Genomic DNA, 72,089 nt, shown 5'->3' with positions numbered 1-72,089 from the left:
CCCAACAGAATGCAGCAGGGGATATTCCTGGGCCACAACACAACACAACGCCTTGCCAAAAGGAAATGGAATGTATTAATTTTAGTTAAGTGGAAGGCTTTCACATCAGCAGTGTGTTAAAAAAAAAAGGTGCTACATAGATTTTCTCTTTAGTTGGTAGCTGAAAACATAAAAAACATGGTCGAAAGTAGGGCTTGAATTGGATGGTTGAATTCAGAAAACAAATAGATATATAGAACATAAAAAGTACTTTATACTATATATATATATATATATATATATATATTATAAATATCTTGCTCATAGGAATTATATAATATTATTATTTATGTTTATTTCTTTTAAATTTCGAAGATCAGACTCTTACATGCATTTGGATTCCACCATTTCTTGATGTTGATGCATGCAGCAAAGAGGCAAGTGGGTTTCCATGATCGAGAAGCTCCCAGCATGCATGGATTCTCAACTTTTTTTTTCCACATCTTTAATTATACGAAGTCACTGGAAAGATGTAGTAGCGTCAAGATCAGTAAGGCTATCTTCTTTTGTTTTAACAAATTTTGTCATATCGTCTCGTTTAATTATTATAATTTTATTAAATTTTTATATAAAATAAAATAAATAATTTAATTTTTTTAAATATTAAAATAAAAATAATATTAAAATTTAAATTCTAATAATATTTTATCTCACCTATAAAAATAAATGAAGTGAATAACCATATGGCGTGTTAGACTGTTAGTTTTCTCTATCAAGTATACCCATACGTGGGGCTCTTGACAAGCACTGGCTTTTGAAAGTTTGCTGAAGTGGATCTTCTTTATTAAAAAACACGAGCTTTGAGAAAAAGGAGCAAAAGTATAAAATATAAAGACGCCAAAATGCAGGTTGTGGACAAGGACGTGATCATCTTAGTTTAGGGATTATACGATTGATTGAATATTGTTATATGGTTGGATGAAGAAATTTAAGCATTTTAAAGATTATTATAAAGAAAAAGTTTCAAATGAAGATCAGAGCTTAAAAAATAACGTAAGTTTGAATTGTTTGGTGTTACTATATATGAGAGCGGTTATAGTAATGACAATAATGACAGGAATATAAATAATTTAATAATAATAATAATGATAATTATTATTCAAACTTTCCAAATCACCACACAACATATCAAATCTCACTTCAAAATCATTCTTCCAAGTACTATATTGAAAAGAATGGAAAAAGAATTAAGACCTATTATTTTGTTCATAGTTACTTTTTATCATTTTTTTAAAATAGATTTAAAAAGAGAGAAAATAGAATTCAAATTAATAGGGGTTGACTTCGATTCCGACAGAGTCGGAATGCCCACCTCCGACCTCCGACACTGATTAGAGTTGGAGGTCAATTTGCCCTTCAACTCAACTCCGATTAGAGACGGAGTTCGACTCCAATCGATATTCGGAGCTCGGAGTTGAAGTGGGCTTGTCCTACTCAAATGGACCTGGGCCCAAGGCCCAATATCCAAGTCCAATTCACAACTCATTTTCAACTCGAAATAGCATGCCTATCTTTCATAACTTTAGTGTCTCAATAAATAAGTTTTATATAAGTACTTTGTAGAAAAGCGAGGCACATTAATAAAAAATATTTTTTTTATAATTATTTTAAATAGTCTATTTTTTTATAGGAGTTTGTATGTGATTTATTTATTTAAAATTTGTACAAATAATTTCTTTTCCTATTAATACAAATCAAGAATTATAGGACTTTTTAATTTTTTTTACACTATCGAGAATCATTAATCTCTTGACAGTGGTATGTTACACCCACTTGACTCAACAAGGGTATGTTACACCCAGTTGACAGTGGTAATTTAAAAAAGTAAGCAATAGTGTAATTTCTTTTAAAATATTTTGTAAACCTTTATATAATTAAAAATAATAATAAATTTATTAAAAAATACTTTTTTAACTATCAACATTATCATTATTATTATTATTAAATTATTTATATTCCTGTCATTATTGTCATTACTATAACCGCTCTCATATATAGTAACACCAAACAATTCAAACTTACGTTATTTTTTAAGCTCTGATCTTCATTTGAAACTTTTTCTTTATAATAATCTTTAAAATGCTTAAATTTCTTCGTCCAACCATATAACAATATTCAATCAATCGTATAATCCCTAAACTAAGATGATCATGTCCTTGTCCACAACCTGCATTTTGGCGTCTTTATATTTTATACTTTTGCTCCTTTTTCTCAAAGCTCGTGTTTTTTGATAAAGAAGAGCCACTATCAAAGTTTGAATAAGCAAACTTTCAAAAGCTAGTGCTTGTCAATAACCTCACATGTGGGTATACTTGATAGAGAAAACTAACACGCAATATGATTATTTAAGTCTTCCGAAGTATTAAAGCCTCGTTGGTTATATAATATAAATTATTTCATCTAATTATTATAATTTTTTATATTCTTACATAAAATATAATAAATTAACTTTTTCAAACTTTAAAATAAAATTAATATTAAAAAATTATATTATATCGATATTTTATTCAACTTTTAACTTTCATCTCATCTTATTTATATAATCAAACGAGGCTAAATGTTTAATAAATACTGTAGTATCTATTTATATGTTTATATCTTTTGTTAAATAAGATTAATTTGAATTATTTAAAATGGAGCAAAATTTTCACAAGAAGCAATGTAACCCTAAACTAAACGTTTTGTAATACATACACAAATATGCTCTGAGAATACAATATAAAAAGTCAGGCTGCTACGGATGCAGAAAAAGTGCATGCTGTCAATCCCATCAAGTCTGCATACAGAGGTGGCAACATTTTCTGAATTACATGAAAGACTTTTGTACAATGTGGCACCCCCTTGTCCATACGTACTTTAAGTTTCTTTTTTTCCATCACTTTGATCCACAAAAGTAAATCCACTCGATCATCTTGTGTTTGCTTCGTGGAAGCCTTGAATGACTGAAGCTAGCTTCGAACTCTATCGCCACTTCATGAGACATGCAGCAATCTCTACTCTATATGCTCTGTTTTCTCTCTGTTTATTGGAAATTGCCAACCTACTGCTACTACTACAAAAAAGAAAACAAAAGTAGATAACAAAAGTGATTCCTAATGGAATGATGCAATGAGAAAAATACATACGGCCTGTTTGAGCATTGAAAAGCAACACACATTCAACATAGGCAACAAACAGGGTACATGGCTAAAACTCAAGACAACATGAACAGCTGCTACCAACACACACAAGCGGCAAAAAGCTACAACTCAACTTCTGAAAAAACAAGGCACCAAATTAACCACCAACTACTTAAACTAGATACTTATTTCAGAAACTTATTCCCCAATTACGACCCAACAGTATTTATCATAGATTCAGTACTAATTCTGCACTTCTGACTTCTAATCTTCCACTTGATGACTTGAGGTTTGGAGTAATGGGTAATAGCTTGCATTCCTTTGAACCCTGCAGATCATACGATAAGCAATTGCACTCCACTCCAATTTGCACCAAACAACTTTAAAATCATTTCCTTTTAAGTTCTGAAGGCCCCATTTATTTACTTTATCATATTATAATTATTGTTGACTGGTTCTACACCAAGGCAAAAACCCAGGATTGAGACCTTATTATATGTGAAAGTTCTTTATTTTTGTGTGCATGGATGCTGGTAAATATATAGCAAGAAGCTCTTTTTTTCAATGGCGCAAACTTCCCATGGAAAGTCCATACATATATATAAGCATTCGGCTGATCTAGATCTCCAGGTATGATAATTGATATGACTATGTCTAGCTATGAGTCTGGCAACAACTCATGCTCCTTTTGTCATTAACTTTATGCATGCTGTCTCTCCTATTAAAGCACCATTGGTGCATAAAAGTCTGAAGCTCTGCCTGCTATTACAGATGCATTATAAGATCATTGGCAGTATGTTTTGTTAAAATGAGGCCTTATGTCTGGTAATGGTTTTCTGGTTGTTTGGCCGTACGTCTTCAATTCTTGTTTTCTGGCTTTTCAATAGTAAAGATCCAAACATTTTTATTTTTTTGCGCCTTGTTATTTTATTGCATGCTATCTATTAATTAATTTCACGCAATATATACATGCATGGCTTCACGAAAAAATATCAAATGAGTTGCCCGAGGATTGCTGTACGTTGCTAGCTAGATGTTCATATTAAGAGAAAAGCTACAGTCACAAATAAATTTTATAAAAATAAATTCAACAAATTGATTTCGTTTTATGTGATACGTTAAATTTATTTTATAATATAAAATACTACTTAAAAATTATGTCAATTTATAAATTTAATTTTATGAAATTTTGATATAATGTATTTTAGGTTTATGAATACGTATACTTATGATCATTAAAGTTAAATATATGACAAAATGCAAGTGAAGAGTTCAATATTTTCTAGAAACGGAAGGGACTAATTTAACCAAAGAATCTCCGCAAAGGTAGAACTTCCATTGCAATTTGCCGACACATGATGCAGCAACTAGCCCAAAATAAAAGCACTAACCCCCACAGTTGCCGGGTCAAACTCCTATACAGGCACGTCCCGTAACAGACATTGTTCCTCCACAAAAACACAGCAGCTCCATCTGTCTCTCTCTCATGCACAAACTCAAACGAAAAGAAACAACGTCGTTCAGCACAGAAACGTGTCGGTGTTTTCCTCCTACGTTCATCATTTCCAGTCCCGTTTCATCCTCACATTTACGTCCAAAATAAGATCGATCTCCTGGCTTTAATCGACAATGGGCAGAGAAATCCGAAAGCAAGAAAACATACCTTTATTAAAATTAGGCAGAAATAATACCACAATGAGCAGGGACTGTGCAGACATTGACGAGGATCATCAATACACAAGCTTGAAGGACATCATACTGAGTTCACCACCAAAGAATTCCATGATAAATCAAGAGGGGAATGACTTCGACTCTTCGAACATCGCCATCAAGAACCACCTGGTGAAGCATGCAGCCTCAGCATATCTGCAGTCGGCAGTTGTATTGGCCAGCCAGAACCAAAATTATTTTGTGAGATTTTGGGCGAGGCTATGGGATCAGTCCACACTGTGTTCACGTTGGCGTGTTTACGTTTCAAACCCCATAAGAGCATGTTTTCGGCCTATATTCCGGCTTATTGCTTGCATGCATAGTCGAGGGTAGGATCGAGTACGTTTCTATATTTCCAATTGGGATTTATAAGGTTGATCCATCGTCACACCGGCGTTCTTCCTTGATCGATTAAAGGAAGACTCAACGAATCTCGGAGAGTGGCTTCAAACCCAATTACCAAATCAAAGCTGATTGACGAAAGGAAGTTAATTCTGGTTTTAGTGATAGTTTCGTAATATACATGCTTTTTTTCTTCAGTTTTAATCGTCAATATAGCAGGCTTTTGCTGGACCAAGTTCTTGGTCGCAAATGTGCTTGTTCATTTTATTAGTTAATTTTTTTCATAATTTGTTTCTGTAAGATTTTCTGATAAATCAATATTCATCATTGTAGGCATCAGCCTGAATATGATTTTGGTAATTGGTGAATGAAAAACTGAGTCTTCTGCTTTTTTAAATAAGTTTCTTGTTTGCATTAATGATTTTCTCAATCTCCAGGATCTGGATATATACTGGCATCGTTTATGGCATGATTAGAGATGAAATGTCTGATAAACTAATGCTTGTTTACCTCAACTAAGGATAAGCACATGTATTTATAGATAACATGTAACAGAGATCATGAGAAGTTACAAGTGATAAAGATTAAAAGTTTCATGACTTTAAACTACTATATGATGATAATGTTAATGACTGCTATCCAAGGCTTGAGTTTGGTTTGATGATCTTGAAGTAGTGTCTTTGTTGCTGAGCTGGAGGTATTGTTAGCACGCCCCCTCAAGTTAAACGTTGGGGTCTGTAACATTGAGCTTGTGCGATCACAAAGTCATGAAGAGAATCGAGAGAGATCAGATATTGGTTGGTGAAGACATCTGCTGCATGCGTACGGCCACCATATATATATATATATATATATATATCACGAACAAAATGTAAATCAATTTTAACATGCTTAGTTCCGGCATGGAAATTTGGATTGGAGGAGAGGTAAGTGCATGGCATCGATCTATATTCACACCAATATAGTATTGGTGTATGAGAGAAAAGGACTCCTAGTTCAATGAGAATATATATGAGATAGATATGACAGCCCAGGAACAGTGTTGACAAGTGCTTTTTATTCACCTTCTGTGTTGGATTGAGCTATGGTGGTAGGCCAAATCCTTGCAGCTCCAGAAGATAAGATTGTCATCAACAAAAACAAAGAAGCCACCTACGGAGCGACGATCATCTTGGCTGCAGGCCTTTGAGCAATATCCTTCCCCGTAGCCTGATGATTAAAAAGAAAATAGTGAGCTGGACGGTGAAATTCAAAGAAGCTGGTATATATTTGTATCTTGATCATTTATATATTTTTTAACTGAGATGAGATTTTTTTGAATATGAGGAAACATGTAAAACAGTATGCAACTGAAAATAACGAGTGTATAGTATCAAGGGAGATGCCGTGAATCATGCTCTGCTTAGTAAATCAAGTAAAAGTCAGATATGCAAATAAAGTGACCAGTCCAACGTATGATCAAGGGCAAGAATCACAGCTTCATCACCTGATATTGTGGAGCATTCTCTAGCACTGTAATTAATTAGTTGTTGTATTTAGTTTAGTTTTTGTATTTAGCTCATATTGAAAGTTGTATATAATAGCAAACATGCTGAAATTCTATATGTGAAAAGAGATATAATACAAAACAAAGTATATTCCTTAAAATGATATCAGAGCAGAGGTCCTGAGTTCGAACCCTGACTCTACACTCTATCCTATTTAATTAAATATTCCACGTGTTGGATCACCTATTGAGGAAGAGTCTGATCCACACATGAGGGAGAGTGTAATCCACATCCGCTACTGGGCCTAATCCTCAGATTCTGGCCACCTCATCCAAACATTCCCTTATTTGCATCGATGCTGCCACCCAGATCAACGAGAAACTCATTCCTGTCACTTTTCCCCAATGGCGGGCTCAATTTGAAGCGATGCTCATCTGATATGATCTTCTGAACTTTGTCACCAGCACTTTTCCATGTCCTGTTCCTGACAACTTCAATTCTGAATCCTCAAATGCTGCCCGCACTCATTGGGTCTGTCAGGACAAGCTCCTTCTTCATGCTATTCTTGCCTCCATATCCACCTCTGTTACACCTATCATAGCCTCATCCAAGACATCCCATGAGGCCTGGAGCACACTTACCCATCTCTATGCGGGTAAATCTTGAATCCATGCAATGCAATTAAAAGAGGAGCTTACGCTGTCTCAGCAAGGTGATCGCACTATCATTGAATTTTTACACCACATAAAGCTTCTTGTTGACGAGTTGGCACTCATTGATCATCCTATCTCAAATGATGATCTTACTCTCTATGTGCTAAATGGTCTGGGACCAACATACCGAGAAATAGCTGCGCCAATATAAACTCATGAAACTTCACTCACTTTTGAAGAACTTTATGACTTGCTGGTTAAACATGAGAGTTACCTTCATCGACTCGACACCACAGCAGTCAATGGTTGTCTCTGCTCACTATACTCAGAAGAGGGTTCTTTTTCTGCTAATGATGGATCTGGCCATCGACGCTTGCCTTCAAACAAAGGCCGTGAGTCCTCCAAACGGGGGAACAACGATTCCTCCAACTCATCTGTGGGCTATCGCAAGTATAAGCCTAAATGCCAATTATGTGATCAGCTTGGTTATACTGTAAAGTAGTGCAGGAAATTCTCCAGTAATGAGGCTACTGCAAATTGCGCCACCTCAGTCAAACGTAACAATGCAAAATGGCTAGTGGATTCTGCTGCATCTCATAATATGACAAATGACTTGGCTAATCTTTCTCTTCACTCCAAGTATGTTGGGACAAATGAAATGGTTATTGGTGACGGCTCAGGTTTGCCTATCACACATACTGGTTCCTTAACTTTTGTATCTCCTACTCGTGATTTTCATCTTGATGACACTCTTTATGTTCCTAACAAACAAAAAATTAGTGTCAATTCACCACTTCACCAAGCATAATAATGTCTATCTAGAATTTCATCCATCTCATTTTTTGGTGAATGATCAGATCACGGGAGCGATGATTCTCAAAGGAAAATGTCAGGATGGTGTGTACTCTCTTTCGGAGTCATTGGCTACGGTCTCAAAACTTGTTGCTTATGTGTATGAACGAACCACCACTTATGGTTGGCACAAAAGGATGGGCCATTCCTCTCCAAAAAATTTTCAACATCTTGTTCATGCTTTTTCATTACCTGTTTCACAAAAATCAAATTCATCTTTATGTACTTCATGTTCAATTAATAAAGCGCATAAGCAACTGTTTCATTCATACGGTCTCAAAAGCACGACACCACTTGATATTATTTATTCAGATGTTTGGGGTCCCTTTCAAGTTGTTGGAATTGATGGCTCAAAATATTACTTGATTTTTATATATCACTATACTAGATACATTTGGTGTTATCCAATTCCACACAAATCAAGTGTTAACTGTATTTTTCCTCAATTCAAACATTTTGTGAAAAATATGTTTAACACCACCATCAAAAGTCTTTATTTCGATAATGGTGGGAAGTACATTGCACTCAAGTCCTATCTTGCTCTTCATGGCATAAGTCACTATATCACTGCACCACACACTCAATAAAATGGCATGTCCGAACGTCGACATCGCCATTGTGTTGAAACCAGCCTTACTCTTCTCACCGATGCTCACATGCCCCTCCAATATTGGCCATATACTTTTCAAGCTGTCACATACCTCATTAATCGGATGCCAACCTCCACTCTCCAAAATAAATCACCATTTGAGGTGCTCTTTGTTCAACCTCCAAATTATCTCAAATTAAAGTAGTTTGGTTGCCTTTTTCCACTTGGCCTTATAATCAGCACAAATTATCTTAAATCACCATTTGAGGTGTATATTGTTCACAACATGTTTTGTTTAATGAAAAACTTATTCCTCTTGCCACATCCTCTCATTCAGATTGTGCGCCACAGCCTTCACCAGTCTCTTCACGGCCTTTTTTTCAGCCTCAGTCTACTACAATACTTGTTCCTTTTTGCACCATCGCTAGTGACACCAGACTTGGTGAGTTCCTCTTCTTTACCTGCTAGGCTGAATCTCCAATTGTTTGAACTCATCACATGGTCATTAGGTCTATAAATAAGATTTTTAAGCCCAAACAAATGTCCCTCGTCACAAAACTCCCCATAGCCCCCTCTGTGGAACCATCTTGTGTTAGCCAAGCATTGTCTGAACCTCAATGACGTGCAACAATGTCCACTGAACTCACTGCAGTTATGCAACACCATACTTGGGTCCTAGTTCCACTGAAAAAGGGAACCAACATTGTTGGGTGTAAATGAGTTTTTAGAGTAAAAAGACATGCCGACGGCTCGATTGACAGGTTTAAACCTCGGTTGGTTGCAAAGGGCTATAACAACGCCCCAGACTTGATTATATTGAAACTTTTAGTCCGGTGGTGAAGTCTGCTACAATACGTATTGTTCTCTCTATTGCTGTGATGCAGGGCTGGCCACTATGTCAACTGGATGTAAACAATGCATTTCTCCATGGTCATTTATTGGAAGATGTATACATGATCCAACCTTTTGGATTTCGTGATCTAGAAAAGCCTGATAATGTTTGTCATCTTCGCAAAGCAATTTATGGGCTGAAACAAGCCCATCGGGCTTGGTATTCATCCTTGAAACAAGCATTGGTGGACTTCGGCTTTGTAAATGCCAAATCGGATGCTTCCTTGTTCGTGTATTAGTCGAGTTCTATAGTTGCATATTTTCTAATTTATGTAGATGATCTCATTATCACTGGGAACAATTCTGATTTTATCAAAAGCATTGTTCAGAAACTTGGTGACAGGTTCTCCCTCAAAGACTTAGGTCCTATAAATTTCTTTCTTGGAGTTGAGGTCATTCACACCACCACTGGACTATTTCTCTCACAACAGGAGTATATTCGTGAGTTGTTGTAAATGGATGGTGCAAAGGATGTGAGCACGCCACTCTCCACATATGTGTTCTTGAAATTATTGGATGGCTCATCTGTTGTGGATCAAACAGAGTACAAGAAAATCATTGGGGCCTTGCAATATTTCTCATTGACTAGGCCAGATATTAGCTTCGTAGTGAACAAGCTCTCACAATTCATGCATCGTTCAATGACCACCCCTTGAGCTGCCACCAAACGCTTACTGTGCTATTTGAAAAATACAATTTTTCATGGCCTTATGCTTCACAAGAATGCAGCTCGAACTTTATTGACTTACTTTGATGCCAATTGAGCGAGTAATTTTGATGATCGCACTTCTACATCGGCGTATCTCGTTTTTCTTGGATCAAATCCTATATCATGGAGCTCAAAGAAACAACTTCCATTGCACAATCTTCCATCGAAGCGGAATATCAAGCACTTGCTACTGCTGCGCCCGAGACAATAGGGATTCTTTCTCTGGTTCAAGTGCTGCACTTCCTCTTACACGACCTCCACTTCTCTTGTGTGATAACCTTGGTGCCACACATTTAAGTTTTAATCCCGTTCAACATTCACGAATGAAGTATATCCAAATTGACATTCACTTTGTCCGTGACTTGGTGCAAAAAGGGAAACTGAGCATTCGACATGTTCACATTCAAGATCAGCTAGCTGATTTTCTCACAAAGCCTCTATCCCGGCAAAGAACTCAATATCTTAAAGACAAGATCGGCCTTGCTGATGGTAGCCCATTCTTGCGGGGTCGTATCAAGGGAGATGCCGTGAATCATGCTTTGCTCAATAAGGCAAGTAAAAGTCAGATATGCAAATAAAGTGACCAGCCCATCATATGATCGAAGGGCAAGAATCACGGCTTCATCAGCTGATATTGTGGAGCATGTCTCTAGCACTATAATTAATTAGTTGCAGTATTTAGTATATACTGAAAGTTGTATATAATAGCAAACATGCTGAAATTTCATGTGTGAAAAGATATAATACAAAACAAAGGATATTCCTTTACATATAGAGAGTACTAGTTGGGTTGTCCCAACATGGAGGATTGGGAGACCAATACCATTCCTAATCTGAATTTGATTGGTCATTGCATGCTAGAGAATTCATCCGAGAAAATACTGAAGTTAGCTAAGTGGAGATGAAATAATGTGTGGTTGGTATAGACATACGAGCTTGATATTGCATGAGAAGTAGATTCTCATTGATAATAATCATCATAACAATGATATTAGTCCAATGCAATATGGCCAGTTTTTGCAGACTTGGCAGAAAGAACAATTATTACATGTGCGTAGAAAAGGAAAACCATGGCTGCATGCTTGTCTTTGTTGTTTTTGAAAGATGAAGTTGTCTGGTTGCCTCGTCTAGATCAGGTGTTATTGAGTGAGCCTCGGCCGTGGCGTGTTGTAGAACCACGTACGAGTTGTGAGGTTTGATATTGCAAGGAGATATTTCATGTAATCCACAACAGATTGATAACTTTCAAGCCATTTTTCATTGGCGAGAAATTATTTCATACTCAAGTTAAGATAGATCTGACATGCATGGAGATATATAGCTAGATGGTAAATAATTCTTAACATGTTGGAAAAAAATTATGATAAGTACTATTTCTTACACAATTAATGTTGACCAATAATGATTTATATTTCCAACTAAATATAAAAATAAAAATTGAGTCTGGACAGACGTTTCCACTTATGTCCTTTTAAGACGTCATACCTCTTTTGTTTTGCCCAACCTGGGCCCTCCTCCTGGGCTTCACTAAATCTAACTTTTAGCCCATCTCCCAGGCCTTTTTCCCCCTCCTTTGATTTTACTAAGGAATCTTGCAGGCCCAAGTGATCCCCTTCCTGAACTTCCTTATCACCTCCATCATCCTCCATCGATTCTTACGTAAAAGTAGCTACCGTTTCCTTCTCAGATGCAACTGTATTCGCCTCTAAAATCACGGTATTTATGGAATTCAATGACTGCAGATTTTGGAGAAACTCCTCCTTCCCATTTGAAGTTTGAACCTTCTCCTTTACTGCTTCCATAATCACATCACCCGAACAAACACCATGATTTCCTTTGTTACCTTCAGTAGCTTCAACTTTTCCTGTATCATACACCGAAAAAGTCACCAGATTACTGCTTCCGATCTCACGTTGCATATCCCGATGATTCCAACGTCTTGTTCCTTGATTTTTTGCTCGTGACCAACCTCTATATGGAAAACCATTATGTTCGTACTTACTCTAACCACATTGCCATTGATCACATTCCAAATGACCATGACCCAAAAGACCACAGTAGTAACAGAAATTGGGTAATCTTTCATAGGAAAGCCTAACCCAAACAGGATCACCAGAGCCAATGTTAATCATCTTACCTCGTAACAGAGGTTTCATAACATCAATATTAATTCTTACTCGCATGAACTCCTCCCACGCCATTTCTCCCTTCTCAATATCAACTTCTTTAACCATGCTAATTGTGCTTCCAATCAAATGGCCAATATATTCATTTCATACTATCAATGAAAAATCATGCAAACGTACCCAGAACAAAGCCTCAGTGATTTGAATCTTATGGACTTGTTGAAGGCCTTCGACTTCCTTCACTAGCACCAGATGTTTATCGAAAGACCAACGATCGTCTATGATAACTCGATTCTTATCACATTCATCTTCAAACTCTATCAACATAATCACAGGACTCAAATCCCTAAACTTAATGTTCCTGACCGGCCTCAATACTTTCTTTAGCGTCATCTTAAGCCTATTGGTTGTAATGATGCTCTGTGAGAATTTTAACAAATAAACACTTACCACCACAAAGAACTGCATCTTGCAGTTTATGTATTTTCACATGAACCTCCTTACTCTCCTTATTCGTAAGAGAAAGTTTCTTATACATCTCTTCTAAGTTCTCATTCATCATTCACTCTCACACATCAAGCTCCTCACTCCAACTTTGATTACACAAGACAAACCCTACACAAGGAAAGATCATGTACTATGACAAGGAAGAGCCTCTATACAGGGAAACCCTAGGAGAGGAACTAAAAAATCTTCATATAATTAACTCATTGTAAGGACCCAATTTCAGAAACTCACCAACGGACAATCTCTATTTGCAAATGAAAGGAGAAGATAGATAATGAAAAAGTAACAGGTAGATTTATCTAGAGAAGGGTCGTGACAACAAATTTGGAGAATGTTTTGGAGAAATTCCAAAATTTCATATCGGCGGTGGGTGGATCCCAGCACTTGCAGGAGCCATGAAATGCCTCAGTTGGAATGCTCGTGGGCTTGGGAACCCACTAGGCTTTCGTACTCTTCGAGATCTCATCAAGAAGGAAACTCCTGACATTGTGTTTCTTCAAGAAACTCGATTAAAGGTACATGAATTCGATGCTTGTAAATTTAAACTTGGTTTTGGTAATTGCTTAGTGGTGGATAGTGATGGAAGGAGTGGGGAAATTGTGATGCTATGGGGGAGGGATATCAATATGTCAATTTTTAGTTACTCTAAATTTCATATTGATGCGTGTGTTATGGAGGATGAGAGTAGAACAATGAAGTATTTCATTACTGGCATTTATGGACACCCTGACTCTAGTCTCAGATATCGAACTTGGGATTTAATTTGATCATTATGTAGAAAGGAGGATGAGGCGTGGATGGTATTTGGGGATTTTAATGAAATTCTTTATTAGCATGAGAAGTGGGTTGGGAGAGAAAGGTCAGAGAGACAGATGAAGAAATTTAGAAATGTTGTTAACGACTATTTACTTAGAGACATTGGTTTTTGGGGACCGAAGCTCACTTGGTGTAATGGGAGGGAGGCCAATTCGATTATTAGTGAACGCCTTAATAGGTTTTTTTGGTAATCCTTAGTGGTGGAATTTGTTTTCACAAGCTAGAGTTGTACATGGTGGAATTGCCTATTCTGACCATATCCCAATTTGGTTGGACTCAAAAGTAGTTCATATTGAGAGGAGAAGGGAGAAACTATTCAAATTTGAAGCCTTGTGGCTTGGTGAAAAAGTTGTGATAAAATTGTTGAAGATATATGGAGAAATGGCATTGGCAGAAATACAACGGAATAGGTGATGTCAAAGATTTTTGATTGTGGAAAGAGGCTACAAGCTTCGAATATAACTAATTTTGGAAATGTTCAGAAGAATTTACAAAGCGCTAAGCATCGACTAAAACAGTTACAAGAAAGTGATCCTATGGTGGTTAGAAGAGAAGAACAAAAAGTTGTTAGGAAAGAAGTGTAGAAGTCGTTAGAACGTGATGAGGTGATGTGGAGACTGAGATCTAAGGAATTATGGCTAAGGGAGGGACCAAAACTCAAAATTCTTCCATACAAAAGCATCTTACAGAAAGAAGAAAAATCAAGTTGGGAAACTTCAGAATGAGGAGGGGGCATGACAGGAAGGGGAGCTGAGGGATAAGCTGATCATTGAATATTTTCGAAACCTGTTTACAGCATCAAATCAAAGAGGCGCTAGTGATTTTCTGGGGGTCTTGGCAGGGAAGGTGACTAGTGATATGAATACTGACTTATCAAAGAGATACATAGAAGCTGAGGTTTTTGAGGCCTTGAAGCAGATGGATCTAGCTAAAGCCCCAGGACCAGATGGTATGGCCCATTTTTTTCTTTCAAAGCTATTGGCCTTGTGTTGGAAAATTTGTCTCTAATGCTATTCTTGATATTTTGAATATTGGAATTTTCCCTCCATCATTGAATCATATTTTTATTTCACTAATTCCAAAGAAGAAAAACCCTCTGAAAGTAGCAGATTTTAGACCTAGTCTATACAATGTGGTCTATAAATTGATATCAAAAGTCATTGCAAATAGACTTAAAAAAGGTGTTGCCTCACATTATCTCGAATTCTTAGTGTGCTTTTGTTCCTGGTAGACTAATCATAGACAATGTGCTAGTGGCCTATGAGCTGGTCCATTATTTGAAGATGAAGAACAATGGACAAAAAGGCTATATGTCTCTTATACTTGATATGAGTAAAGCATACGATCGAGTTGAGTGAGGTTTTTTGAAAGAAGTAATGAGTATTATGGGTTTTGATTCAAAGTTGATTGAATTGATTATGGGTTGATCTGGTCATATGGTTCCAAGTAGAGGAATTAGACAAGGGCACCATTTGTCCCTTTATCTGTTTTTATTGTGTATTGAGGGGCTTATCTCTTTATTGAAAGATGCTACCAATAACCATGATATCTCTGGGATTAAAATTTGCAGAAGTGCTCCTTGCATTAGCTACCTACTTTTTGTAGATGATAGAGTATTTTTTGTAAAGTTGATGTGGGGGAAGATAGGAAGATTCAAGCATTGTTGGCAAGATATGAGCAGGCCTCTAGTCAAAAAATTAATAGGGAGAAAATTGCTATGATTTTTAGTGGAAATGTTTCTGTTGATAGAAAAAATGAGTTATTGCAGCTATGAGGTGTGAATGGGGTGCAATAATATGAAAAGTATTTAGGACTATCTCCTGCTGTTGGTAGATCTAAAACAAAGGCTTTCTCTAAAATAAAGCAAAAGCTATGGCCAATGTTGGAAGGAAAATTTGCTTTCACAAGGTGGGAGAGAAATTTTAATCAAAGCAATGGCCCTTTCAATTCCTACATAGTCAATGAGTTGTTTTCTTTTACCTACTGGTCTATGCTCAAAATTGGAAGCCATGATGGCAAAGTTTTGGTGGGACTAGAGGAAGGATGAAAGAATAATTCATCGGCTAATGGTGCAAAAAATGTGTGACCAAAAGGGGAAAGGTGAACTTAGTTTTAAAGATTTGCATGTATTCAACTTGGCTTTGTTAGCCAAGCAAGGATGGAAGATTATGCAAGAAACAGATTCTTTGCTTCATAGAGTGTTCAAGGTAAAATATTTTCTTAATAAAGTCTTTTTAAAAGCTGGTCTAGGTAAAAGACTATCTTTTGTCTGGCGAGGTATTTGGGAGGCTAAGAAATTGTTGAGTCAGGGCTGTACATGGAAGATATGGGATGGTAAAACTGCTAAGCAATGGGAGGACCGTTGGATCCCTGGTCACCAATCATTGATGTAGGAAGACTCTTTGATTATGGATGAGTTTAGAGAAGCCACTGTGGAAAGCTTAATAAATCCTGTTACCAGAGGTTGGCAAGTGGAATGGCTTCGAGCTCTCTTCTATCCAAGTCTGGTTGGTGATATTTTGAAAGTAATGATCTATCCTGTTGAGCAATTTGATAAGATGATTTGGTCCCAAGAAAGGAGTGGAAAGTTTAGTGTAAGAAGCTGCTACATGTTTTTCAAGGAAAAGCTAGAGGGTGGTATAAGGGAATGCTTGAATGTAAGTCAACAACAGTTACTTTGGAAGGCATTGAGGAAAATGAAAGTCCCTAATAAAATAATGGTTTTTGCATGGAGGGCCTGCAAAGAGGGACTACCATCACAGCAAAATCTGCTCAAAAGACATGTTAAAAGTGAGGGGTCATGTTGTTTTTGCAAGCAAGGGATTGAAGATACAACACATGTATTGTTTTGCTGTCAATCCATACACTCTAGCTGGTTTCTATATGTTCCTTTGATGAAAAATCTGGACAAGAATCTGTCTATAATACAGGTAGCATTGCAGGTTTTAAAGAAGGCCATGCAGGGGAGCTCTCTTCATTATTTTCTCTTGCATGGGGCTTTTGGTGGAGAAGGAACCAAATGATTCATGAGCAGAAGAGTATAGCAGTGCACCACGTTATTGATTATGCTCTTTCTGGTCAAAGGTCATTCATAGATCTGAAGCAATTGCCTAAGACTATGGGGTTGGTGCTTAGAGATGGGAAAGGGTGATGTTATGTTGGCAGCTAGCAAGATAGAGTATAAAGTAAAAGATGCTGAAGCTATTGAATTAATATTAGCAATCCTATGAGCCTTACAGTTGTGTGCTAACATGGGAATCCAAATAATGTTGATTGAGTCAGATTGCTTGATGGCTCATGTACAGGTGCTTAAAAATGAACTTGAAACTGCTGCTTTGTTAGATTGATTCTTTAGTGCATGAAATCAGAAAGCTTCAAGCAGGGTTATATGCAGAGTACAAAATACAACATGTGTATAGAGAAAGCAATCGGGTTGCTCACAAACTTGTCCGGTTTGCTTGGAATGTTGAGGAAATCTCAATGTGATGGGATTGTTTTCTAGACTTTATTTCTCAAGCCATTTGATTTGACAAATCATGTATGTAAAATTACTTTTATTAATGAAATGTCCTGTTCATATAAAAAAATATATAAAAATAAAAATTCTATTCAACTTTTGTTCTTCATTTTTCGTAATTTATATTAATCCAAACCAACCAACCGAAAGCTAAACCGTTGCCGAATTTATTTCTATATCTATTTTGAGGGGAGAAATTAAAGCAGATCTAGATCTAGTACTACAGGTGTTTTCTAATTATATATCATGTTCAATGTTTGTGGCAGTTTTGGGGAAGCACACAAAATGGGATCGAAATTTCTTTAAATTCTTACGGCCTGATCTTGAGAATTTTAAGCCGGAGAGAGAAAAATACATTAAGTGAAGGAGACATACAACATTTGTTAATTATATAATCCTATCCTAAAAAAGTACATGTGATCAACAATAAATATTGTAGAGTTCTATATATTTATCATCGATCATGTGTATCCCTAGCTACTCAGTCATGAGTCTTTCTTCACTCAATGCTCTATGTTTGAATAAGAAAATGAAGGAATTTTTTCTCACAAAATGTAAAAATGAAGGAATTGACGTACGTGGAAAATGAACTATAAAGAACCGCCATAAATAAAGCGAATTACCAAATAAACCTTCGATTGAATGCATGCACGCATGCAGCAGTAGTACTGCTTTGTAATTTATAAGCAAACATGTATGAGTGTAAATATTTATATATATATATATATAATTTATCTTCTAAATCAAATTATATATGCATGATCATATCTTGTGAATAATCAATCATGTATGTGATATAAAGACATTCAAATGAAATCATTCATATTAACTAACAGTACATGAAATCAGTACTTAAAGCAGGCTATATTTAATCATGTATGTACCAATTGCTTCAAAGGAGCATGCAATATTTAATGATTATTCATTCAATTACATGAACTATACATAATTATTATTATTAAAGGAGCGATGCTTTCACGACATAACTTTGCTGAAAAGGACTACCATCCAATAGTTTGTAGTAATTCATGATGCGCTGTGCAATGGAAACAAACAAAAACTTATCAAAGGTTTAGTATTTAAATGCTCCTTAAAATAATCTCGTACGTCGGTTGGTGTGATAAATCTTTGGTCGACAAAGACAAGTCAAAAACGAAAAACGAAACAATAAAAATTTTAAATAGATAAGTTTCATTTAAATTTTTTTATAAAAATGTGAATCTTATTAATAAAAAATAATTTTTTTAGGTAGAATTTATTTTTTTTTACAAGAAATTATATGAAATTTATTTATTTAAGACTTATACGTATTATTTCTCTTAAAAATAAAAATAATGCTACATATAAATTTTGAATAGATAAATTTCATATAAATTTTTTATATAAATACAAGAATTTATATAAAAATTATCTATTTAGAACTTAAACAAATTATTTATATAAACAGAAATGATAATTATAATTATAAATATGTAAGTGTTGTACACTTATTTTAAATAAATAAATAAATATAAAATTTATATAAAAAAATTAATTTTTTAATAATAAATCTTATTATTTTTTAACGATTGAACGCACTTGCGAATAAATTAGTATTACTCTTGTATAAAACTATGCTTTTAATTAAAGAAATCGGTAAAAACGGGTGGTACCGGCCTGTGGCTTGTGTCGGATCCTCCCCATTCCTAGAGAGAGAGCTGGCATAAACCGACGGCGTCACTGTCCTCGAGAGAAGGATAGATGTAGGTAACGACAACGATAATCTGACAGTCCAACGACGGCGTTTCAGGAGTTGTTTGTCGGCTTGTCGGATCCCCTCTCCTCCCAAACAAAGCATCCTCTCCCTCCTCCCGGCCTGTAGAAATTGCCAGTTTAGGAGTTTCGAACTGTTCAACCATTTACCGTTGAAAAAGCTCCGTACTAGATCTCACGCGTTAAAAGACAGACACAGTGCTATAGTAAGCAACGCTAGCCGGTACGTACATCTCTCTCTCTCTCTCCCCAGTTTTTGTGTGAGTAAACGCGAACTTTTACGGTTGGGATTCCACCTTTGGTGGGTCCCTTTCTATGAGGCCCGGTTGATTGTGTGTGACTATCGCTGATGGATTGTAGAATGAATAATTACGTGTCTCGGTCTCAACTTTGACTGGTGCATATATATATATATATATATATATATATGCGCGTGAAGACAAGACAAAAAAAATCAAATTATTAAAACCCTTTTTAAGCTATATATCTACCTCCCTCTGTCTAAATATTTGAGCATTAAAGTCCGAATACAAATTTAAAAAAATTTCAACAACTTTATATATATTTCATTAATAATGTTACATATAATTTTAAGATGCATAACTCTTTTATATATATATATTTTTAAAAATAGAATTTATTTTTAAAAAATAATTTTGTTTTATGTGAATCTTAAGTTTCCACGTAAATCTGCACGTCAAAAAGATATATATGCAAGGCAATATATATGTATATATGCCTTGGGCTCTGGTATGTGTGTATATATACACATAGAGGGTGTCCGTATAGTCGAAGAAATAAGCAGAGATCAAGCCGTCAGAGTTTGCCGGGTACTCAGCTCCCTCCCTTTCACCCTCTTCCTCAGGTAGCACTCTTTTCTGTCATCTCAGTTTTTATTGTTTTTTTAATCTGTACAGTACAGTTTTCTAGATGCTAATTTACATATTGGCAAACCCTAGGACACCTTTGATCTACATGCAGGCAATGCTTTCTCTTCGTTGGGCTTCCCTACTTACAGCGTTCACTAGATCAGAACGTTGGTCAAATACATTATAAATCATTGTCACTCGCTCTTTTCACCTTCGGTTCTCCTACAAACTTTCAGAGCCTAGGAAACGTCCTGATCATTTCTCTCCCTGATCTCTCTCTCACTTTTTTTTTTTTTTTCCCTCGGCACTCTCCTGATTTCTCTCTGATTTCAATTTTAAGCGAACTTCGGACTCTTCTATCTACTCTTTACCTCTCATCATACATATATAGACGTTATCCATTTAGCATTGGTTTTTTTTTGGTTTCCCTGCATCCAAGCCAGTTATAACATTCTACTAGTTTTCCAGAGACGAACCATGCAGGTCGCGAAGAAATCAGGAATCCAAATGGTCCACGGCATTGCCATCAACAGTGGTGCAGCAGCATCCATGAAGCTGGGAATGAGCCCATACTCGCTGGTGCGAGAGCTTGCGGCGTCGAACGCGGTCGTGGTGTTCAGCATGAGCGGGTGTTGCATGTGCACCGTGGCCAAGCAACTTCTCCGCGGCCTCGGCGTCGGGCCCCTAGTCATTGAGCTCGACCAGCACGCCAACGGCCCTGAAATCGAGGCCGTCCTATACGAGGTCTGCCAAGACGACCAGCAACCGATTCCGGCGGTCTTCATCGGGGGAAAGTTCTTGGGAGGCGTGGAATCCCTCATGGCCTGCCACATCAATGGCAGCCTGGTGCCTCTCCTCAAGGACGCTGGAGCTCTCTGGCTCTGACTTAATTCATAGCCGAGATATGATTCTTGTTTTTCACTGACAATGATGACCGGAACATGCTTGTGATCTTAACTCTTCTTTCTCATCTGGTTTTCTCTTTTATGCTGCTATCTTACGTTCTCAACCACTAAGACAGTCTTTGCCTATTTCTTATTAGTAACCTATATTACGTACCCTGTGTTCTTCATGTACAAGGTACGGATCGAGTGACAGAATGATCGGAGCATTGTTTCTTTGTCTTCTCGTTCTTTACTCGGGAAAAAAAAAAAGAAAATATATAAAAGAGTTATATTAAAATAGGTGCAAGAGTTGGGCAATCTAAATAATTTCTTATATATGAGACGCTCGCGCGCGGGCAAGCTTGCGTTTTGATTTTCTTGCATGGATGCGTCGACCCTTGAAAACTGAAACATGATGTCCGAACTTTAGATTTGTTTTTATTCCTAATTAGAGCCTGCAACTCCATTGGGAGTCGTAAAAGATTTTCATTAGAAGCAAATTTGGGGATCAGATTGCCGGATCTTGAGGTGTCGGCAGTGAAATAAAGAGGCCAGGGTAACAGATCAGCATGCAAAGTTATAGTTGGCGGATAATAGATAGGGTTAGACGAGATTGATTATCCGAATGAAATATGGAGGATATGCATGCCAAATATTCAAATAATGGTACTATATACAAATTAAAATAATAAAACAATCAATGGGCATCAACTTTATTTATAAAGATATGGCCTTTTGTTTCTAGTCCCCAATTAACAAATAAAACAATAAACGATACTGCATGAGGCCAAATTTGGTTATATATAGCAAATGTACGTGACAAAGTTAAAATATTTTTCAATTTTTTGTTGATGTTGTTAATTTGCTTCGAACTTGATCTGTTAATTAAGCCTTGGCTTATTTTCCTTGATATAATTTCATTTTATCCCTTTAACAATATCGAACCATATATATGGTACGCTCTTAGCCGTATTTAGTATTATCAGTACGTACGTACGTTGAATTTTCTATTATTTGCATATGACTCGAGATATATCGAAGAAGGATCACGTACGTTAAAAAAATGAAAAATGAGTACCCCTCTCACCGGCCACATTTAATATCAATTCCCATATATATGCATCATGCCAGTTAAAAAGAAAATTTTCCCTTCTTTTTTTTTAAAACATATTTCTTGGCATGGGATGAATTAAAAACAATCACCACTCTCAGCCGTATTTAGTGTTTGTTTTTAGTTATTGATAATAGTATTAATGTTGAAAAGAAAGAATAAAGGAATAATAAAAATAAGTATTTAAATAAAGTAGAAAAAATACAGTGCTGTATATATCTATATGCACAATATTTTGGATATACGTATAATAAACGTGTATGTGTATATGTAAAATAGAGATCAATGAGATATTGTTAACTAAGATTTAACTAAATTTTTAAAAGAGACAATTAATTAATTATATGTATGAACGACGCTCTTAGCTAGCTAGGGTTGTTAGATATATATATATATTCATTCGATCAGCCAAGCATATTATATATACATATATGCATGTATATATATCTGCACTCAAGGCCAGGTTGGTAGGTCAGAGATAATACCTTCTAATCAATTAGAGGTCACACGATCCAACACTCCATACTTTACTGATCCAGCAACATTAATAACGTCCAAGTTAAAGATAGGGTTATAATTACGTCGGGCTGGCTCACCATTAATTTTGAATATTTCTTCATATATTTTAGGTAATTCCCAGATCCTTAATTTTACAAATTAACTTACTGATCATGAACATCTGTACTATATATATTATATATTTATAAGTGATGACTCATCACTGATGAGGAAGATGATCGATCTAGGGGCTACTAGCTAGGATGCGTATAATGCCATGTTCACTTATATTGTTTCGGGACAAGTACTACGTACGTCGTGTTTGATCAATAAGAGACAGCAGTAGTACTACTATATACTGCATCATTTATAATTTCCCAATTAATTCAGGACTTGCATTAATTTTTAGGACACGTTTACGATACATTGATGATCATGAAAGTTTTGGATACATGATGTTTAACCAGCTATATATGCTGCGCGCTCGATAGACCTGAATGAAATTAACTGGCCGGTAGAAACAATAATCCTGCATAATAATTATAAAGTGAGATAATAATACTACTGTTCACTTTAATGGCATAATTGCATATATATAATTATCTACCAATCAAAAAAGTTGACAGAGTTTAAAGCTAGCTAGCTGTTCTTCCATCGATCATCATCATGTACAGTGAAAAAATGACAGAAAAAACATGCATGCAGTTATATATATAATAACAAAACCGTTTTGATCAGGAAAATATACACATACATATATATAAATATATATAAGTGAATTTGATTTTTTATTTTCCTTGATTCTTAAATTTTACCGGCCGGCCGGGTAGCCTTGCATGGAAATTTAAACCAGGAGTAGGTGAAAGAAATTGACTAAATATTATAATTATAAGAATCAATCCTAAGTGATCAAAATGGGTTATATTATAAAGATAAATATTACCACCATATATAATATTAAGATATATATATATATACAGATTAATAATTAACCTAGCTAGCTGCATGAGATTGTAAATTTGTTTTCCAGTTTTACAAAAAATAAAAAATTAAAGTCTATAAAAGCATATTGATGATCAGCCTCGCGAGTCGTATAATGCCACGTCTGGATCATATGATCAAGAAAAGCAAAAGCTGGCCGAGAAGAACTGCGCAGCAGTCTGCATAAAAAGGACATTATATATATATATATATATATATATATCTTTGCTTACAGTTGCATATATTATATCCCACATCCTCGTAACGGAATCAAATCCCGATTGAATTGTCGATCTCGATCCTCTCCAGTCTGATCCCCCGCGGGCGTTTTGATGGCTAGATTTTCATGTATAAATCTTTCTGCAAATGCATGCATTTACTATACAACCCTGCAGATCGACATTAATTAGTTGATCATTCATTAATTCAAACTGGCAATCTTCAACAACCGTTGATGATCAACTTGAATAACAGCTAGCCTTGAATATCGTTTTCTTTTTCTTTTCTTTATATATAAGTACTTATGATTTGTGGGGTACGTATTTTTTCTGTTTGGCATGAGATTGATTTAGTCTATATATATATATATATAACAGTAAACCAATTTGTTTCATGGCAGTATAAAGAATAAAAAAGCGTCACATTGTCAGGGAGATGGAGGTCAGGGATGCAGGTGATGATCATCAGCTTGCAGGGAATGATCATTACAAGGATATATATGTATACATACCAATAATTTGAAGGATTTCATGTGAAAATATATTCTGAAATGATCATAAGTAAGATATGAGATTTGACCATCTCTTTCCCATTTCTACGAGTAGAATTTGTGTGATTCTTGAATATTGAAAGCTAGCTGCATGCCGCGCTGTTTGCAATATCCCAGCACTACTGGAACGTCGTTTCTTGACATTCCGTACGTTGCATGCATTGACCACTTTGAAATTAACCCACGATGGACCAATCTTTAACTAGCAAGCTATCTGACTGATCTTTTCAATCCATTAATGTGATCTGGAGTAGTACGTAAAATAATTGAATGTTTTTCACGTATAAGGCCGGGTATCTCGTTATGCAATTTAATGAATGTATTTAATCAAGATCAGACCTACTGTATTTGTACGTACTCTGCCCTGAGCATGTAGGCCGGATGGAATCAATATTTCTTACTCAACGTACATGATATTTTGGGCTATATATAAAACAGTCATCGAGTTCCACGAAGTTTTGTGAATTAAAAGAAATGATGTTTTTTTTTTTTTTTTTTTTTAATTTTTTAAAAAAATCAATAATTTAAAGACCGTTATGATCTATCAATGAGTGAATTGAAAGAAAAGCAGGAAATAAACATCACGTGAATTTAAGGACACCCAAATAGAAATAAGTGTAAGTACTCAACATTACTGCGTATGTACGAGGTACCCCCCCACGCCCTGATCAACATTTCAATTATTTAGATCATGAGTTGTGTATTATAGAAGCTAGCAAACGGATTCAAGTGAGTTTGAGGTTCAAAGCCTAAATTTTTAGGGGTAAGCTTAATTTTTGGGCAGATATATATATATATATATATATATATATATATATATAATATGAAAACTATATATGAAGTAAAGCAACATATATAAAATATATTTGTTACAAGAAAATTACTTATTTGTGACTAGTTATTTTCTATCAAAATAAATTTATTTTTATCGTAATTAATCTGTCACACATGCTCTTTTTTTTGTTTTTTTATCTTGTAGTGATCTAAAAAATTCAGAAGCGGGACTGGCCCCAGGTTCCATCTCTCTGGACATGCAAATTGCAAAAATACAGCGCATCTGTATATGGTATTAACTAATATTGCGCAAATCGCGCGAGTCTTTAATTCTCTGAACTGGGCGAGGAAAGATTCCTCCAATCCATCTATATTATATGGAAATGATAAGATCTATATACTAAGCATATGACAACACATTTTTTTAAAGTTCAAGTTAGAAAAATTGTCACGTGTGCCTTCATTTAAAAAGTATGTATTTACCATATATTCAAGGGACAGATGCCAAATTTTTAGATAGGTTACTTCAATATCCAAACTGGTTTTGAGGAAAACTTCGTCCTTAATTAATTGTATCTGATCATAAATTATATATAGCGGTTAGTTTCGGATAATTAAATTCAAAATAAAATTTATTAATTCGTTTAAATTAATCATTTACTCTATGTTTTAAAAGAGTTATATATGCAGATAAACTTTGAACAATATATTTTTTTTTTATCTTTTGCTTAAGACCATGCATGTTTGTCATCATGTTCTAGCTGCGCGCGCGTTAAACCCAAAGTTTTGCAAACTTAAAAATATATATTATAAAGAAGCATAGCTCATGTAATAAATAGTACTACAAACATTATGACTTTAATTAATAGGCACTACTAGGAAGCTGATATACCCCTTCTCAAATTGTTTTGTAAAGATAGAAACTTCATAAACCTTCCTGACATTCTATAATCAGAAGTGTTATAACACTTGTAGCGATTAAAAATCGCCGCAATTAATCAATTGTAGTGAATTTTTAGTGTAATTGCGATGATTTTGAGCCCTGGAAAAGATCTGATTTCTTGTAGTGTTATAATTAAAAAAAGATCACACAAAAATAAACTCATAAATTGACATTACTTCATATGAAAAATTAGATTAATTTTACGATAAAAATAATTTTATAATACAGCATACTACATCAAATTACGTCAGTTTATAGATTTATTTTTGTAAAATCTTTTTGTAATTAAAACATTTCTCTTCTAACATATCGCTCTTATTAATTAGTGGAGAGGAATAGTGCATGCAATAAGGGATCGAGTGATACCTAGCCGAGCCACTAGGAGAGTAGTAATCATGATTAGAGACAAGAAATGTTATTAAAACCATGAAGCTAATACCACCTTAGAGAAACCATTCTCAAAATATGAGTGTCATAATCATGATCATGAGTTTCTAAATAATTAAGATCTTCAAGATTTTCTATTTCAGAAACACATGAATTATATTAATGATGACTAGAGCTAGAGAGAATTTTTTTTTTTTTTTTTATCTTGCATTATTGCCTATATGATCATATGTTTTCTCTCTTAGTACCGCTGCAAATTAAATTAGTTCAAAATTGTAATGAAAATTATATCTAAATTAAATTCCTGCATGCTCATGACATTCAATCGAAAGTTGCATGAAGTTGAGTGTGTGTGTGTGTGTATTTATATAATATACACACTAATATTATTCTATCGATATAATTAATTAAGAACATGCATGATTAATGTTAGATTTATATAAGCATATATTGAGAACGTACAAAAAGAAAAAGTCATTTAGTGATCCTGATTCCCGAGTGCATGCATGGTCGAAATTATCAAGTCCGCCCACACACCTCATAATTGAGCGACAGCGCCAATGTACTGGAGAATCAAATGCATGTTGGTGTTCATGTATAAATGTTTCAAGCACTACTTAAATTTTGTCTTACCTTGGTTATGAATTAATTAATGTACTCCTATATCTATCTATCTTCGCGCGGCTTTTTATACACTTGCATTGTACTTGCCGGCGCATATTATATATAAATATAATAGTATTTAGCCATGCAGTCCCTAGATTATTATATTGGACCACACACACACACACAATAGTTAGCCATGCAGTCCCTAGATTATTGGACCACACACACACATATGTATGTATGTATATACACACACACATTCATATACACCCGTACTGCAGCATGCATGCCGCCCTTCCTTGCGACGTCTTAATTAATTTACGCGTGAAATCCGATCATTTTTCGATTCTTTTCTTTTCTTTCCTTGCATCATGTGCTAGCTAGCATATAATTATTTAATTGAGCCCTTTTCGTTATAAAAACTTTCTTAATAATTTGTAGGTTGATTCAATTTCACCCTCTATATATAAAACGTCAAACTAGAGATCAACACTTCTGATCCATTGTCGTCATGCCATGCATTCTCGTCTGTCTTGATCTTGACGTCGGAATGATTGAACTCAAATGAAAGAGGACCTCATCCAGGAATCAAGATCATCAACGTGATCTCAAGTAAGAAAGAGATAAATGAACATGTAGAGTGCATGAATCACGTCCCAATTTTTCTAAATATTGGAGGTGAACTTATTAACGTCACAATGTGGCTTCCTCGACCTCCACGCGTGATTTGGCAAGAGTTGCGACGCCGGGGTGCTGGCCAATCGGGTCACACTCCCCCAACGCATTTTGCAACTGTTTGCACACATGCAATAAATGTGTAATGTTATAAACGCAACGAAAATAAAAAGGAAGTCCAAAAGCTAACGTACCAGAAAATTAAATACAATTCCAACAAAAAAATCCTCCATATAGTTAATACAGTCATCCGACTAGATAAATAACATAAAGTCCAATCAGACTTCAAAAGAAAAAAATTTTCCAAGTCGTCACTCCTGAGGTGGGGTCAATCCACCATACTCATATATGTCCTGATCTACAACAAAGTCTACGATCCTGTGAAATGGAACCTCTATGGGAACACCACACAGTAAAATTTCGCAATCTTAACAAGTAAAATCAGAGATTAACGACCAAGAATACTAACACGAAAAATCATACAATCACACTAAATACATGAATAGAGATTTGAGAGTTATCCAAACTCATTTGTGTGTATATATATATTTCCAAGAAATTTCATGGAGAAACCACTCAAGCCAAAAATCACATTTCCAATTCGTTAAAATATCTATTTTGTTACGCATGCACCATGGTCTCCCCTATGGACCATCTGCACACTCTAGCTCTCTTCGCCATACCACGAGTAACGATCGTGCATGTGACTTCATAATGAGCGATGCCCAACTCTATCGAGCCCGTTGGCACTAGAGTGTTACCATCTCGTCCGAGTCCATTGTTGCCAGCAGAGAGGCCACAGAGTTGGCACTAGAGCATTATCATCTCGTCCGAGCCCATTGTCGCTCGGTGACAACCTGGGGGACGTCACTCAGTTTTATACATTCTCGAGTGCCAAAGGAGCTCCACCTAGATAATCCTCCATCTTGACTTGGGGTCATGATACTCACGTACCAACTAAGACCTTCTTTTTAGTCATAACACCAAAACTGCAGTTTTCAAAATTTTATAGCATAAACACAGGGTATAGCACAATTACTAAAATCATGATAAACAATAACAATTAAAATGCAAATGCATGACAAACATTTATTGGATGACATGGCAATAGGTAGAACAAACAATGATAGAGCAACACAGTTTCATTGATTCCCAAATCACAACTACACACGATTCCCAACACTTCACTCGGCCCTCGGCCAATATTTACATTACCAACTACAATATTTTTCCCTAACGCTCCACGAGGCTCCCGGCCACTTTTCCATTCACAACTAGACTGCAACAACATACAAGTTAATGATTTTTCCATGTTAGTATTTCACGAGTCAGTACGAGAATTTACTTACAATGCAGAATGGAAATCTCTAGATGATCAAGCGCATTGTCTAAGGGGTCCAGCGAGTGTGCATGCGCATTATGTGGCGGCGCGGCGGCACAGGGTGACGGAGGCAAATCTGGGCTGATTAGTGGGGACCCACAGTTAGGAAAGAAATTAAGGGTGATCAGACTGATGAAAAGGAGGGTGGGGGTGGGCGGTGGAGCACGGTGAACAGTGGTTGATTTGGGCAAAACATGAGAATCTACGTTTGGAAAAGTAGTGGATGGCAATCCTTATGAAAATAGAGGGTGGGGAAGGGGGAACTTGCAGTGCTTAACAATGATTGGCAGTAGTGCAATGCTGTATGAGAGAGAGAGAGAGAGAGAGCTCTAGGCACGGGTTTTTGGCAGATCTAGGGGGAAGAGACCGAGTGAAGGGGAAAAAGTGTGGGGGTGGTCAAACGGCCTCTAGAGAGCTCCTGATGGCAGTGCACCAACGCCGAACTCTAGATGGAAGGTTCTTAAACAAAGATTGAGAGATTTGAGGGTGGTAGAGGGCTTCTCATCATCGACAACTGGGAGAGGGAGGTGACGACACCACAAGGTTGGTAGCCAAGGTTGGCAATCATAGAGAGGGAGAAGGTACGATTGAAAGAGAGGGATCTGTAAAAGAGAGGCGACAATGCACGTTGATGCAACAGAGTTTCTTGGTGCGACGTTAGAGCTGTGGGGGATGGCACAACAAGAACCAAGACGAATATCGTGGAGCCAAGCCTGACAACTAGAAGCAAAACACAAAGGAGAGAGAAATGACCGAGAGAGAAGGTGGTTGATGGTGATAAGAAGAGAGAGAGATACAGAGGGGACTTGCTTGTGACTTCAAGTGACGTCATTAGCAACCAAGGTGTGGGCTTGACCTGCAGCGGCGCATTGGGTTAGAGAACAAAGAGAAACAACTTGAGGGGTGCGGCGCTGGAGGGAAATGAGGGAGGAGAAAAGAATTTTAGGCGTTTTCACCCATGACCAACAAATAGTCATTTTAAGGGTTGGGCTAGGCTTGAATTTCCTTCCTCATCTGGGCTTGTCACATGGGCCATGCCCTCATTACTACCACGCAATCAACAATAATAAGTGGAAATCTGATTATGGGTTTTACATGAGTTGGGTTTCACACACAATAGTAACTTAAATAATGAAAAGAGAAAATGAATTAAAAATCCCCATATATAATAAATTGAGTTCAAACCGTCAAATCAACTCAAATTATTCTTTCAAAAAATTCGAAATAAAAACTCTAACTATAGTACTGTAGATGACACTTATTTCATAACTCTCATTCTAACCCTCCCATTAAAACAATAAGCTTTCTTATTGGCATGCTCCTCTTTAATATCTGTAAAATAAGAGATTTTGTAGGTGGACACGTGGTAAGTCCATGGCTTGGTAAGTGAGATTGATTACGTTGGGTGTAACTGAAATCATGATATTAACGTAAATTAAAAATCTTGTACCATGTAAAGAAGCACTTCTTGAAACTTCTCTGACAGAGATATACACTTTCTAATGTCCTTCAGTAGCTATCATTCCCATAAACTCTTGTTTAATTGAGATCTACACATTCTCAATGTCCTTCAGTTTAATTATCCTCCCCAATATGATACAGTAATGGTACCCGCGTACTATACTAAAACTCATATATATCATATCAAGTAACAATACCATAATTCACATGAAATTGAAATTTCAAAAATAATCTATTAATATGCGATGACAACTTATGTAAAAGTTCATGTTATGAAACCATTATTTTCTTTGAGATGTTATAACATTTATTATGCAAAATAAATAAATTTTCTAAGCAATAACATTTCATACATGCTTAATAAAATAGAGTGCCCAGAAACTATTAATAAAATATTAGAATAATTAAACCCACTTACCTTGATTTGTCAAATTGCCCCAATATTCCTACTTATATCACTAATTAAGACCTAAGTAAAACGTGCGTACAATTTATTAAAAGCTAATATCTTAGAAACTTAATATCTCAATTAATACTTATACGGTGATACTGTTGTAACACCAATTTTACTACACAAACATGGAGCTAATTGAAAAATAATAATGAAATTACATACATGATTAATGTAATTAATGTAATTTATTAAAAGTGCACCACCTATATATATATATATATATATATATATATAACTTTATCTATTATTACTTAATCATGTTTTTCTCCTGAGATCATGAACTCGTTCTAAACAACCTACGTCAAGTAGATCACTTTGAAATTTTCACTATTTCAACACTATCCCCCTTTCTTCTTGTTTTACCCATGCACCCAAGTTTCCATGGTTTATCGAAATCAAAGACTTCGATACTAAATCCAAAAATATAATTCTTAAACATTGTTTACCAAGTTTCATTCCTGTATGAAAATATACAAGAAAACTATGACAATTTCTCAATAAAACCAAGCCATCACTATGACAACCCAAGTAAATCTACCCCAAAAGGTTTTATCCATCCCATGAACTCAGCTAAATTCTTTTAGTTTTTTTTTTTTTAAATAAAGAGTGAAACACATCGTTTCACTAAACTCTTAGGCTCAGTTTGGATGTTGAGCTGAGTTAAGATGAGTTGAATTCTTTATGAATACTAGTAAGTTGAGATGGTAGAGTGAGTTTTGTGGGGTCCTCCAAAGATGAGTTTAGATATGTTTAGATGTTAAGATGAGTTTATATGTATTTATGAGAAGTTAAAAAATTTTATGGGTCCCGCGTGTGAAGAGGTGTTGAGTTGAAAAATGTTGTGGGTCTCAGGTGTAAAGAGGTTTCAAGTTGAGTTGAATTTAGTGATTTGAGAGTTAGGGGTTTGGATATTAGATTCAGCTTAAAATTAGACTAAATTGAATTGATCTTAGTTCAATCCAACTTCCAAATGAGGCCTTACCCTAGCTCCACGCCATTTCCTCTCTTTTCCCCTTTCTTCCTCACCTTCCTTCTTTGCAACTTTTCTTCTTCAGCCGAAAATGTCCATCTCTCTCTTTCTCAAATGCTACGAGGAGCTCAAGGATTATTTTTCAGTATTGAATTAATCACTGTGGTGTTAATACTGCCGACTATAATGCATGAAATAGCTCCAGGCATGCCGAATATTCAATCAGAACGAAGTGGTTTTTCCTCCTATAAATAAGCAGGAATCGAAGCCCACAAGACAAACAAGTTTCTCTCTTCTCATTTCGTGTTCTTTGTTGGAATCTCTCTCTCTCTCTCTCTCTCTCTCTCTCTCTCTCTCACATTTGGTAAGCTCTCTCTTTAGTTATTTTCCATTTCCAAGATTTAAGTAGTTTTCTATGTGATTTTTCAGAGTATGAAGTGTTTATAATTCTGGACGTGTAGTGTGGAATGGGTATCTCTTTTGTGGTTTGACTGAGCACAGGACAAGATATATGTTTCGGTTTGTACAAATCTAAAACTGGGTTGTATTCAATTCTTATAGATGTGATTGAGGTCTTGGTGTATGTTTAGTTTGAAGATATAAAATTCACATGTTTGTTTTATAGCCATGTATTTAGCAAGCAACTGAAACTTTATCCAAGGATCGGATAAGAAAGAAAAATGATTACATACATTATTCTTCTAGTTTCCAGAGTCTGTCTTTAACTTCTTTCAAACTTTTCTAAATGAGTTGATTTAAGTATCACCTTCAATGCAATTTAGCCTACGATCTTGTTTTTCTAGCCGAGAATTAGTTCAAATATTACTGAAGGAGTTAGACATTTCTTATGTATGAGAATGTCGTATTATGGAAGCTATAACTATCTACCTGTAAGGATTTGTGAAGATAAGTGTCATTTTGCAAGATATTATGGCTTGATTTCTCCATTCACCACTGGTTTATAATCTTTCTTGTTGTATCGACTAGTTCTTGTCGTGAATATAAAGAGTCTCTATAATCATTTTTTTTTAGTACCCAATCAACTTAGCATAATCTCTATGAGAAAAAAAAAATTGTTAATCTTTTCATGGCAATAAGTTTTTGTTGAGACACAAAGTAGTCTTTTAGTTCTAAGCATTGCAAGGGAAATAATTAGAGGTTTGTAGTAGCACTTTGGTACCAGTTGAGGTAATTAACAGTTGTTTGGCAGGGGTAATTATAATCTGATTGTATTAGAGGGAATTAACTTTAGATAACTTCCTATTTTGTTGTTGGATTGAATATGGTTGGACATATGTTAGTAAGTTGGAAAGCCTGTAGTACTAGTTACTTTAGATCACTAATTTTGGAGGAGTATGGGCACAAATTAGCTTGTTGTAAAGAGTATTATATGAAGCCTAGGGGTCCTAAAAATTCCAAGTATAGTGTTGTAAAAGGGTGTTGGATTCTAATTTTTGTTTTGCAAAAGGTAGGCATGCCTTGATCTCATAAAATGTATTGATCTTTTATTTAGGTTATGAGTGCCATTATCAACTAGTAATTCATGCATCTAGGTAAGTGGGTTTAATTAATCTGGTATTTTATTAAAAGTTTCTGAGCTTTATATATGTGTATATATATATATATATTTTATTAAACATGTTATGAAATGTTATTACTTAGAAAATTTACTTATGCATTATATAATAAATGTTAGAACATCTTAAAGGCCAAGTAATATATCATGAAATGTGTGACTTGAGCCTAAAGAAAAATAATAATTTCATAGCACATATTTTTACATAAGTTTTTGTGGCATATTAATAGATAATTTTTTTTTTTAAAAACATTCCATGTGAGTTATGGTATGGTTTCGTAATATGATATATGAGTTTTAGTATAGTACGGTACCATTACTATATTATATATGTTTAGGAGGATAACTACACCGATCGGCTTTGAGAAAGTGTAGATCCACTCAATGAAAAATATATAGGGAGGATAACTACACTAAAGGATCTTGAGAAACTATAGACCCTAAACAGAGAGGTAAAGGGGAAGGACTACAATACTAAGGACATTGAGAAGGTGTAGATCCCAAATGGAGAGAAGTTTATGGGAATGAGTAGTTCCCTATGTGAAGGTTCTTTTTTTTTTTTTGAAGTGCTTCTTTTAGTGGTATAAGACTTTTATTTTGCGTTAGGATCATGATTTCAGGTATTGTGTTTATTATCAGTTTATTTTTATCTATAAGTGAGACTCATATGTTACATCCAGCTTAATCAATCCTACATACCGAATCGTGGACTTACCTTCCACCTATAAGATTCTTATTTTACAAATATTACATAGGTGCATGCCAATAAGGAGGCATAGAGGACACGTGTGAGGGTTGGATGGAGAGCTATGGAATAAGTGTTATATTTCGTATAGTTAAAGATTTATTTGGGTTTTTATGAGAGAACAATTTGAGTTGGTTAGACGGTTTAAACTCAATTCCCAAAATTTAGAAAAATTGGGGCGTGACAGTTTGGTATCAAAGTAAAGGTTTTATAGGTTATGCATACTCAATGATCTCATCGAGTTCTAAATTTGGGTAAGACTAGGTAGAGTAAGAGGCTTATTGATTAGTACTGATGATTGTTTAGTTAATTTTGTCTGCTTAGTTATTTTAGTTTTGAACATTTACTTTTATTTTTAGGATGGCTTCTCATAATAATTCCTTCAATTTGAAAGATCCAAACAATGAGGAGACTTTGGCTGGACCAACTTCCAATGGTTCCGCCGTAATATGAGAAGTAGCAAAACTAGTTATGGAAGAAATGGAATGTAACTCTGTAATTCAGTATGTACATGTAGCGAATGAAGGATACACTATAGAACAATTTAACCGTTTGTAACCCCCAACATATGAGGAAAGACTGATCCAGTTATAGAAGAACTAGAGCAAACTCCAATCACATGGAATCGCTTTAAGGAAATGTTTTATGAGCATTTTCAGATACCAATTTTATTCCGAGTTAGTGGATAAGGCATCTAGCGTTGAGGGAAGCCTTGAAAGGAGGGCTGATATTTTTAATTCCCCCCCAAAAAAAGGTAGCACCGCATGAAATCAATCGTAGTAAGAATCAAAGCCAATGGAAGAGAAATAAACCGACTAAGGACACAAGGACGGAGGTGGTACAAAAGAAAATTTTTCCGAGTGATCAAGATAAAGGATGTGCCAAGTGTGAAAAAAGTCATAGTGGTGATTCTAGAGCTGGGACAGGAGTATGTTCAAATGTGGCAAGAAATGGCATAATTTCGGTCAGTTCAAGGAAATACTTCTGCCCTAGTGAGCGGTCAAAAGAAGATGGCTCCTCCACATGTGTACGCACTCACTTTTGAAGAAACTGATGCACGCCCAGGAATAATGGTTGTAGGAAGAAGTGAGCACACGAGATTTCAATAGAAAGTGTCAGGAAAAAAATCTCTTCAATAGAATTTCAATTTACTTTGGGAACATATAGAGTTTTGTAATGTCTTTTTATGAACCTGGTTTTTGTTGCATTTTGGGTTGATAGCAAACTTAATTTTTAGTGCTTGTTATTTATTTTGGAATGATGTATTCCTTGTGATAATGTTCTCAATAATTCATATGACACTTCTGCAGATTGAGAGAAAATGGAGAATGAGGATCTGAAGCCTGCATAATGTATAGGTTGAATTGTGCTCGTGCTTTGGGATTTGAGATAATAAAAGAACGTTCTTTGATGATGCATGTTCCCTAAGTCAATAGGTACAAGTTAACATTTCCATTCATGGAGGACCAGAGAGTTAGCTCCTGTCACTTGAGATTATCTTCATAACACAATTATATATACTCCAAATACTCCATAAAATATAAATCTAATTGTTTCAATCAAACATTTATGTTCCTCCACAATGACACCAAAGAAAACCTCAACAACAAAAAAAACTAAAAGCCTCCATAAAGACTTCAAAAATGTCCACGTCTTAAAATACTCAATTCACATAAAATAATAAATCTATTGAATAAGACCCTCCAATAACTAGTTGTACCTTTTGACACTTATTTCTATACGATCAGGTAATCTTTCTCAAACTTCCTTCTCTTGATTTCCAGCTGAATCATCAACATTATTTAAAAATATTGTGAAGATAAAAGTGAGTTATCAAGAACTCAGTAAGCAGATTATATATACTAGTATGTAAATATTAACATTTATGAAATTCAGAATGCAGAACAAAATATTTATTTTCAGAATGCAAAATCAGAATATTTACTTTCAGAATGCAAAATCAAAACATATTATCAAAAGTATCAAAGCAAAACTCTCAGAAACATTCTTATTCAAAAATAAAATCTTTTGGCATAGCATAATCTAATACGTCATCTTCATATCTTATCAGAGTATCACATCGGGACAGAGACCATATTTAACCCTCGTGGTAGGGTTATAAACCACCATTACACATGTGGCGGGGCCGTATACCACTATTATTACCCGTGGTTGCGCCGTATACCACTATTATCACCCATGATTGGGCCATATACCACTATTATCACCTGTGGCAGGGTCGTATACCACTATTATCACCCATGATTGAGCCGTATACCACTATTATACCAGTGGCGGGGCCTTAACGTAACAAATTAGGAATAGAATAGAATCAGATACATATACATAATTAGAAATTCATGCCAAATGTTTTCAGATACCACATCATATCAAAACAGAGTACTGAACATATTCAGATCATTTCACATATTCAAAAACAGATTTAGAACATCTTTATGTAACATGTAAAAAATTTTCTGATTTCATATTCGCTCTTTTTGCTCAATTCAGAAACAGAATATCAAAATTTGCTCATGTTTACACTAGTAATGACAAAAATACTTTTATCTTTCATACAGATTTTATGAGTAATGTAGAACAAATAATTGAGATTGTTTCAAATTTCTTTTCAAAATCGACCTCAATTCATTCATTTTATGCAAAATCTAGTATAGAGATCCCGTTTACCTAGACTTTTTAATTGTTCTTAATTTTTCCATAATGGCGTCGAACGAATATCAATCGTCACCTATAAAATAGTCTTGTAACTTGAGTTAATTTCCAATTGAACCTATACTTCGTGATTGAACTTGAAATACTTAAATAATCTATTTTAATATCTCAAAACCTAAAAATCTCATAACCCTAAAATACCATCACATCCAAAATTCATCGATGTCCACTTAATTTCTCTGACTATTAAACTCTAAATTATTTCTAAAAAGGCAAGACTAATTTTTTTACTAATACAACTATGTCCATATAAAATAAATCTCCAGTTTAGATATTCTCTTAACATAATTATAACATAATCTATTAAAGTAAAAAAAGCAAAGTTCTGTTCAATTAAAATAGACTTAATATAGAACCCACCTAAAGACGGTGTTTTAGGAAATAACCATAAAATTCATGGCCTCTTTGGGGCGTTGAACTTTACAAATAAATTTCTGGAATTACAACCATACAATCGTGTGGCAAATATCATGCTCACTGAGAGACTGAGAGAGAGAGAGAGAGAGAGAGCAACTCGTGGCAGAGAGGGAGGAGATCGGCGGATCTGGGGTGATGAGGGCTTCTTGTTGGCCGTGGCTTCCGTTGCGTGACGGTGGAATTGTGAGGTGGGAGAGGGAGAGAGAGCTAACGTGAGGGAAAGAGCAACGGAGAGACAGTGGAGAAAGGTTCAGCGTGGGCTTACCGAGAGGAAAACTGCAGTTGGGGTGGCATGGTCGACGATTTCTATGACTCATTTGATCTGTGCCGCTGTATCTCACCTTGTTGTGGTTGGTGGCACCTAACGGGATTGAGAGCTAGGCAAAATGGGGTTGATCTGTTTCGATGTGGTGAAACAGAGGACAATGGAGGCTAGTGTGGTTTGGTGGTGCATGGCAGCATTGTGGAGGAGTTTTGATGTTGAACCAAAGCTAAGCAGTGGGAAGAGGTTGCGACATGGTGGATGGAGCCTTTAATTGTGGGTCGCTGGACTTCACGTAGGGGAGAAGGTTATCAACATTAACAAGTTGCTATTACGACTGAGTTCGTGAGATGGGGGTAATGGCCCACGGTGGGGCTTTGGTGATGGTCATTTAAGGTGGAGGGAGGGGCTACAGTGCAATAGTGGCTGTGTTGAACCTGTGGCAAGACGGGCGTGTTGGTTTCTTTCTCTCGATTTGTCCGGATGCTGCAGTGGAGGAGTATGGATCCACTGAAACATGGGGCTGAGGACTTGGGGAGGTGCAGAATGGTAGGGCTTGGGTAGTTTCTATGTGCTTGAGATAAAAATATGTATATATATAGATGATTGGAAATCCTAGAGAAAAATGAGAGAAAGAAACATGCATGAGAGACTTGCATGGACATGGAATTGATCCCTGGGTTCTCACGAGCTTGGACTTTTTGGGCCCATTTCAAAGTATTTGGCCCTCATCTTGGATATTGTATAGAGTTAACAAATTGGGCCGGTTAGAACAGTCCAAAAATCTCTTTGGTTGTCCGAAATTTTCTAAGTCAAGTGCTTAATAAAAATTAATGGGGCTCACCTCAAATTCTAAAATAACCAAACTCGTCCCATAACTAAATAAAATGATTCCACTTGATCAAATAATTTTAACCTAATTACCAACCTCAATAAGAGTCCATACTCTGCCACAATAAATTTTGATTATGCAAGCCTACTCCAAAATTATTCGTTACATACCAAGTGAACTTTTCATATCTATTAATCCCAAAAAAATAAAAAGATTATAGAACCTGTGATTAGCTTAGGCTTGGTGCTGGGCCTTAGTGTTACATGAACAGTCCAACTAAACTAAAGCCCTAAGTCACTACTCGCAAACTGAAGAAAACCCCAACAATACTTGAATTTCTTGAAAAGATCAAGAAATAATGCAACGAGGAGGATAACCATGGTAAGCTTTATACATCTTTTAGTTAGTGGTAATTTTTTTTTTAAAGTTGAAATTTGATTTGAGAATTTCTCCAAGGTTGATTCTAGATTAGGATTTTATTGAATGTGTCTAACACTTTTTAATGATCTATCAGAATAGGAACTGAGGTATTCATGTGTTTGCGCACAAATTATAGTTATTGATTTATACAAATTTTGTTTATCAGTCGCAAGAACTTGATTTTAGAATATTTTGATTGAAGAGAGATTTTCAAAGGTATATATTGATTTGGATTTCGAAAGCAAAAAAGTAAGAACTTGATTTTAGAATATTTTGATTGAAGAGAGATTTTCAAAGGTATTTATTGATTTGGATTTCGAAAGCAAAAAAGTTGGAGTTGCGGATATAAGAAATATAAAGACTATTTGGGATTTAGATTTACAACTATATGCTTAAATTGTTTATCGGTCAAAAGAACTTGATCTTAGAATATTTGGATTAAAGAGAGATTTTCAAAGGTATATATTGATTTGGATTTCGAAAGCAATAAAGTTGGAGTTGCGGATGTAAGAAAGATATAGACTATTTGGGATTTAGATTTACAACTATGTGTTTAAATTCTTTTATGCCTAAGTGAATAACTTTTTGGAATGAGTTTTGAAGGGGAGTGGTTGGGTTAGAATGATGGGGGTAGTTGCATATTACCCAAATTCCGATGCAAAATTTTATAGGTGAGAGATTGTAATACCCAAGTCCCAAAAACCCCAGTCCATAAGGGTTTACCCTGCCCATGTACATAACTCATTTCTTTTAGTTAAAAAAAAAACGAGTGAAACACACCGTCTTACTAAACCCTTACCTCATGCCATTTTCTTTCTTTTCCCACTTTCTTCCTCACCTTCCTTCTCTGCAACTTTTCTTCTTTCGCCGACAATGTCCATCTCTCTCTCTCTCTCTCTCTCTCTCTCTCTCATAACTATTATAGGAGCTCAAAGGTTATTTTTTACGCCGACTTCATCATTGTATCATCACTACAATGTTAATATTGTCGATCGTAACACGCAAAATAACTTCGAAGATACCGAATATTTGATCAGAACGATGTGAATTTCCTCCTATAAATAAGCACAAATTGAAGCCCTCAAGACACCCAAGTTTCACTCTTCTCATGTCATGTTCTTGGTTGGATCTCTCTCTCTCTCTCTCTCTCACTATACGAGGAATGTGCCAATGCAAGGGGAGAGACCACCTTTTGAGGATAAAGGGAAGACGAAAAAGAGAGTCTTTCCTTGAAAAGGTGGAAGACAGGATAGTGGTGGCATGTAAAGTGCAGTTAGTCCAAATAGGCGAACAACCCTATGTAGAAGGTCGGACGCATGACACACCTCAACATAGGGTGAAATAAAGGACTTGTCACCCAGAACTGGTCAAGTGAAAAGAGGTGATAACTGTATGAAGGCGAGAATAAATAGTTGAAGAGGCTTGTAGCTCAGGCAAAAGGCGAGTTACGAGCAAGAGGGGAGCAATGGTCAAGGACAAGATCGATTCGAAAGTAAGGGTTTTTTGTTATAACACGGAAATGCTCATAAGGCACTTGTGTCGTATGTAAAGGCCCATACTCCACTTGAAATGTCACATCTGGAGTGAGTTTGCGCAATAAAAAAAAAAAAAGATTACGACCCTGCAAGTCATATAATCCAGAGGTATGGTTCAGCACCACTTGGGGGACCCTTATTTATGGAAGGACTGCAGATTGGACTAAGGGCAATTTGTAAGAATGCGTGTACCTTGTCCCATCAGTCTGCCTCTATCATCGTGCAGAAGGACAGTTGAGATCAAATGGCACCTATTCAAACATGCCAAGAGTAAGGAGTACATAAAAAAGACACTTGATGTTCCCTCCCTATAAAAAGGATTAGACCTCATTTTTGAAATCGTAAGTGCTTGAGCTTCTTTGGAGTCTGAGTCTTCTATGAAAGTAAGTGTCTTCAAAGAGAGCAATGGGAGTAGCGTTAGCACTGCCGTAGTATTTTCAATATTATTGGGGTACGTTAACTTCTAAGACACTACTGTGAATTTGGGATAAATGTTGTGGGTATGTTGTAAGATTTAGCCTTGCATATTCTATAATTTTCCATTTCTTTCCATGAAAAAATATATATTTTCTTCATTATGTTCATGGATTATCTTTGCGATTTTGAGATGATGAGTTTAAATGGTGAGGATTAATGATTTTTTGTGATTTTTAGGTGCGAGTCTCATCGTGTGAAATTATCATTGATGGGTAGAAGGATTCCCCACGCCATTCCTACGACACGTGCCACAAATTTCATACAAGGAAGAAGGGTCCTCGTGATGATTAGGGTGGAATGCTTTTATATTGACCTCACTTGATAGATGGGTTGAGAGATTCCTTTGGCATATCATGTGTGGTGTCTTCGAGTTGGTTGATTGGGTAGAAAGTTTTCCTACGTCGTTCATATATATTTTAGTGTGTGTTGAATGATTTGAAATAGGTGAATCAGCTCACACATTGACTAGGTAGAGTGACTCTTCTAGTCAAACAATGGAGTGATTTTCCTGCTTGGCATTTTATGAGATGAATATCTATATGATGGAATAGGATGAGTTTTATGTGCTTGAGATGACAGTGGTTCCTTACCTCATTGATAAATATATATACTTGAGATTTGCACAGAGGGTAATTCCTCATAGGGGGTTCCTCGGATGGTGGTTACTCACCAAAACTATGAATGCATATGTTTTTGCTTAGAGGGTGATTCATCGCCACACATAAATATGTGTTCACGGATCTTTTACATGAAATTGTACATTACATCTTCACGTGCATTATCTTTGATCAGTAGTTTTGTCATAGCTATTTAACCTACCTATGGTTTTGTTTATCATAACAGTAGAATTTGATATAGAGGTAGCCCCAGAAAAGGTTCCCGATGAAGAAGGATCGACCCCGCCTGAGTGATAGTAACGGAGGATCGTCTCCGTTGATAGTTGTTTGTAGTTTTTTAGGTGTACTATTTAGTCAAGTGAAAAATCATATTATTTGGGAAGTGACAATCATATGGGTATTTGTGTTTTAATATATGAGTCTATTTTCGGTTCAGACCTCTGGTACAAGTAGCATTTAGTCTCTGACTAAAAATTAACTTATTCCACGGTAATATACATACACGTCTTTTGCTTGCACGTGAACTTCCTTTGAAAATTGCACGCTTATTCTCGTTCTAAATCCGGGGCATTGCCAATTGGCTGGCACCCTTGGCACCATGGATCATTGTCAGGTCATTTATCGAGGAACGTGACACCATAGGCTCTCTCTCTCTCTCTCTCTCTCTCCCCTCAAATTTAGGCTCTCTCTCTCTAGGCATTTTCCATTTCTAAGGTTTAAGTAGTTTTTATGTGGTTTTTTAGAGTATGAAGTGTTTATAATTCTTGACGTGTAGTGCATAATGAGTATCTCTTTTGTGGTTTGACTTAACACGGGACGAAATATCCCTCCAAAATTGAGTATCTAATCACAACCCACACAAACAAAGCAACAAATTTATATTTCTTCGAGCCCTGAGTTTGTGTATACATTACTTCAAAAATAAAAATATCTTTTAATAAATCCCTCCATAACCGAGTAAACTCCGATAAAAAATGTTCAACAAATATTCACCTACAAAAAATTCCAATTTAGCTTATTTGACTAAAAAGTGTTAACATCAAAACATATATCTCATCCCATGCTAATATCTGTAGAAAATACAATAAAATTGAAAACAATATGGATAAGAGAGAATGAGGGAGAGAGACTTTGACGGCTACATCTTTGATATTCTTCATTGTTCTTGAATACATAACATATTTCCATATTTATAGGTAAATGAGGCTAGAGAAATAATGAAAATGCAATAAATCAATGATACTAATTGATGCTAATTGATTTACACAATAAACTGAATATGGTAGAGAATAAGTCATACTACCTTACATACTAGAATATTATGAATATACTCTATAATGAGCATGGTAATATTCTAACATCCCACCTCAAACTTAGGATGATTATGAAAACGTCATGAGTTTGTAAATAAGACCACGTTGCTTGCCAGGTGGATGAGGCTTAGGGATTTAACTGATGACTTGACAAAAGGTGTCTCTGTGGTGCATGGCCCAAGTGGACGGTAGGCAAAAACAAACCAATGTATGATATTGATGATGAAAAAGAGGGTAAAGATCCGTTAAGTGCATAGGAAGTTTTTAAAGAACGTGCGGTGAACGAAAAAGTAGACCAAATAACATGTTGAATATGAGACTTATCACGAATGTCAATCCATTAAATGCATAGAAAGCTTCTGGAGAACGTGTGTGTTTGGAAAAGAATACCAAATAGCATGTTGAATATGAGACTTATCACGAACGGAAAAATAAATGTTGCGAGAGACACTAGGAAGTCGAAGGCTCCAATGCCAAAATGCTAATGACTTAATATGCTTAATTGGGGTGTAAAGAACTATACCTATCAAATGCTAAAAGATTGTTAAACTGGACGTAGTGTGCTATGTAAATAGCAAAGTGAAGGAACACGCTTGCTAACAAAAGGATGGAGCACATACACAAATGATTCTATGAGAGATTCCAGGATCGGGTATGCTCAAACGCCACGTAGAAAATAGAATAAAATTGAAAAGGAGATGGAGAAGAGAGAATGAGGGAGAGAAACTTTGAGGGCCACATTTTTGCTATTCTCAATTATTCTTAAATACATAACATATGTTTCTATTTATTGGTGAATGAGACTAAAGAGTGAATGGAATTACAATAAATGAAAGATACTAATTGATAATGATTCGTTTACAAAACAAATTGAATATGGCAATGAATAAGTCATATCACTAAAGACCATACATAACAAAATATTATGAATATATATATTGTATAAAAAGTATGATAATATTCTAGCATCCCTATCAAACTCGGGATGATGATGAAGATATCATCTTCAGTTTGTAAAAAAGATCACGTTACCGATGAGGTGGATGAGACTTGGGGATATGACTGATGACCTGCAAAATGTGTCATTTTTTCTAATATCAGTAGTGAACTAGCTACTCTTTAGCTAATATTTGACTAGAAAATTCATTTTTTCTAGTTTAGCTAACAAGTTTTCAACAATACTAAATAACAAATTCTCTAAATATATCTCTATTCAATTTAAATGTTTATTTTCATTTTTCCTTTACAATTTTTATTCTTACGGTAGTTGGAAAGTTTATTTAAACTAATCATATTAAAAAACCGCACCGCTACTCTTAACTGGGTTGAATGGAAAGAAATGCATACATACTATACACACAAGAGTTAGCAACATAACATATAGCACTTGGCTGACAGACATCAACTAAATGTAACGCGATTCCTTTCCCATTCATCTGTTTTTTTCTAATAATAATAGAACATATAGGAGAAATGTTATTATACCACCTTAGTTATATTGTTCACTTTACCTCCATTAACGTGTCACTTGGTTTATTAAAAAAATAAAACAAAAAATAAAAAAAATATATATTAAGAACAAAATGGTGTTTGAAAACACACAAAAGAATGAAACACTAAATTCTCTCTACCTCTTTTAGGTTTATATTTGTGTTTTTAATTTTTTTAATAAATCGTGACACTACCATGTAATGCATCGTCAATTGTGCAAAATGAACAGTATAACTGAGACTATATAATAACATTTCTCAACATATAATACCTATCGAGCTCCACAAAAAGGTAAATTTGGCTCAACAGATTTGGCTTCCGAAAATAATTGTAACTATTTATACAGTTATACTGTTCGTTTAACTAGTTTTTTTATATGATATGACGCTTTTTACGGGACTAGCTAAAATATAGCCGAGCAGTGGGTTTTCTGAGCCCACTACGAATGCAAGATAGTTGGGCTTGCTATAAAGCCCAGTTCAGTTTGAGCCGCCTATCTGCCGCTGATTTCCTCTTTGACTTCCCTGTTTCTATTGTTTGAAGCTTTGTATTTAACGAACAAAAACCAGGAACTACGCCCACCAAGTCTTTCCTCATTTTTCTACAACGCGGAGGTTCATCTTGACTTGAGACCCAAGAAAATCCTGACGAGGGTTAAATCCGACTGCCAATTGTACATTCTCATAACCCACAGTTTTGGTTTTGTCTTTCATTCATTCCTTACTTTATAAGTAACGCCACCCGAGATCAGACACTCGTAATTAATCTTTTCACTGGAAGCAAACGGAGTGCTGGAATTTTGGGGATCTTGAGGGTTTTCTTAAGATTCCGTGGCATTGTTTGATCGAGGATGGTGATGGTGAAAGCTGAGATTGAGAGCAAGGGCCCTAGAAAGCGATGGAGCTGGGCGGTGGTGGGAGCTCTCATGGCCATTTTGGTTGCTGTGGCTATGTCGTCGAGAATCTCTCCGAGCTTATCGCTCTTTGGAAGAACTAGCACGCCTTGTCGCTGTGCTAAGGCAAGTTCTCGTTCTTCTCTTTTTTCTTTCAGACGATTCGTTTTTTATTTAGTAAATATACCGTTGGCTACAGGGAAACGAAGGAAAATGGTGATTTGTGATTGTTATGGTTTAGTTGTTCTAAGCCATGTGAAGACCTTGTCAAATCGTCTTGCATTAGGCTTCGGGGAGTGAAACGGGTTTTTATTTTTTGTGAATTTTATTCGAATTATTGGAAACTAGTATTGGACCCCCCCCCCCCCAGGGGGGGCGCCCCGGCCCTGTTCATCTCTTCATTTTGTTGCTTTATTACGTTAGCCACGGTGCGGAAGCAAACTTGAATTTGATTAATTTTTTACATTAGGTTCTTAATTGTTTCTGGGTTTTACAATTTTTGCAGTATAGTGGGATTGTGGAGGACTGTTGTTGTGATTATGAGACGGTGGACCGGCTTAATGAGGAAGTGCTACATCCATCGCTGCAAGAACTTGTTAGAACCGCTTTCTTTCGATATTTTAAGGTTAGATAGTTTTGAATTATTGGCTTGAAGCAGTCTGATTAAACGAAGAACTTACATGTGGGTTTTTCTATGGCATGTAATATTTTGATAGTATTTACCTAGGATATAACTTTTTTGTTTTTTTGTTTTTGTGCTGTTTAGTAAGAACTAATAAAAATGGTATTTACCTATGATGACATGAGGTGTTTGCCATATTAGTTTCAATAGATTACTTATTGGGAATGAATACTTCTATTTGAAGGTCTTTACACCACATACCATCCACGTGGCATAATTTGATTTGGAAGATTAATTTTAAATTTTGAATCTTACAAATTAAATTATCCAATGTGGATGGTGTGTGGTATAAAGGCCTTCAAATAGTTGGGAATACTTATTTATACAAATACTCCATACACACAGGCTGAGTACACCAGGCACACTTACATTGATGTATTGCTTTTTTAGATATTTGCTTTGTTTGAATAAGGTATACATGTAGAAACCCGGATACTCCCTTTTTTATTGATCATTAAACTTAGCTTAATTATAGAAAGGGGTATACATGTGGTCATAGATCTAGGAAATGAGAAGGCATTCATTTACAACTACTTACTTTTCCTTTTTTCTTCCTATTTTTTTTAAAATATGTTTTTTTAATGGAAATTCATCCTTTCCTTCTCATACAGGATTTTAGGAAATCAAAGATTTAGTTGCAGTATTCTACTGCATTAGATTATTTTGTAATTTACATTGTTAAGTAGCCATTTTGTTATGAGTATGTTATATGATGATTTAATGCTCACTTTGCACTATATAGATCCAATATCTTCAGCTATTATAAAATCGGAATAAATAATCATGAAGAGTTTGATCAGATAACGCTTTGTACTTCATAACAGTAACAACCTTGTCGATGTATCAACATTTGTATCAGAGTCCAGAATCCATTCTATGTAATAGAATGATGTTTTTTTGTTGTTCTTTCCTACCACAGTGTGGGAGATTGTATGTGTAAGCACAAGAATACTTCTCAATTTCAATTTCTCTTCTTTTTTTTTTTGGTTCCACCAGGGGTGTTTTGTAAGATTAATAATTTATTAAGTTTGCTACAATGTTAATATACGTTTTGGCGTGGTACGATGGTACCAGCATAAGGAACAAGGCATGGATCTTTTCAGATGTTTTGAACTCTTTTTGGTCCTGGTATACCAAAATGAATCTATCCGATTGATTTTATATGTAAACTACTTAGCATGAAATAGAAGCTTAGTTAGGTCTTTATTCTCAAAGGGTAAGTTGGTCAACATGAATATATATTTGTAATTTTTCTCAAGAATTGTTAGTTGTTTCTTTTCCTTGAAACTACCATTGTGCTTAGCTGAATTTACTTTTAAATCTAATTAATGATAGGTTAAGTTGTGGTGTGACTGCCCATTCTGGCCTGATGATGGTATGTGCCGTCTGCGGGATTGCAGTGTTTGTGAATGCCCAGACAGCGAGTTTCCTGAAGCATTTAAGCCCCATTATGGCCTCTCACAAGATGATCCAATCTGTCAAGAGGGAAAGCCACAGGCCACTGTGGACCGTACAATAGATAGTAAAGCTTTCAGAGGCTGGGTGGAAACAGACAATCCCTGGACAACTGATGATGAAACTGACAATAGTTCGTATCATATAATTCCTACCCAATTTAACAGTTTTTGTTATTATATATATGAGAATATTGGTGCAAGTTATTATTTGATCATTTTGATCTCTACAGATTGTCTCAGGGCTTAAGACAATTGATAACCTGTTTAGATTTGCTTATGTTTGCAGCTGAGATGACATATGTCAACCTTCAACTTAATCCAGAACGATACACTGGCTACATTGGTCCATCTGCTAGAAGGATATGGGATGCTGTCTACAGTGAGAACTGCCCCAAATGTGAGTTGTTCATATATTCTGTTCTATGCCAAATGATCATGGATTCTACTTTTGCTTTGTTTCAAAGGGTATACTTTTATGATTTAAATTATTAAATGTACACAAAACCCTGGAAAAATACCCATTTTCAAAGAAATTAGGATTGGACAGTTGACTTCTAGTTTTCCAGGTTTTGTAAAATAATTTAAAAGTTATGTTTCCTTTACGGGAAGAAAAATGCTTCAAAAGATTGATTTTTTATTTTTTTTTTAAGAAAACTTCATATTTGAATGAGAAAGCAATGAGTATGTGATAATATATGATGTAACTGTCACGCTGGTTGGGAGTTAGCTCATTTAACTGATTTAAGCCTCTACTGTTAGTATAATGGTTACTGAACACAAATTCAGTATTTAGTATACATTTGAAGATAAAGATAGTATTTTACACATTTTAAGCAATTTCTTGTTAATATTATTACGTTAGAAAAAAATTTCATTAGTTTTTGTAGTGAACTTAAGTGCCTCAATGATGAGCAGGGTATAATATTTTTCTAGTGTAGAAGAGTTGGTATCTAATTCAGAAATAAAGGGTTATAGGGTGTAATTTCAGTTTTATGAAAGGTCTAAATATTTAGCCTTATTATTGTTGTTGTTATATGACATAGATGAGTGGTGGTTGTTATCAAACAAGGTTGCCTAAGCCCTTTCCTTTGGATATTTTGGGGCACCCTTTTATCCATTTCATTGGGAAGAGCTAGAATGTTATTTAAATTTGGTGATTAACATGTCCAGTTCATCTGTGTGCCAAGTTCCCACTGCAATCTTTTTTCCTTTTATTTTCAGTGTCTATTGAACTCCTGCTATTTTCAATTCTGATGTTGGAAATAGGACATAACATCTTGTGTTGACGTTTTCAAGAGTTCAAAGCTGTTTATTATTTCTTTTTACATAAGAAGACTCTGAAGCCAGTATTTTTTTCTTCAGACCTATTGTTAAAATGCCGGGTGTCATTATGCCCAATTAAATGCTGCATGTTTATGCTCAATCATCAGTTGCATACTGAAATTGCTGGAATATGGTTCTTGTCTAGATCAAGAACTTGTTTAACTTTTTACATATTGAGAGATTGAACAAGTAACAGATCCTTTTCTATAAGAAAACTTTGTTGATTTTCACTTACTGCAGATCCATCTGAAGAGTCATGCCAAGAGGAGAAGATTTTTTACAAACTGATATCTGGTCTTCACTCCTCAATTTCAATCCATATAGCTGCTGATTATCTACTTGATGAAGCTAGAAACTTGGTACAAATTCTATTTCATCATATTTTTGTGCACTTTTTGGTTTATTCTTTGACAACAGATATTACACATGATGTTTGCCCAATTACATATTTTACCTTTCGATCAGTATACATTCTTTACTCATGATCAATGCAACCTATTAGCTAAGCCCTCTATATTGCAACCTTGAAGGTTATATTTGTTTGTTTAAGTGCTGCTGTTTTAATTTTTCTTCCCTAAACTTATAAATATAAACAGATATTTAAAAAAATACAATATAAAGAACTGTTGTAAAATTTGACATAAGTTATTCAGATGTTCAAGAGTTTAGTTAAGTTATCTATCAAAAACATTTCAGTTCGTAAACTATGCGTGATTTTAAACGATCTAGGCTGTACTTTGTTTCTTAGAACCCTTGCATTAGGGTGGGTAATTTCAGGCTAATGTATGACCTTCCCCAAGACATAATGTCTATCAGTAAAGACTTATTCAAAGATCTAACCATTCTTTATTTTTTCCTTTTAATATCTTTTAATTTCAGTGGGGTCAAAATGTCTCATTGATGTATGATCGAGTCCTACAATACCCAGATCGTGTTGGAAACTTGTACTTCACATTTCTATTTGTTCTCCGAGCTGTGACAAAGGTAAGTATCAACTCCTTGCTCCTCAAAGCCCCATACTTTGTTTTGTTGTATGTCATTTCGGAATATATAAGCAAGTTTTCAAAATGATAAAATATACTATGTATCATTATTTAAATTTACTGATGACTGGTGTTATTAAATGAACATTTTATCGTGATTGGGTTATAATGATGGATTAAAACTTATGCTGGTGGCAATCTCTGATTGAATGCATTTTAGGCAGCAGATTATTTGGAGCATGCTGAGTACGATACTGGTAACCTGACGGAGGACCTCAAGACACAGTCATCGATGAGACAGCTACTTTTCAATCCTAAACTACAAGCTGCATGCCCTATCCCATTTGACGAAGCTAAGTTGTGGAAGGGCCAGCATGGACCTGATCTAAAGCAGAAAATCCAACAGCAATTCAGAAACATAAGGTACTTCTTGTACCATTTGATCATTGATTTTTTCACTTGAAAAGAAATCCAAAGAAAAACTTTGGTCAGTTCAATATTTTTCCCGAATTCTTTCTTAACTTTGTTTGGTGCCATTGGGGGGGACGAAATGGAAAAGAAAAGAGCAGAAGAAGGATGAGAAGAGGAAAAGGGGAAGCAGAGATGCTCGGTTTGTGTGTTTAAGTGGTGAAAGCAAGAGGGGAAAAAAGGGAAGATAATGTTTTTCCCTTGTTTGGTTTCTCGAGAGTAGGGTAAGGAATTGTTTTATCTTTATTCGACTTAGGCCCGGTTTGGATACAAAAGTCCCCCCAATTCATCCAAACTCATCTCATCTAATCATTAGAACTTTCCCAAATTTTCATATAAAATATAATAAACAATTCAACTTTGTCAAATTTTAAAACAATAATAATATTAAAAAATAATATTCTAATAATATTTTTTTCAACTTTCATCTCAACTCATCTCATCTCATCTCAATATTGGACAAGATATACGGTGGAAAAAGGGGCATGATGGTACTTTCATGGTATAAGCTGCTTTCTACCTCCTTTTCTGCCGTTTGGGTTGACACAAAGTTTATGAGCCTGAGGTTCCTTGTCCTCCTTACAACCAAATAATCGAATTACCTCTTCCTCCCACCTTTTCGGCTCATTTTCCCTTCCCTCTTTCTGCTGCACACGGTAGAAGCTATTGTTATTTGTATAGAATTAGGCTCTCATTCTTTTTTGTTACCAATGTATAAAGACCTAAACTCAGTGTTTGTCATTTTGTTGGAGGGAGGGAGGTGTTCAAAATCCTGAACGTGTTACCAATCTTGGTGCTAAAAATTACCCTCACCACTTAAGAAACTGCTGAATAACATGTTTACCCTGTATAACTCTACTTCACTCATTTCTTATACTAATTTTAGTGGCTCACCCTGTGGCCATATATTCAATTTCCCTTTGCATTGCAGTGCAATGATGGACTGTGTAGGATGTGAAAAGTGTCGTCTGTGGGGAAAGCTTCAGGTGCTTGGTCTTGGTACTGCAATGAAAATCCTCTTCTCTGTTGATGGTCCGGAACAGTTGGATCAGACTGTACGTATCTCCCACAGTTTAACCTTGAAATTTAAATTCCAAGTATCTGTAAGGTGCCTTTTCATTTTTTGTGCCACGTAGTGAGCTTCCTATAGTTGTATCTATAACTTGATCTAAAAGAAATAACTTGTAAGCGGCTCAAATTTCCCTCCAAAATAGGACCTCTAACGCAGTGACAAGAATACTAGATATGATGCAATATATACATATAATATGCCTCCATTGCAGAAGCAAGCAAACAATTTGTTGTTAACACTAAATTATATTGCATTGTCCTTCAGCTGCAGTTGCAACGGAATGAAGTGATTGCCCTGATGAACCTACTAAATCGTCTGTCAGAGTCTGTAAAATGTGTCCGTGAAATGGGGCCTTCTGTTGAAAAAATCATGGAAGGTCAGATCTCTTCCCCCAATGCCCCAAACAGCCTGTGGCAAAGGATCTGGGCATCCATAGTTGAAACTAAGGTATCCCACTCTCTATATTGCATCCATTTTTTGCTTTGATGATGAAAGAACCTCAAGCCCGAATCTGCTTTTGTTCATGTTACTACCTTTTTTTTTTTTTTTAAATGAGCAAGTTCATGTTGCTACTTGCAGGTGAAGTAAGAAATCACCGAACTCAGTTCAAACAGGTATACATTACTTCCAAGAGATAGATTGTTAGGAAAGTGCAGCGTGGGCTTCAGAGAGAATGGTCCATGTAAAGGATAGAATAGGTGTGTATAAGAATTATGTTCAGACATGCCAAAGGTGGTAAATTTGTATTTTTTGGGAATTGGAAATTTTGAAAGTCATTTTGACTTTATATTTTTAGGTATTTCTTTATTTCATTCAAATTCAACATTTCATAATGTTTGTCAGTCTTTCCCTTCCCATGCCATTATTATGATGATTGTGATGCCTTGGCGGTTTCAGGTCTTAGATTTTCTTTGTGATCAAGTTTTTGGCAGCTCTTCACTAGAGAAGAGAGTGCAAAACCTTTTTTTCCCCCCTTAGAGGTGTTTGCCAGACTTCTAGTTACGTTCTAAGCATTTAATTTCAGAAAAATTCAATCTTAATCAAGAAAGTTAAAGCGGAAAAATGAGAAAATCCAGGCGATGCTATAGGCAGCCTGCTTGGCTGCATGAAAAAATTTTGTTTCGGCACCAAGAGCAGGATGGATTCCTAGCCGCCAGCTCTTTTCCATTTTATGTTAACTCAGGCATTGTTGCTTTAATTAGAAACTCTTCAGCGTTAGCTGCTCAAAATTGCCAGAACTTCAAGGCCCAGAAGTTGCCACAATTCTAAGAGAAGGGAGCGATGCTTTGTTTTCTTTATCGAAGCTAATGTTCGTATGGCTTGAGATACATATGCCCCCAATCATGTTGCCGAACCTTGAAAAGGCTTCAAGGAAATTTCCAATGTGGCACATGAGCATACTCACGATACTTGGGGTTATTCTTCTATGCCTGCCTTATTATAAAACGTCAATATTTTTTTATCTACTTCGCACACATGAGATTTCATGTGTGCAGATTGGTTATTACCGACTCACCTAAGTATAATGAAATTGAGATTACAAATGCCAAGGGGTAGGGGGAGGGGGGAAGCCAAGAGGCACACCGGTATCCATATCCATACAGCATACAATTTCTAGTTAAATGATAACATATTAGTGTTACATTTCTGAAAATGTCAAATCAAATTGTTAACCATTGACCAAGTACAATATTTACAACAGTGCACCAGCAACAATACACATTCTTACCAAACAGCGGGCACAAGGCACTACATTTGTCATCTCTCTCTCTCTCTCTCTCTCTCTCTTGTGTATCCACATCATTCAGTATCAAGGGTTTGGAACAGTGCTTCATATGTGGAAGCAGGTAATCCATGAAACATAGGTTGTATTAAAGCATCTGTAAACAGAAACTGAGGCACTGAACAGATATACAGCCACCTAAGGAGCTAAATGAAAAGACTGGAAGGGAAACAAAAAATAAATGATGGAAGCTTTCTTGCAGTTTCCATACTTAAAAGGCTGCTAGTTATGCAACAATTATGAACCACAAAAATGGGGCACCGAGAGTGGGTACACCAGTCCAGAAATTAGGTCATTTTTTTTTTTTTAACAAAAGGAAAATTGTTTGCAACCCTAGCAAACTGTAAAATAGGAACATAACTAATAAAATCACTATTGGAGAATCTTAGAAAACGTATGTAAAAAATTTGAATATGTCAACAGAATTGCTAATGCAGAAGCAACATCAGAATGCAACTCTTACATTAATATCAACGCCTAGCGAGATTTCTTTAGACGTTTGGCAGGCCGCACTGTCTCTTTCCTTGAATCCTCTGGAGCCTTTAGGTCAATAAATGGCTGCAAGCATTTTAAACACACTAAAATGAGATATAAAGCCTTAAACAATATGATGTATTGTTATACCTACGCCATTTTTTTAAGCAAAAACCCAGCAATGAAATTCCTTCAGTTGAAAATGAGATCTGAGATAGGTTTTCTAAAAATTATTGTTGGATGTCAAAAAGTTGGGCCGCTTAAGAAAAAGAAGACTGAGAACCAAGGGGAAAAGGATCACAAACAATTATATGGAACTTAACCAACTCAAGTTAGCCATGAAGGCACCATACTAGTTTACTGGCCAGGTGGCTTCAACCATATGTCTACCTCAGCAGTTTAATTATATGATTGGCCTATTCTTACTTTATTTGTCATGGTCCAGTCTAAGCTATGAAATGTGCCTTGGATTAAATGAACTGTTACGATAATGATTTCAAATGTCTCTGTTCACAAAGGAGCATGGTCATTTTGTTCAATAAAAATGTAATAAACTACCAAAATTCTTCCAAGTTCTTGTAGGAACATTTCGTTCTGAGCCTATCTTGTTTAAGCTTTCACCCGCTCTCAATCAAAGCAAACCATAAGACGTCCATGACCAATGAGATATTCCAATTTGCAGTCTGAAGTGATAAAGAGGTTCAAAATAGCCTACATAAATAGACTTTGTAAAGTGACACATGGGTAGACTTTGTAAAATAGCCCACTGATAAGCTTGACGGGTGATTCTCCAATCAATTGCCAAAAATGAAACTTTTTGCACTTGACAACATTATCAAACATAACACCTTACAGACGAGAGAAAATATAGTAACATATAAAACAAGTCGGAGGGCATTGTTTTTAACCTCTTCCCATTTTCTTTGAAGTTCCAAAAGCTCTTGACAATATGCAAGGCACTCCGCATGGTAGACCGCAGCCAACTCTTTTATCAAGGCCTTCCTTTTAATAATTCCAATCACTTCAAGGAAAAATATGGCGTGTGAGAGATACAGAGTAGGATGATGATGATCGTAAGTTGGTGTCTACACATGAAAAGGACTTCAGCCAAACAACTATTAGAAAACAAAATGCCAATGCAGTGATTTTTCTTGTCAATCAAAACAAATTTTTTTTTTTTTAAATAAAAAAAACGTGTTTCCGGAGTAGCTAATGCCAACAAAGACTCTTCACAGGCAAAGAAAATAACCAGAGAGTACCCCAGTCAACACAAAGAACTAATTCAACAGGATCGTAGATTCAGACCCTAAAGATCATCAATTCAAAAAGAAAGAAAAACGATTCCCATAAATTTTCGCAAAGATAAAGAAAACAGGACTAATCAAATATATTATCAATTCCATTGCTCCCATTACATACACAGGAACCAAACCCTAAAACACAAAACAAAAAGAGAGAGAGAGAGAGAGAGTTACTTCGACTAGGATCGAACGGTGGTGGTGGTGGTGGTGGTGGCGGTGGCGAAGGAGGAGGAGGAGGCGGATCGGCATGAGTGGAAGCTGGGAGAGCTGGCGAAGGTTGTTGAGGGTGGTCTTGGACCATGTCGTGGTGGTGGGGATTGTGGGTAGAACGTCGAAGGATGTTCGCGTAGGCTAGAAGGCAGACATTATGGAAGGGAGCAAAGATGATGATTGATTATATAGGAAGTGGTGTGAGAGACGCTGATGCTAGTGCTCGCTTGCACGGTGGACACCCCATTTGATGTGAGATCAATGTGTTGTGTTGCTGAGGAGTCTTTGGCGGACTTTGGCTTTGGATTTCCTTCACTTACAATCACCGGCACCCTACCCTCACCAATCGCAGCCCCACTGCACTCTGCAGTGAAGTCAATTCAAGTCAAAACGGCTGGCTCTGGCCAATGCCAATTATGTGATTATGTTTTTTATAAAAAATAAAATTAATATTACTTTTTTAAAATATCCTATTTTAAAATATAATTATAAAAATAATTATACGTATATCACTAATATTGTAAGATACTCATTCCGTGATTTTCTTTTTTTAAAAAAAAAAAATCTTGTAGTATATTATAATTTAAAAATTATGAAAATTTTAAATTTACTAATACATATTTTATATAAATTATAGTGTATTAATTTTAAATTATATAATTTTTAAATTTATCAATATATATTTTATGAATAAATTTAATAAATTGTAATATATATTTATATATATAACTTATAAAATATAAATACATATTTAGATTTATATATATATATATATAAATGTAAGCTCGCGTCTGGTGCCCACCCCTAGTATAGAAGTTAATTAGAAAGTGAGTTCTTGTTAATCTTTTGCCAACAAATTGAAATAATTTGATGTATTATATTAAATTATAAAATTTAATTTAATATAAAGCGAATCTAATTTATCAATTAAAATTATATCAATTTCTACATTTACTTTTATAAGATATTTTTGTAACTATAATACTCATCCTTTTAAAAAATTGTATACTTACAACTCTTTACATAAATCTTTATGTAATCAAATTTTAAATACAGGATATGTTTGTAAAATAATTTATAAAATCTTTCATAAATAAAATCTTCAGTTTAAAAAAAACAATTAAGTTAACAGGCATTTAGGAAATAATAAATGAAGTTTTTATTTATCCATGTTAGTGCATGATTCTAAATTTGAGATCTTAATTTTTAATTTTTATAAAATCTAAATTTTAAAAAATTCACAATTAAATATAATTATTAGAAAATTAATTGTGGTTTAAATTTAGAGATGAGTTGAGATGGTTTGTGAATAGAAAAATAAAATATTATTAGAATATTATTTTTTAATATTATTACTGTTTTAAGATTTAAAAAAATTGAATTGTTTATTATATTTTATATAAAAAATTTTAAAAAAATTATAATAATGATATTAAATGAATTAAAGTGAATTTTAAATCTAAAACACCTTACTTCCAAGTCAATCAACCCAAGTATATATAATTTTCAGGTGGCATGCTAATCATACAGTAAATTTTTAACATTAATTGACAAAATTAAAACTTCTTAAAAATTAAATATTTATTTTGTAAAATTAAAAATTGAAGCCTCGTATTACAAAAACTTGAAAATCAGGATTTTGTAATTAACCCAAAAAATAACATAAGCTTTCGCTAAACCCAGAAGGGCGAATACTAAAATCTCGCCTTCTTCTTTCTTCCTCCAAGGGTTTGCGTTTTTGGTCGTCTGCCTAGTCCAGTGAGGTAATCAAAAACTTTCAGGGATCCACCTCACGCATCCACACGCAGAGGGATAGAGGTAGAGGGTGAGGTCCCGCAATCAATCATGAGTCTGATAGCAGGCTCGTACGAGAAATACATATGGGGCTTCAAGCTCAAACCACTTGAAACCCCGTACCTCGCCCTCACCCCTCTTTTCTCCTACCCATCCCACCAATCCCCCATCACTACCGTCGCCGCATGCGGCCACGTCGCTGCCTCTGGCGGCGCCGACGACACCATCCACCTCTACGACCTCCCCTCTGCCTCCTACCTTGGCTCCCTCCACGACCACTCCTCCTCCCTCACCTCCCTCTCCTTCTACTCCCCTCCCAACCTTTCCTTCCCCCGTAACCTCATCTCTGCCGCCTCCGACGGCTCCGTTTCTATCTTCGACGCCGACCCTTTCGGCCTCCTCAAGTCCATCCGCCCCCACAGGAAGGCCATCAACGACCTCTCCGTCCACCCTTCTGGAAAGCTGGCTTTAACTGTGGCCCGCGACGAGTGCTTGGCCATGCTCAACTTGGTGCGTGGGAGGAGGAGCTTTTGTTGCAGGCTGGGGAGGGAGGCCAGTTTGGTGAAGTTTGATTTGGGTGGGGACAGGTTTTTCATGGTTGTGGAGGACAAGGTCGGGGTTCACGAGGCGGAGGATGCCAGGTTGCTGTGCGAGTTGGAGAACCCCAAGCAGAAACGGGTCCTTTGCGCCGCGCCCGCTGAGGTTAGTTTTTGTTAGAATTTCTGTGTTTTGGTGTGCTTGGTTTTGGGTTTGGTTTTGAGTTTTTGAAGTTTAGAATTTCATTGTTCCGTTTGATGGCATATAGTGATTGAAATGTGTTGGGTAAATTGACGTTTTGTTAGGGAGAAAATGGTGGGAAAAAAATGAAAATTTTCAAAATTTATGTGCTTTGGGGCTGCGATAACTTTTAATGGTTGAGCAATTTCATGTGAATTCTAGCAATTCAAAGTGCATGTATGAGTCGTCTATTATTGCTGAGTCGTCGCATCTTTTTGAGTGATGTAGCATCATGTTTTCCCTTGTACGCAGAGAGAGTTTTGTAGGGAATGAGCTATGCTATTCATTCTAGTTGATGTGACCATGACATACTCCGTTGTCAATTGGTGGATTTTCATTTTATGCATGAGAGAATGGAATTTATAGGTTCCTTGGCTCTGATCCAGTGCAATTTCTATACTATTTATTTTAGATTTAAATGGTTGAGTTTTCATGATTTCCTTGCATATATTTTTACTTTCTATTTCTAATCTGGTGCTCCTCTTATATAGGACCCGTGTACTTGGGCTATGCCTTTTATGTGTTTTAATAAAATTTTCAATCACTTACTAAGAAGAAGTTCTATCGTAGTTCTACTTATCCAAAAAAAGGTTCAGTCCTATTTCTTGTTTCTGTTAGTTCCAGTAAGCAACTAGTACAAGTGTTCGTGTTCCTTGATATCCACTTTTTTTCTCTGATTATTTAATATTTTTGGGAGAGATTTTTCATCAATGAAAGGCTAGGCAAATTTCTCAGCATCTTTGCACTGACATTGAGAACGAATTTAAGCTGGTTTTATATCCACATGGCCTTTTTTGATAAGTATATCCACATGGTCAACCTTCTATAATAAGGAGAAAGGATGGATTTAATTCAAATACCAACAAACCGTAATGGTCCAATGGAGTCTCTTGGTTGCATTTGTCTTACCCTTGTTCACAGCACACAGCTGTTTATTATATGGTTCTTAGTCTATACATGAGGCAACGTCTAGCTGTTGATCATTTTTCCCCTCTTTTAAATAAAGTTGAGTAAAATTTAGTTTTTCTCTACAAAAGAAAAAAATGTTAAATAAGTTTTTCCCTACCCACACCGCACCGGCCCCGCCCCCTGTGAGTAGGTGCCCCAGTCTAAATGACTGGGGGCAGATTGGCCCTCAGGGCCGTCCGCCCACGGCGAGAGAGACCCTTGTCCTAGTGGGGGCGACAGAGAGAGGGAGAGAGAGAGACTGGTGATGGTGACAGAGAGAGGAAACAAAGACAGAGAGGAAAAAGTGGGAGACTGGTGGGAGGGGGGAGTTTTAAAATAAAACCTAAGATAAAATAACGTTGTTTTATTAAATCTGATATGAACCTGCGGGAATGGGAATTCCTTGAACCCACAATCAATTTGAAAACTCTTCAAGAAAGCCAAAATCAAATCAATGGATGAAGAATCGAGACCTGATGAGAACTAGTTTCAAGAACCTAGATTATATTAAAATTTAGATCCGTTGAAGAACCTGTCTCAAGAACCCACATTGGATCTCATCAAAATCTTTTTAATATATATAGGGTTGGGCGAACGAGTGAAAACCAGGGCAGTCTTGGGCCTAGCATGGGCCCCGTCTGCTAGCATCTATAGCGTGCAGGCGTCCGCCCACACCTCGGCCATGTGCAGGCAGGTGCCCCCTGGCCGCCCCAGGCGAGGCCTTGACGGGAGAGAAGGGGGGGGGGATGCAAGGGCCTGCTGCCCAACCCTAAAAGTAACATAGCTACAATTGGTCACAAGGAATCCCTAATACGCACACAAGGAGGTGTATCATGCATTTTTTTAGAAATTCTAACATTGCTAATATTATTATAGCTTCAAACCTTAGTTTAATCTTTGACATATATCATATCCATGATATAGAAACGTGAACAAGGGAAAACGGTTTATCACTTGGCCTTAATGATATCAGCAGCAGAATACTAGGTTTGGGTGTGGTTGGGGGTATTAGTTGGCTTTAATTTTTATAATTGATATAGACGTGAGGTTGCAAGGTATCACCATTTTTAGGCTTACAGTGACAGAAACTACAATCTCTTGACAGTTACCAATAAAAGGGGGAGAAAAACTTCAATCTCGACATTTCAGGGGTAGAGTTCAAGTGGGACAAACAAGGTCTTTCATTTTTATGATGTTTGAATTTTACTGTTTAATGAAGATGGTCAAAACGAAGTCCTATTTTCTGGAGATAGAAAGCAACTGAATGGATCGATTTGGATACTATTTTCTAGTTTTGGACGAAGTTAAGCTTGTCAAGAAAAAAAAAAAAAAGCTTATGGACCAAGTTTCATTGAACTCCCATTTCATATTTTCTTAACAATTTATGGTCCTGGTTTAATTACCAAAATTTGTTTAAGACAGAATGGAGTTCTATATACTGGTGGTGAGGACCGAAATATTACGGCATGGGACACGAGAAGTGGGAAGGTTGCATATTGCATTGAAGATGCACACTCTGCCCGTTTGAAAGGTATTGTTGTGCTCACGAGGAATGATGGTACTGCTTCTGGTGATGACCCCTTTTTAGTGGCATCTGCATCATCAGATGGGGTGATACGTGTCTGGGATGTTCGCATGGCCATTAAAGAAAAGCCAAATCCATTGGCTGAAGCTAACACAAAGTCGAGGCTAACTTGTCTTGCTGGATCATCTCTTAAATGTGAGTGTGACAAGTCCCCTCCTGATTTCACGATCTGCTTCATTTTCTTGTAAGTTGTGAGTCATTGATATGTCCTCACTTCTTTTTCAGCTAAACAACCTCGTTCTGGAAACAGCAGTATTCAAAAAGAGCAGGATGAAGAGATGGAAGATTCATGATATTAATAAGATCATGACTCCTGACAAAGAAGAAGAATGAATTGCTGATTGGCAAAATTAGCGTAAATTTCTTGAATTGCTGCTTATAGGTTTTCTCTGAGAAATTTAACGTGTTCTGTTAACTCAAATGTCAGGCTCAATTAGCTGACCGTTGAATTTTGATGTTTATGATACTTGCTTATATTAATTTAAATGGGTATAGTTTGAGTTTATCTCATGTCAATTTATACGGATTCGTCTGCTCTTAGGGTAGTCCCAATATATTTCTTTTTTCTTTGGTTTCTCGTAAGTCGATTAATTAATCCGTAGGCATCTGAGTGAGAGGGTACTGATGGCTATCATACGCACTCTCCATTTAGAGACATCATAGAGGGAAAGTTTTTCCAAAATGCTTCTCCAAAGAACGAAATTGAAGTTCAAGACGGTGATTCTGAACTCTTGTTTCTAGCCTTCTCTCTTTTGGAGGCAACTATTGTTTCTAGCACGCTAGAGCCAGGGGTTTTTTTCAATCCTCCAACTCTAAGCAAGCTCCTCATTTTAGCGACACCATCCCTGTTTACAGCTGCTGCATAAATGTTTTAGAAGAATATGTAATCTGCAGCATTTTTTGGTTCCATGGTTATGATATTCTCGACGGCAGACTCTGCGCCCCTGGTTTCTGTGTGCATCTAGCAAGCACTTGAGAATGGGTCCCCACGCCCGAGCAGCTGGTTTGAAGTCAGGGCATGGCTTTTACAAGTTCTCTGACTTCAGTCGTTTTCCCAGCGCGTCCAACTAAATACACCATGCAACCCTAGTGTTCTTGAGTTGTTTCGAAACCATAACTTTCCATCATCTCCTTGAAACGTTCCTGTTCTTTTTTAACAATGCCCTGAATTTACACAGGCTACCAATAGCCCAAGAAAGGTTACTTGATCTGGTTTCAAATTTAATGATTCATTTGGTTGTACAAATATTCAAGACATTTACCCCAATATTTACACAAGCAACCAAATTGTTGATGAGTGTAACAACATCAGCTTACTCATTCATCCTCCATCTTGGCAAGTAGAGGGAATGCATCAATGCCCTGATCATCATGGATCACACATCCTTTAATGATTGTACTCCAAGAAACCAGAGCCTTGTTCATCAATGAATAAAAAGCCTTTGTCTAGCAGAATCTAAAGAAGTTAATGATTGTTAAAAGGATCTTTACTTATACGGATTTGTTATATAAAAATTCTAGCAACGCAAACATATCTGCTCTCGTAGCTCAGTTGGTTAGAGCACCCGTTTAGTAAGCGGGAGGTCTTGAGTTCGACTCTCAACGAGAGCAAAAACACATCCTGTTAACTCTTTTGTCACCCCCCATTTATTTCGACTCTCATACGCTCTCGCTCGATCACAGCCAAGCCATGGATTCTTTAGACACAAATGCAATGTGGATTGTTTGTGATCACTGGATTAGCAGGAATGTTTCGATGATATATGCTCCTAGTCTTTATGATGATATACGTCCTAACATCATCACAGCCACTTCCTAGCCTTTATATGTTACGTACAGATCATCATCGAAGTAAGCAGTTAAAATCAACTAATTCCTGATTTGGATGATCATCTGATGATCAATAGTTTGCATGATCGATCTTAATTGATTTAAGAGTTTGAGATTTGGGTCTGAGAAGTTTGAATTTGTATAATTATCACTATTGAAAATCTATATATAATAACCTAATTTTGCTTAATTATATTTTTATCAGTTAATTTTGTACAATATCTAAAATGTAATTAAGTTGTTTTATATATATATCAACGGTTTAATTAATAACTGTCCAGTAGTATTTAAAATGTATCATCTCAATAAATTATATGATTGAAGATTTAATAAAATTAAGAATTAATGAAGATCAATAGCTAGCATTGCTATGTCCAGCTAGCCGATCAAAGGGCTGGCATAGAGCTAGAGGAAAGATGATCAATCCCTTTTCTAGGGACTCAAAAATATAATAAATATATAAATATACTTGTTAAAATTGTTTTACAGTTATAGATATTAGTTAATGCTTCTAAAAATTCCTTGGACCACACCTATTATCCATAACTGCTTGAGAATATAATTTTTTTTATAATGTATACGGTCCGTTATAATGAAAATGTGGAAAGGCGTGACCCTGAAATTATAACCAGCTAGCTAGCTAGGATTAAAATATTGCAGCAAGATCGAAGCTTGTGCCTTCGATCTATCTGCTTAATTTGCACCTTAATTAATTAATCAAGATCAAATCAATCGAAACATGAAGTCATGCTAGCTAGTAAATTAAAGATTATCAGATTAACGGAACTGATCCTTATATATAATATGCTTTATGATTCTAGTACGTACGGACGATGCCCCAAGAAAACTAGGTAAACAAACAGGCATCATGTTCATCTGATCTCTGTAACCATATATATCATATATAATTAATACTTGATCACTTTATCAAAAGCCAAAAAAAGTGCGGGGAAAATTAATTAGGAGATCAATATATGTCACTGAAATGAAATTGTAATATATATATATATATATACACATATCGTTTCATGGAACTTTGTCAAAGAAAGCCCAATTATTTCATCATTCTCATTTCGAAAGGCACATAAATGACACATTTAGACTAGCTAGCGAAACCAGTTCATAAGATCAAACAAGAGTCGCTAAATTACTAAAAGTCAGAAAAGTTTAAGGAAAAAAAAAGGAGATCTAGTAGCTTTTTTATCTGACTGGCGACTGCCATGCAGAAAACTTCCAAAGTAAACGTCCATGCTTTTACTTTAAAAAAGAAAATTCACGGATTACATGCAGATCTTGCAGTCGTCGAGTTTCATTAAATTAAACTACTAAGCACACTGGCAGTTGTGACTGTATCCCGGGAAGGAATTCGGCACTTCCAAGAAACAGGTCGACTGTGCGGACAAGAACGGCAGCACCGATGCTGCTTGACATATCTCCACGCATTCGTTTTCGTTTTCTTCTTCTTCTTCATAGATTGTTTCCAAGGTTATCCGGAGCCTGGAAACTGTACTGACAAAGCGAGGCGGAGACACCGCGGAGAACGGGGTTAATGGTGAAGTATTTGAAGGGGAGAGAATTCGTGGGCTGATAAGGATGAGAGCCATGGTTTTTGGGGTACTGAATATGGCACTCGCGATCACAGAGAGTTTGATTCATGAAAGAAGAGGGAAGGTGTTAGCTAGCTTAGCTCATTTGGCATCCTGGGTTCGTTCGATCATTTATATAGAAAGCTGCATCAGTTAACTATCCTTGCGCTTTCCTGTAATGACGAGAATATCCTCTCTCTCTCTCTCTCTCTCTCTCTGTTTTTTTATGTTCATTTTCTCAACTCGTGCCTTGTACAAACATAAATAGAGTACCAAAGGAATTAAGTAATTAAGGCTAGCTGGTACTGATCAACCAGATTTTGGGTTTTGAAGTGCATGCTATCTTAATTAATGAGCGTATTAACTTGTAAGTATATATAATATCTAAAATAGGCTAATGTGCATGTAAACTTAGTTACATGTATTATTTTTATTTTATTTATGAACTTTAATTAGTCCACCTATGCATTACGTACGTAGGTCCACTGCTAGAATTGTGTGTGTGTATATATATATATAGTATTTGAGAGAAATGTAATGAAGCTATATAGAGTAGATAAATATGTGTGTATATATATATAACTTGGTCGAGTTGGAACCACGTTGTCAATAGGAAAAGAATAATTTCGTATATAATCGTGAAGTGCGTAAATGTCACGTAATTATTTTGAAAAATATTGAGATCTATTATTAAAAAATTAATTTTTTTTTATATGAATCACGTGTTTTATTCATTTATTTTTAAAACGATTGCTCGACAATTATACAATTCACAATTATAAATATCGTTTCTTATAGGAAAAAGAGTGGCATGACTTGCTTTACGAATTAAATGCAAATTTTGGAGCTAGCATACTCGTTTGGGTCTAGCTTCAGTTTCCAATCAAGTCCTTTTGAATTTTGGAGAAGGCGGCCGGCTAGCTTCATTCATTTGGCAGCCAGCATGAATATTATTGGGTGTTACCCCTTAATTTCTTTGGCATGGCCCCCCAAAAAGGATAAATTCTCCTTCAATCAACATAAGTCACACATGCACAAAATATTCCCGAATTTCTTTGAACTTTTTGAATCACTTTTTTGCATTAATTACGTGCCCTAGTCCACACGAAACAGATCATCAAGATCATGCCAATAGGCATGCTATATAGCGATGGTGGTTTTGGCGGTGGCCAGCAGGTTTGAGGAATTTTCGTGGAAAATTTTTTAAAAAGGGGGAGGACTGCGCCACTAGTACTGTTAAGTACAACTTTAGCATGCAGCCGTAGAGATAAGGATCATGGGTGGACGTGGTTATATCGTGTATATATATATTGGGGGCGGGGATGATGATAGCAGAAAGCTGATAACATGATCAGTACGTATAATATCTGATATATAAATATATATATATATATATATGTTTGATCGATCTCCAATAATCCGGATTAATCCATAATCCACAAATAGAGTACTAGGTGATCACAATTTATATGAAGTTTTACCGGACATGGATGCATGTTTTTTATGAAGAAGTGCCGGCCTAGCAATGATGTATTTGTAAGTTTTTTAGTTCTGGTTTGGATTGAAAACTCATCTCATTATTATAATTTTTTTAAATTTTCATATAAAATATAATAAAGAATTTAATTTTTTTAAATCTCAAAATAATAATAATATTAAAATATAATATATATTCTAATAATATTTCATCTCAATTCATCTCTAAATTCAAATGAGACTATGTGTAATTATATATACATGATGCATGATTACGCACAATAAAATTATAAGGTTCTTTCCCTTTTGCATGCATTGGCAGTTTTTACTCATGATCATCAACTAATTGATCAGAACCTTACATACCGCCTCCATGAAATCAATCATCTTAATTAGTATATGAGAAATGATTTATATAAGTTTTAAATAGATAAATTTTATCTAAAATCTTTATAAAAAAGATGACTATACCTCAAAAAAATCTAAAAATTAATTGTTTTTATTTAATAGAATTCACATTTTTATAAAAATTTTGTACGAATTTATTTATTTGAAACTTGTATCGAAATTAGTTGATATATATTAATTGATCACGTCCGTCGGTGTTGTATCTCAACACGTACAATTACTGCATGCATGCTGAAATATGTTGTCGGCAAAATCCCCCTAGCTAGATGATCCATATATTATTTTGTAATTTACGTGATTATATCCATTCGCATTACTTCCAAGTTCTGACAGTAGTACTTCCTCGATCGCAAGTACTACTCATACATGCATGTGCCAAGAACATGCTCATGATGTTAATTGAGGTGTCTCCCAACTGGCTTACAGCTTTAGAAATGCCCTTGCTAATACTTCATCTATCATGTAAGAAAAATACTTTTTATTAGTATTATTTACCATCCAAAACCTCGTACTTTATAAAAAAATATCTTTATATTTTAAGAAAAATATTCACATATCTTATAAAAAAATTATAAGTATACAATGTAAGAATAAATAGTGATTGATGTATAATAAATCTCTTCATAATTAAAACTACAAGAGATGTTATTCATTATCTCACACCATGCACATGTATATTTTACATATTTTAAAATTATTTTTTATTTTATTTATTTTTTATTCTTGTTAAACTAATTGAATTATTCTACTTATCATCCATACAAAACATATTTGTTATAAAAAAAATAAAAAAAAAAATTAAAATAGATATAATTTGTGGTATGTGAAAATGATAAATAAAATTGTTTACTTTTTATATCTTCTAAGTTCGTACTCCCATCAATTTCCATGCATGCCACTCCAGTAATTAGTGGCTATAAATATGCAATTAGCGTTTTCAATTCCTATATATATATACATACATTCATATATATATATATATATATATATATATAAAGTATAGTGTTGCCCTTATAGTACTTTGTCCTGACCTCTTTGCCTTCACGAAATGCATGGTTTTAACACCAAAAGAAAACATCATACTTTTAATCATTAATTGCAAAATATTACGATCTATATCGAGTTGAGAAGACGTAGGACGTACGTAGTACTCTAGCTAGCTAGTTCATTTTTTTATTAGTTGGATTAATCATTACTTTCCAGTTTCTATTAATTACTTGGTCAAACTCATGATGATGAATTACCTTCACTACTTTATGAGTAGCATACCATATCGAGCTAAGGCATATGTGGTAGGTATTTTTTCTTTCGATTTGAAACCTTCAATTCCTTTATTAATAGGGTTATATTTCTCTATCGATCCTTGAATTTTCTTCAGCCGTACAGAACAAAAGTTGAAAAGGGTTATATCATGACTACCACCACGGGATCAAAAAGAGCGCCTTTGTCGCTTGCTACTCCCTCATTGCTGTCATCTACATCACCCATACTTATCATGTATAAATTTTCCGAGCAAATCATCTTCATCATCTGCATGCATGATCATGACCATCATGATCAGTACTATATAATTATCATGTATATATATATATATATATATATAGTAGGTCCCAAAACTTAGCATAAACATCAAAGCCCCAGAGTTTGTCCATGATCATGAATTTACAAGCTAGGTTAATATCTGCACTAGTGCAAGTTTCACTCGCAAGGAATGATCATGCATGCTATAGATCATGATCCAAACGAGAGGAAGCTGATTTATTAATTTGTACATGGAGGCCAAGGCAATTAAGGACCCAAACCTAATTAATTAATTTGGTCAGCTAGCTAGCCTGGATTAATCAGCATTAATGTCATATTTGGTCGACATATTCCCCATATATGGATGCATGCATGCATGTGATATATATATATATATATGTATATATATGTACATATATATATGAATGAGAAAATGAAGTACTACTACTGGAAAGAACAAGGAAATAATTAATTAAGCCTGGCCCCTTGTTAGATAGAAAATTAAAAGGTCTGATTTAGATCATCATGAAAAGTATGCATTTATATCTTACGGTGAATGCGGACCACAAATCCACGAACAGTACTCTAGCTGTTCGTGCCTTGGATAAGAGGTTAAGGTGTAGAAGCTAGCGACGTTGAAGAAAAAAGAGAGAAATGGGTGTGTTTCAATGAAGACAAAACTCTTAAAAATTGTGGACGAACATGTTGAAGATGACGGATCATGTCAAGATTGTCATGGAGGCATCCTTTTACGTACGTATTGTTTGAGAGGTCCCCATCATCCTACTGACATCACACTCTAATTTCTTTAAATTGCATGTGATCCATTTGCAAGATCAATATTGACAGATCTCGATTAATGGTACGGTTTATTATGTGATTCGCGCATATCCTCTTAGGATGATCATGTCCTTATGGACCATTCACATACATAAATGCATGTGTGTATAATATGTACATGTGTATATATGCGTGTGTATCATGTATATATATATATAAATATGTGTGTGTGTGTGTGTGTATATATATAGCTTGCAGCTTACACAATGACATATCCAAATTAATCACATCATCTTTGCTCCTACAATTAAAAGATAACATGTACAATAATATATATAATTTCCAAATGATCTACCTATTTGTAGAAGAAAAAAAAAATGTTCAAAATGCTGGCCGTTAAACTATAAAATAGTTTATGTGATTTATCTTTTGGGCCAATTTGTTTCTATATATGCTCCACGCTTTAATTTTCTACTCCTATGATTTTAATTTTGATCGGATCAGTGATTATGTTAATTAACCTTTTATTTGTAAACCGTCGGGAATTTATTAGTAAATTTTAATAAATTTTTTTAGAAAATTTATTTGTAAGCCCACTTATTGCCACACCCATGCAACACGTCATGACTATTGATATAGCTAGAAACTTCCAATCATTTTATACAAAGTTATTAAGAGGGTATAAATTAACAGCATTTTTTCTTTTGTAGAATGTAATTTGGGACTTTTCATAAATAGTTTGTTCTTGACTCGAACACTGTTATGTTATAAGTACATCAAATTCAAAACACTATTTAGAATTGATCATCTCTATCGATTAATCTTTTGATCATCATCGATTGTTTGGTGCCTTGGATCACTTATCCTTATTCATGTATTCCTCTGTTTTGGTGCAACTAGGATTCATCTTTATTTCAACACTCACCCTCAAGCTCAATGGTAAGGTACGTAGCGACAATATTCAAGTTGTCTAATCCCATAGTATGAGGCAATATTGACACTATTCAAGTTGTCTAGTAACTTAATAAATCTTGAAGATAACAGTGGTTCGATAACATGAGTTTCGGCCCATTAGTATTTACTTGAGACAAACTTCACTTGTAAAAAGCTCCAAAATCAACTTTGTCATGCACGCACAACGTGAACGTCAATTTTGATGTGTTTCATGCAAGCATTAAACATAAGACTTTCAGAAAGATAGGTAGCACCAACATTATCACATCATAAAGTTGGAGGTGGTAACCAAGTGAGTCTAGTAGCAGCATTGGCAATGGTGCGATGCCTTGATGCTAGATCGGGAGACCATTGGTTGTTGCAAAAGCTCCAAAATATTAAACTTGATTCAAGAAATATGCAAAACTTGTTTATGGCTCGCTTATCATCTAGATAGCGCCCGACCCAATCGGCCCTTAGAGTAAGCCCACAAGGAACCACTGAGGAAGTAAGCCAAAGACCCCAACCAAGCATTCAAGTTCAACTACCCTCCTCTGAAAGGAGTCAGTAGACCTCTATAGAGTACTCAACCCACAAGCAAAACCCACCCTTGAAGCAACCAACACATAGGAAAAGTGGACGGTAAGGGCAAATGGGACTCGCTGCCTGACATCACCTCGATAACAAACTACCGTTAGGAACCTACACAAGCAGGTGGGCGGGAAATATGGTGAACCTATGATCTCCTGACAGCAGGCATTGAGAGGTTTAACAAAGAACGCTTCTGGATAAAGTGAGTCAGGGAGCCACGCCGCATTAATGGCGCCACTCCCTAGACTCCACACTGTATTAATAACGCCACTCAGAAGCCATGCTACATTAAAGGATTCTAACTAAATGAACAGTAGAAATGACATAAGCCCTTCAAAGTTAGGGATAAGTTGTCCCCACCGTATTAAGTCTACCAATATTTGTCCTATTATCGCCTTGTGAAAGAGATATTCAATGTCGAATTTGCTCGGTTTGACGAGCCAATTCAACAGGCGACCTGAGGCTTCTGGCCTTTGCAAGGCTTTCTTGAGGGGGATGTCTATGAACACCTTCACGAGGTGAGCTTGGAAGTAGGGTCTCAGCTGCCTGGCAGTGATTACTAAGGCGAAAGCCATCATGTCCATTCATGGGTATCTCGCCTCTGCTCCTCTGAATGAGTGACTTGTGTAGTAAACAAGCTGCTAAATGAGCTCTCTCTCCCAAACCAGGACCGACGACACAATGTGTGGCAATACCGACAAATACACTAGCAAATCTTCTCCTGGTTCCGCCTGGCTGAGTAGTGGCAGATGAGTCAAATATTCTTTCAGCTTATCAAACGCCTGACTCCATTTAGCAACCTAGTCTTGTACCTTCCTCAAGACTTTGAAGAATGGTAGGCATTTGTCAGTCAATCGTGCGATGAATCGGTTCAGGGCGGCCACTTTCTCGGCCAACCTTTTGCACCTCTTTGATGTTCTGAGAAGGGGGCATGTTCGCTATTGCTGGAAACTTTTCTGGTCTGGCTTCAATTCCTCGCACCAAGACCATGAAGCCGAGGAAATTTTCCAACTCTACTCCAAAAGCACACTTCAATGGGTTAAGTTTCATCTTATACTGTCGGAGAACAGTGAAAACTTCTCACAGATCGGGTAAGTGTTGCACGAGTTCTTTGCTCTTGACTAGAAAGTCGTCCACGTATACCTCCATATTGAGGTCCATTTGACTTTTGAACATTTGGTTAACTAACAGCTAGTAAGTTTCCCCTGGATTCTCAGTCGGTGAAATGTCATTTTTCTTCATCGTCCAAACTCATCCGAATTTGGTTGTACCCCGAGTAGGCGTCCATGAAGTTGAGCAGCCAATGGCCTACGGTGGAATCGACAATCAAATCAATGCAAGTTAGCTAGAAGCTATCTTTTGGGCAGGCCTTGTTCAAGTCAGTGAAGTCGACCCATATTCTCCACTTGTCATTTGGTTTTTTTACCAACACAACATTGGAAAACCACTCGGAGTAGTGTGCCTCCTGAATAAACCCCGTTACCAAGAGTCGATCAATTTCCTAGGCTATGGCAGCATACTTCTCAACATTAAAGTTCTTGCGCTACTACTGGATCTTCTTGGCCTCTAGGTCCACACACAGCTCATTGACTGTATTGTTGATCCCTGGCATCTCTTAGTGATTTCAGGTGAACACATCTTTGTGCACAATCAGGAGTTGCTTCATACACTATCTCATCTCAGGTTTCATCATAGTCCTAATTCACAATGTATACTTTGGTCTCGCAGGATCCACGGGAACTAACTCCAGGGGTTCATTTGGTTCTGCCTATCAGAGGGTCTGCTCATCTCAAATTTCTTCATCTCGATCTTCTAGTCTAGGCAGTTAGGGGGCCGCGGGAGCCTCTGTTTTCCCAAGCATCCGTAGCTCCTGCCCGCCGCCTCACAATTCCTGGGCATAGCACTCCTGAGCAAGCACATGTTCGCCTTTTATTTCTCCGAAACCAGCCAGGGTGGGGAATATCATCTTCAGGTGATAAGTCGAGGTGATCGCCCTCAGATTGTTCAACGTAGGCCGTCCCAGCATTGCATTGTATGACAATAGGGCCTTCACCACCAAGAAGTTCGTCATTGTCGTAGAGGTACTGGGTGCCTTCCCCGCCAAAACTAACAAGGTGATCACGCCCACTGGCTAGACTACTTCGCTAGAGAACCCCTTGAGCAGCATCTAGGCCAGGCATAAATGGTCAGGGTTTATTCCCATCTTAATGAACACATCCCAAAACAAGATATCAATGGAGCTACCATTATCAACTAGGATCCTCCGTGTCACAAAGTTTGTAACCTGCATGGTTACAACCAGAGCGCCATCATGGGGGTGGATGACCGCTTCATCATCCTCTTAACTGAACATAATAATTGCCCCTCTCTTGTGTCGTCTTTGACTTGCCAAGGTCTCTCACGTCGTGAACACTTCCTCGTGCCAGGCCCTACAGGCATGGGCTTTTCGTCCCAATGAGGTCAAGCCACCGCTCACATATCCTCTTACTATGGTACATATTTTGCCCAACGAAATTCGTGCTCGGGATGGTGCCCGAAGCGGTAGGTTTTGAGGCGTTTCTCTCTCAATTAATCTCTTTTTAGGGCTTTCACTTCGTCGTTGCGTCGTGCACTCGCTTCCTCGGTACACTGGACGTCAGTCCCCAGTGGGGTGTTAGGCCAGCAATTGTTCCAGTTCCTCCACCCTTCGTTTCAAGGTGTAGTAGTCTTCAGTCCAATGTTGGTTGGTCTTGTGGTACGTGCAGTGTCATTTGTCCTCTTGGCCCGGCTGAGAGGTTTCTCTTGGGACGGGCGCATGTTCTTCCTGCATGGCTAAGCTGGTGTGCATGCATTTCCCGCCATGCACCCGAACCAACCCATTGCCTCCTTGCCTGGCATCCCACGAGTCCTTTTCGATCTTCTCCTAGGTCTTTACTTTTGTTGACC

General features: G+C 36.0%; 4 protein-coding genes and 1 non-coding gene across 6 annotated transcripts; 4 read left to right on the top strand and 1 right to left on the bottom strand.

Moving 5' to 3' along the window:
* The first annotated feature begins 19,887 nt into the window (after positions 1-19,887).
* LOC109011102 (glutaredoxin-C9-like) lies at positions 19,888-21,108 on the top strand. The gene is made up of 2 exons (XM_018992168.2): positions 19,888-19,974; positions 20,447-21,108. Exon 2 carries the CDS (start codon positions 20,456-20,458, stop codon positions 20,861-20,863), a length of 408 nt encoding a protein of 135 aa, XP_018847713.1. The 5' UTR covers positions 19,888-19,974; positions 20,447-20,455; the 3' UTR covers positions 20,864-21,108.
* A 23,747-nt stretch (positions 21,109-44,855) lies between these two features.
* LOC109011098 (endoplasmic reticulum oxidoreductin-2-like) lies at positions 44,856-51,943 on the top strand. Its single transcript, XM_035688331.1, has 10 exons — positions 44,856-45,308; positions 45,688-45,807; positions 47,200-47,452; positions 47,608-47,718; positions 48,885-49,003; positions 49,524-49,628; positions 49,848-50,050; positions 51,027-51,150; positions 51,432-51,614; positions 51,747-51,943. Exons 1-10 carry the CDS (start codon positions 45,141-45,143, stop codon positions 51,753-51,755), a joined length of 1,395 nt encoding a protein of 464 aa, XP_035544224.1. The 5' UTR covers positions 44,856-45,140; the 3' UTR covers positions 51,756-51,943.
* Positions 51,944-52,754: 811 nt separating this feature from the next.
* Positions 52,755-55,326, bottom strand: LOC109011100 (acrosin-like). 2 transcript variants are annotated; one of them, XM_035688333.1, is made up of 4 exons: positions 54,900-55,326; positions 54,333-54,445; positions 53,414-53,508; positions 52,755-53,060 (listed from the first exon to the last, which is right to left on the bottom strand). In XM_035688333.1, exons 1-3 carry the CDS (start codon positions 55,024-55,026, stop codon positions 53,428-53,430), a joined length of 321 nt encoding a protein of 106 aa, XP_035544226.1. In that variant the 5' UTR covers positions 55,027-55,326; the 3' UTR covers positions 52,755-53,060; positions 53,414-53,427. The 2 variants fall into 2 exon arrangements, with proteins under 2 accessions (XP_035544226.1, XP_035544225.1); XM_035688332.1 differs by having other exon boundaries at positions 52,755-53,047.
* Positions 55,327-56,598: 1,272 nt separating this feature from the next.
* Positions 56,599-60,555, top strand: LOC109011064 (p21-activated protein kinase-interacting protein 1-like). The gene is made up of 3 exons (XM_018992107.2): positions 56,599-57,431; positions 59,877-60,174; positions 60,265-60,555. The coding sequence occupies exons 1-3, from the start codon at positions 56,781-56,783 to the stop codon at positions 60,330-60,332; spliced, it is 1,017 nt and encodes a 338-aa protein (XP_018847652.2). The 5' UTR covers positions 56,599-56,780; the 3' UTR covers positions 60,333-60,555.
* A 1,021-nt stretch (positions 60,556-61,576) lies between these two features.
* TRNAT-AGU lies at positions 61,577-61,650 on the top strand. The gene has a single exon. It is a non-coding gene; the product is annotated as a tRNA-Thr (tRNA).
* Positions 61,651-72,089: the final 10,439 nt, after the last annotated feature.

This window comes from Juglans regia, chromosome 3 (genome assembly GCF_001411555.2).
Source record: "Juglans regia cultivar Chandler chromosome 3, Walnut 2.0, whole genome shotgun sequence".
Taxonomy (NCBI): Eukaryota; Viridiplantae; Streptophyta; class Magnoliopsida; order Fagales; family Juglandaceae; genus Juglans; species Juglans regia.
The sequence above is the reverse complement of the archived record's forward strand: the minus strand, read 5'-3'. Positions and strand labels throughout refer to the sequence as shown.

Bases quoted from the DNA above. Each gene is read 5' to 3' on its own strand.
- LOC109011102 (XM_018992168.2), top strand. From the start codon at position 20,456: ATGCAGGTCGCGAAGAAATCAGGAATCCAAATGGTCCACGGCATTGCC.
- LOC109011098 (XM_035688331.1), top strand. From the start codon at position 45,141: ATGGTGATGGTGAAAGCTGAGATTGAGAGCAAGGGCCCTAGAAAGCGA. The intron at 45,808-47,199 runs GTTAGATAGTTT...AATTAATGATAG, and splicing joins CTTTCTTTCGATATTTTAAG to GTTAAGTTGTGGTGTGACTG. The intron at 47,453-47,607 runs GTTCGTATCATA...TTATGTTTGCAG, and splicing joins TGATGATGAAACTGACAATA to CTGAGATGACATATGTCAAC.
- LOC109011100 (XM_035688333.1), bottom strand. From the start codon at position 55,026: ATGGTCCAAGACCACCCTCAACAACCTTCGCCAGCTCTCCCAGCTTCC. The intron at 54,446-54,899 runs GTAACTCTCTCT...TTTTCCTTGAAG, and splicing joins ACCGTTCGATCCTAGTCGAA to TGATTGGAATTATTAAAAGG. The intron at 53,509-54,332 runs GTTAAAAACAAT...AAATGCTTGCAG, and splicing joins TTCAAAGAAAATGGGAAGAG to CCATTTATTGACCTAAAGGC.
- LOC109011064 (XM_018992107.2), top strand. From the start codon at position 56,781: ATGAGTCTGATAGCAGGCTCGTACGAGAAATACATATGGGGCTTCAAG. The intron at 57,432-59,876 runs GTTAGTTTTTGT...TGTTTAAGACAG, and splicing joins TTTGCGCCGCGCCCGCTGAG to AATGGAGTTCTATATACTGG. The intron at 60,175-60,264 runs GTGAGTGTGACA...CTTCTTTTTCAG, and splicing joins TGCTGGATCATCTCTTAAAT to CTAAACAACCTCGTTCTGGA.